The 72,089-nt window shown below is 38.8% G+C and overlaps 2 protein-coding genes across 2 annotated transcripts; one reads left to right on the top strand and one right to left on the bottom strand.

Annotated features, from left to right (window-relative positions):
* Positions 1-54,778: 54,778 nt before the first annotated feature.
* Positions 54,779-55,579, bottom strand: LOC114170166. The gene has a single exon (XM_028055647.1). It carries the CDS (start codon positions 55,577-55,579, stop codon positions 54,779-54,781), a length of 801 nt encoding a protein of 266 aa, XP_027911448.1.
* Positions 55,580-64,450: 8,871 nt separating this feature from the next.
* LOC114169914 (early nodulin-like protein 2) lies at positions 64,451-65,665 on the top strand. The gene is made up of 2 exons (XM_028055306.1): positions 64,451-64,730; positions 64,856-65,665. The coding sequence occupies exons 1-2, from the start codon at positions 64,559-64,561 to the stop codon at positions 65,557-65,559; spliced, it is 876 nt and encodes a 291-aa protein (XP_027911107.1). The 5' UTR covers positions 64,451-64,558; the 3' UTR covers positions 65,560-65,665.
* The last annotated feature ends 6,424 nt before the right edge of the window (positions 65,666-72,089 follow it).

Raw genomic sequence — 72,089 nt, 5'->3', positions numbered from 1 at the left:
TTATATTGTAATACATATTAAAAAAATGCATTTAGATTATTATAATAGTATGCATGATTATGAATTTAAAAAATTATTCTGGGCAATGTTTGGATAAATGAATAATTGAAAAAAATATTTATTGTAATTAAAAATTAAATGTTTTTGAAATATAATAGTCACCATATGTTGAGTATAATAATCGTATAATTATCATAAGACTATTTTTATAGCTTTAATTGATCTTTGACGGTTGGAAGAATTTTTGAATATTTCCCGTGTTTAGGAATAATAACAATTTGATGTTGAATTTATTTTTCTTAATTATTTATTTTATATAAGTAATTTTCAGTAGGGATGTTACATTTGGTATCAAAGCAAAAGTTTTAAAGAATTTTGGGAATTTTGGGGAGTGTATTGATGCAGGAAAAGAGGCCAGTAGCTTACGCTTCTCGACAGTTAAAAGTGCATGAGAAGAACTATCCCACCCATGACTTAGAATTGGTTGTTGTAGTGTTTGCTCTCAAGACATGGAGACACTACTTGTATGGCTCCTAGTTCCAGGTTTTGAGTGGTCACAAAAGTCTGAAATACCTATTTGATCAAAAGGAGTTGAATATGAGACATTGGTAATGGATGGAGTATCTCAAGGACTACGATTTTGAGTTTCTTTATCATCCTGGTAAAGCAAATGTAGTGGCGGATGCCTTGAGTCGGAAGAGGATGCATATATCAGCAATGATGGTGAAAGAGCTGGAATTGATTGAGAAGCTCAGGGATATGAACCTAGGTATACAGTTGGGGGAAAATTCTATCAGGTGTAGTGTTCTGACATTGACCAGTAATATCTTAGAAACTATCCGAGATCAACAGAAGAATGATGCTAAGTTGTAACAATATGTGAGTTGGTTGGGTACTGGAAAAGGGAAGGATTACAATATGGGATCAGATGGCATCCTACGATTCAAAGATAGAATTTGCGTGTCGGGAAATTGGAGATTGAGGAAGCAGATTCTAAAGAAGGGACATAAAAGTCGTCTTAGCATACACCCAGGTATGAATAAGATGTATCAGGATCTGAAACAGTCCTTTTGATGGAATGGTATGAAAATTGATTTTGCCTACTTCGTGGCATCATGCTTGGTGTGTTAGAAGGCCAAGATTGAACACCAGCGACCTAGGGGGTACTCTAGAGCCGTTAGACATCCTGCAGTCAAAATGGGATAGTATTGCCATGGATTTCTTGACTCACTTACGGAGGTTTGTTAAAGGGCATGATTCAATCTCGATAATAATGGACAAGTTGACTAAGTGTGCCCATTTCCTCGCCATTAATCAGAAGTCGTCTTTGGATAACTTGGCTGAGTTGTACGTTCGAGAAGTGGTCCGGTTGCATGGTGTGCCAACCAGTATAATATCCGACAGAGACCCGAGATTCACATCTCGCTTTTGGCAGTCTCTACAGGCAACATTGGGGACCTAAGATGAGTTATGCATATCATCCCCAGACTGATGGGCAGTTGGAGCGAATGATTCAGTCATTGGAGGATCTTTTACGAGCTTGCGTGTTGGATCATATGGGAAGTTGGAGTGATATGCTTCCATTGGTGGAGTTCACTTACAATAACAGTTATCACTCTAGTATCAGTATGGCACCGTATGAGGCTTTGTATGGGCGACGATGCAGGACACCTCTATGTTGGAACCAGAATGGTGAATCCTTGGTATTGGGTCCAAAGTTCTTGCAGCAGACTTCTGAGAAGGTCAAGGCGATTCAGGAACGAATGAGAGCTACTCAGAGCACACAAAAGTCATATGCAGATAAGAGGAGGCGACCTTTAGAGTTTGAGGCCGGGGATCATGTGTTTCTCAGAGTCACACCGACGGCAGGTATTGGAAGGGCTATCAAATCAAGGAAGTTAACTCCGAGGTTTGTTGGGCCCTATCAGATTTTGAGGAGGATCGGTGCTGCAGCTTATAAGATTGCTCTCCCACTGCACTTGGCGAATCTGCACAATGTGTCCATGGCTAACTTTGTTAGGTGAATTTGGGGTTGAAAAGCCTTTGGGAATGATGAAGGATTATCTTGCTCCTTTTTATGATTATTGAATATGGTGTGAGTTGATTAAGAAAGCTAAGCGAAATCCCCACTGGATATTAAGATAGCAAGCTATCTAGATGTGAAGGTTCCTTTCACAAAGCTCAAGAGAAGAAGATGATGGATTGATTCAAAACAAAAAGGAAATGGAAAGCACATAAATCATAGAAAACCAAGAACAATTAAAGGAAGAAGAAAACATAAAATGGAAAGGAAAGGAATGGTAAAAATGTGAGAAGCACGCCACTACAAGGCTAGGCTAGAAGCCATGGCAACCTTGAAGATGAGTGGATGTGTGCCGCCACTTGCTATGCAAGATAAGGCTTAAAAGTTTCACTCCCAAGGGAGGAAACTCTCACAAATGGTTGAGACACAAGAGTGTTTTTACTTCAAAATGTTCAACCCTTTTACATGTCTAGGAGCACCCCTTATATAGAAGAGTTTATGGGCCTCTAAGCAAATAAAAGATACCTAAGGATGTCTCTACAAAAACCTAACCCTAGCTTCTAGAAACTAGGTCAAATAAGGTTACAAAAAATGAGAGACAAAAGAGCTAACTATGGTGTGTGCAAGGCTAATTTCGTTCTAGCACAAAAGGAGACAAAGAATGTGTCTCATATGTCTCTAAAAAGTGGCCAAAGTGTGCTAAAAACAAAGGAGACCAAAGGTACATAGGTACACTTGCTTCATGCCTTTTACTTTATGCTTTATGCCTTTGCTTTACTCTCTCCTCTACATCATTTATGCTCCCCAATCACCATGCGCCACCTAGCATTGCTTTCTTACTCCTAATTAACCTACAAAGCAAATAAACATAGATTAACATGTTGGCTTAAGTCAAGTCAACTATAGTCAACAAGTCAAACCTAGTCAAAGGTCAACAAGTCAACTAAAGTTGATTCAACTAAGTCAACTTAGGGAATCAAAAATAACAAACACAAATGAAAGGGATGAAGGATTAGTGAACTTCCTTTCTAAACATGCTTAGTCTTCTTAAGCATGTGCCTTCATCCTTGGTTGGGGTCAATCCTTCATCAGGGTATTAAGGACTTGACCAGGGTCTAGCTATGATAATATAATTGGGTGTATTTATTTTACTTACACTATATGTTTCTTATATTCTTTTGAGCTCACCCTTTCTGTTTGTGCTTGGCGATGATCGTGTAATTCTTTACACGGAAGCAGTTGATGATACAGGTGATGCTGCTAACACTTGAGACGGAAAGAAGGGCTAGCTTGGGATTCGAGATAGGAACTATTTATAAATTCTTTTATTTTATTGGATTTTGAAAATAGTAATAAGACTATTTTTATAGCTTTAATTGATCTTTGACGGTTGGAAGAATTTTTAATATTTCCCGTGTTTGGGAATAATAACAGTTTGATGTTGAATTTATTTTTCTTAATTATTTATTTTATATAAGTAATTTCCAGTAGGGATGTTACATTTGGTATCAAAGCAAAATTTTTAAAGATTTTTGGGAATTTTGGGGAGTGTATTGATGCAGGAAAAGAGGCCAGTAGCTTACGTTTCTCGACAGTTAAAAGTGCATGAGAAGAACTACCCGACCCATGACTTAGAATTGGTTGCTGTAGTGTTTGCTCTCAAGACATGGAGACACTACTTGTATGGTTCCTAGTTCCAGGTTTTGAGTGGTCATAGTGGTGTCCTGCATCTCCTACCATATAGAGCCTCGTAGGGCGCCATTCCAATACTAGAATGATAATTGTTATTATACGTAAATTCTACCAGCAGCAGCACATCACTCCAGGTACCCAAATGGTCCAAAACACATGTTCTTAGCAGATCCTCCAACGACTGTATAATCCGCTCAGACTGTCCATCTGTCTGAGGATGGTAGGCGGAGCTCATTCTCAGCTGAGTGCCCAAGGCGTTCTGTAGTGACTGCTAGAACCTCGATGTGAACCTCGGGTCTCTATCTGACACAATGCGCGCTGGTACTCCATGTAATCTGACAATCGCTCTGACATACAGTTCTACCAATTTATCCATAGACATTTTCTGATTAATCGGTAGAAAATGAGCACACTTCGTCAATCTGTCTGCTATCCCCCAGATTGAGTCATGCCCTCTCACCGACCTCGGCAGGTGGGTGACGAAGTCCATGGAAATGTTGTCCCATTTCCACTACGGAATATCAAGAGGCTCCAATATACCACCCGACCTCTGATGCTCAATCTTCGCTTTCTGACATACCAAGCAGGAAGCGATGTAATCAGCCACATCTGTCTTCATGCCCGTCCACCAGAAAGTAGCTTTCAAGTCTTTATACATCTTAGTCATACCTGGGTGTATGCTAAGACGACTCTTATGCCCCTCATCTAGGAGCATCTTCCTTAAGACTCTACTACTAGGAACATACACTCTCTCCCAAAATCGTAGGATACCGTCCCTGCCCATCCGGAAATCCTTCCTCTTCTCAGTGCCCAACTCACTAATGATCTGTTGTAGCTCCTGATCCTTACCTTGTTCCACTCGAACCTCATCTAGGAACTCATTCGTGATCCTCAACATGCTACACCGTATCTGTCCTGCCCCCACATCCAGCCCCAAATTCATGTCCCGCAACTGTTCTATCAGCTCCAACTCTCTAATCATCATAGCTGACACATGAATTCTCTTCCTACTCAGGGCATTTGCTACGACGTTAGCTTTACCAAGGTGGTACAATAGCTCAAAGTCGTAGTCCTTTAGATACTCCATCTAACGCCTCTGTCTCATATTCAGCTCCTTCTGATCAAATAAATATTTTAAGCTTTTATGATCGCTAAATACCTGAAACTGCGCCCCATACAAATAATGCCTCCATGTCTTGAGGGAAAACACAATTGCCGCTAACTCCAAGTCGTTTCGGGTAATTTTTCTCATGCACCTTCAATTGTCTCGATGCATAGGCTACAGGTCGTTTATCCTGCATCAGCACATAACCTAACCTCTAATACGAGGCATTACAGTATACCTCAAACATTTTCGTCGTGTCAGGGATTGCTAGTACTGGTGCGGTAGTCAATCTTCTCTTCATATCTTCAAAATAGGCCTCACACTCATCTGTCCATGAGAAGGGCTGGTCCTTTCTGGTGAGCTGTGTCAGGGGACTCACCATCTTGGAGAAACCCTCCACGAATCGCCGATAATACCCTGCCAAACCCAGGAAACTCCGAACCTCTGTAACTGTCTATGGCCTCTCCCACTTCACTATTGTCTCGATTTTTGCCGGATCGACTGTTATTCCTTGGGCTGAGATCACATGGCCCAGGAATTGTACTTCCTCTAACCAAAATTCACATTTCGATAACTTCCCATATAATTGATGTTCTCAGAGAATCCCCAACACCACCCTCAAATGCTCTGCATGTTCTTCTCTACTCTCCGAATAGATCAGTATATCGTTGATGAACACTACCACAAACTGCTCCAGATATAGCCGGAAAATCCTATTCATGTAGTCCATGAATATGGCCGGCGCATTGGTCACCCCAAATGGCATCACCACATACTCGTGGTGACCATAACATGACCTAAAAGTAGTTTTCTGTACGTCCTCTGGCCTGACTAGGATCTGATGGTATCCAAACCTCAAGTCTATTTTTAAGAACACCGTAGCTCCCCTCAACTGATCCAATAGGTCATCAATCCTCGGCAATGATAACTTATTTTTTATCGTTAACTTGTTCAGCTGCCGGTAATCAACACATAACCTGGAGCTACCATCCTTCTTTTTCACTAACAAAATCGGTGCTCCCCACGGTGATGCACTCGGTCGGATGAACTTCTTCTTGAGTAGGTCCTCAATCTGTTTCTTTAACTCAGCTGGCGCCATCTTGTACGGTGGCATAGAAACTGGCCCAACGCCAGGGATGAGGTCAATGGAGAAATCTACATCCCTGCTAGGAGGCAACTCTGGAATCTCATCCGAAAAGACATTTGCATATTCATCCACCACTGGAACCCTGTTGATTTTCTCGGCCGTACTCATCTTCTCCGCATGAGCCACTATCATATAACATGTAGCTCCAGCCTCAATCTCCTTCGCAACCTGATTAGACGAGATAAGCTCCAACCCGACTGTATCTGGGAACACTACCTTGCGTCGTCCACAATCGATGAGAACATGGTTGCTCGACAACCAGTCCATGCCCAGAATCACGTCTAAACCCTCAATCGGCAGGCAAATAAGATTCAGCTTGAACTTGCAGCCTGCCACCTCCATAGGGCACCCCACACATACAGAAGTGGTGGATACCTAACCAGATGCTGGCGTCGCAACTATCAGTTCACACTCCAGCTCTCGCATCGCAAGCCCAAGCCTCTTCACACATTCATTCGACACGAATGAATGGGTGGCTCCTGAGTCAAACAACACCACAACATCGTGGTTACACAACAAACACAAAAACTACAATAAGTTACCTGACTTTGTTGCCTCTATAGTCGTCAAGGCGAACACACGCCCCGGTGCTCGGGGCCGATCTCTAACAGGTTTCTTGGCTGGTGCACCCCTAGCTTGTTTTCTGTTAGGACACTGACGTGCAAAGTGTTTAGTCTACTCACACATGTAGCACTTACCAGTGCTACTACCTCCACCTGTACTGCTAGCAGGTCTAGTACAGTCTCTCCTCAAGTGCTCCCTGCCATAGTTATAGCACTGTAGCCTCTTGGAGGTAGTCGGTGGCCTGCTATATGGTTTCTTCTGTGATGTGACATCTGGAGCAGTCTTCTACTGTCTCCCTCCCTTGCTAGACCCCGTCTCCAACTGCTCCACAGTTTTGGCCTGCTCGACCAAAATTGGAAACTCTCTAATCTGGAGCGGCACAATGAAGCAGCGCAGCTCATGTTTCAGTCCGCCCTCGAACTTCATGCACCTCCACTCCTCGGTAACTACAGGCGAGTAGAAACGTGCCAAGTACTCGAACCGCTCTATGTATGCCTGCACGGTCATAGTTCCCTGTTGGAGGGTAAGGAACTCTGCCTCCCGCTCGTGCCTCGCGCTGTCTGGGAAGTACTTCTCCAGGAACCTCGTCCTGAAGGTAGTCTAGGTTACCTGCTCCTCACGGGTCTGCATCAACTACTGCATCCCCTGCCACCAGTACTCCGCATCTGCCACCAGAAGGAATGTAACAAATGACAACTTTTAAGCATTCGTGCATGCCAACACTCTACAAATCTTCTCACACTCCCGCATCCAAGCGTCTGCCTCGTTAGGAGTGCCTTGCCAGAGAACTTAGTTGGCCTGTGTTTCATGAAGTCCTCCATAGATACTGGTCTGGTAGGTGCCACTATGGCTTTGGGTGGCGCCGTTATAGGCTGCATTGCGTCCACCATACGATGAATTGCCTGAGCTATATCATCAGCTCCAGTAGTGTTTCTTCTCCTCCTGTTAGCCATAGCTCACGCGCCACATCTTATAGTTGTTCACACACAGAGCTCAAATTAGGATTTCACATCAAAAATTGATGTAAAAATACAAGCAATTAGTCACGCACGCGTAACACGATAAGCTCACTCCCCATAGACCCTAAAATCATTTTTGAAAACCATTGCTCTGATACCAAATGTAACATCCCATCAGGATATAACGAATTTATAATTAAATAAAAGCAATAATTTAAAATACGCGGCAGTTAATAATACCTCGTTATCCCAAACCGTAGGAAAATTCAAAATTTATTAATTAATCATCAAGAGTTCAAGTCCAACATGACTAAACAAATAATTCATAAAAATCTCGTAAGGGTTTACATCATATTTCAAAAATTAATTGAAAATAAACACTAGTCTTTCCCAGTCTATCCCCCCTCTGCTGCTAAGTATCACCTGAGCCACCTGCATCAACAATATCTGCTCCCGTGTACTGTAAAACCCGTGAAAATTAAATAATTAAATAATTAATAAATGCGGGTAGGAAGAACATTTATGGTATTTAATTCTGATTTGTATGATGTGAAATAGTACTAGTTCAAGTGGTTGAGAGTACTTTAATTGTGTGAGAGGACTTGGGTTCAAGTCCTATGTATGCTATTTATGTATTAATTAATTATTAATGTTTTAATAATATGTGTAATTATGTTGTGGAATAATATAATATGTGAATTATATTAGTTAGCAAGAAACATGAATTGGCTTGATGGCTTAGCATTGATTTGGTATTGGCATGGTTGTGGGTTCAAGTCTTGGAGAACCAAATTAAACTTTATTTTTGTCAAACTTAGTTTTGGATTGATTATGAAAGGGTAGAGGAAAACCCTAGCAGCAGGGTTGGAAAACCATCATAAGACAACCAATTAAAGGACATTAACCATAATTTAATTGGATTTTCGTTTTAGACCATTAAACCGCATTAAGAGCACTTTTAAAAGGCTAATTAGAGGTAAGAAAGAGAGTTTTGGTGGGCTGTTATTGTGGTTGCAAAAGGGAGAACGAAAATTTAGTGTTTGTGAGGATTTAGAGTGTTGAGGAGAACCAAAGAGGGCCATTAGTGATCAAAAGGAGAATTTTTCAAAGTTCTAAACAAAGGAGACCAGGTTAGGGGAGCTTTACGCGTTAACTTTAATTTTAATTTGATTGGCATGCTAAATAGGGTAATTTCATGCGTCGATTAATTTAATTCTGATTGATGTCCTGAATTTGGTATGATTTTGTATGAATTATTGTATTCCAATTAAAGTGGTGATTCTGGATTATTTCCAGAAATTGTCTAGTCGGTGATGAACTGCCGCCAGACGATTCTTTCCTCTTTTAGGTAATTTAGGGTTCCTATAGAGGAACCACCTGAAATAGGGTAAAATAGCCCATTGAGAGACTGCCACGTGTCCAGATAGTCTCTCTTCCCATTAGGGTTTGACTACCGTGAGTGACTGCGCGAAGGTTACGATGGTTGACGCGGTGGCGGCGAAAACGCCGGAAGGGCTGAGACCGCGGCAGTTTCAAAAAGATGGTGATAGGTTCGCATTTTGGGAGCAGCAATGGTGATGTCGTGTAATCTGTTGTCAAGAGAGCTGCCACGATGAAGAAGACACAATTGCAGGTTCACGGTGGCGAGGTTGTTACAGATTCGAACTACTCGATGGCACGTCGACGACGGCGCTTGAGCGGACGCGGCGACACCGTGGTTGGTGTCGAGAATTGTTCAAACAGGTGTAGGCCGTGTGCGTCACGAACAGTTTCACAAGATAAGAGGGTGCTACCGTGATGGTTTCCGGCAGCGTGATGATGAAGGAAGACGAAGGTGCAGTGGCCATGGATTCCGGCAGTTCTGAGCAGTTCGTGGCGGCCATGGTTTCGTGTTCATGAACGCAGGGCTGTTTCTGCAGTTCGTGTGGGAAGGAGGTGCATCCATGGCATCTGGCGTGGTAGTGGCAGCGGGATCGGCAATCACGACGTGGTGGTGGCTTCGAGTGGCGGCAGCATCGAGCACGGTGATACCTGCGAGAAGATGGTGGCTAGCGCGGAGGTGCTGCCGGAGGTTTGCGTGCCAAAGACGTCATGCGTGAAGACGGTGGCTTGCGCGGGGGAGGCCGTTTGACGGAGGTTCGATGATGGCCGGCGTCGAGGGCGGCGGCTACGGCTGCGGCTACGGCTGCGGCTACGGCTGCGGCTACGAAAGAGTGATGGAGAGGGAGAAGGAGATGGATTAGGGTTTTGGTTGTGTGAAGGAGAGAGAGAGTGATGAGGTGACATGTTTTGATTGGTGATTTGAGTTAGTGGAGGATTGATGATGTGGCAATCTGCGAGTGGCTATTTTATTAAGTGAAGGATTGCCATGTGGCGAAATCTGATGGATTAGATCTTAAGTGACATTAGTGGTGCAACTTAGTAAAAAGGAGGGGTGCAGAGCAAAAATTTAAAGTTAAATTACATAAGGGTGTAAACCTGAAAATAGGGGGTGCAACTAGCTCTAGAAATGTTTTATTTTAGAAATAGATATTCCAATTGGAAAAAGGGGGTGTAAACATGAGAGTTAGGGGTGTATTTAGTACCTGAACTATTTCTCTTCAAAATTACTATTTTGGGACTTAATTTATGAATTAAAATATTCATTATTTACACTCTTAAACCTAAATTAAATTACAGTTGCATTATTAAACTCAATAATATCCAATAATATAGTATGCAACTAAATACAATTTTTTTAAGCACAAAATAATATTAAATTCCCAAAATTTAAGTATTGAATGTGAGCCAAGGTTTGACTCATCATAACGTCCAAGCGGTTTGGAAGCGGGCAGTGCTTGGCGGTACGTGTCCCCCATCAGGCGATTTTACTGCAGCAGTATTGGTGTGATTGTGTGACATATATAACTATGAAATATTTATATATGTGTGTAATATGTTAGCTCACCCTATCTGCTTGTGTTTGGCGATGATCGTGTACGCGATACACGGGAGCAAATGTTATTGCAGGTGGATCTGGTGAGGCCTAGAGACGGAGCGGGGCTAGTTTTGGGAGAAGATTTTATCAGAACTTTTATGAAGTTTTTTTTTTTTTGCTTTCAAATAAATTGTAATTATAAATATTCTAGACTTTTGGATAATTACAATCTTATTTATACTTATGAATTTTGGTGTATTATGAAAGTAATGAAAGTTTTTTTTTCCCGCGTTTTGGGAATATCAATTATAATAAATGAAGTTTTATTATTTACTTCTTTATTTTATTATTTAAATTCGTAATATCCGGTCGAGATGTTACATGTACCGTGTACACGATCATCGCCAAACACACGCAGATAGGGTGAGCTTAACAGATAAAATATATATAATTATACAGATACATTTACATATACACATATCACTAAGAATACTTAAACATCCCACATTGTTACATCTTTTAATTCATACCACCTGATCCTACTCAGATTATTCGTGTTCTACATCCTCTAGTGAATACCTCAAGATGACTTGCTGCCATACCTATCGGCCACAACCGATAGAGCACGTGCGAGAAACAATGCTACGGATCATACACTGTAACGCTAGGTAGAGTTCCTATATACGAACATAGTCTGTATCGTCCCAAGACTACCAAACTCGTCAGCCAACCATTGAGGAGGTTAATCTATCTGGACCCATCCGTACTGGCCACAACCAGCACACTCACACTGGCACCACTCGCCAACTCGAGCCACAACTCAAGGGTTCCTCGTGTTCATCCGCCATCCCGAACCACAACTCAAGAGATGCTATTCCGAGCCATAACTCAAGGAATACCACGTGCTTAACCCCTATCCCGAGCCACAACTCAAGGGATACGTTTCGAGCCACAACTCAAGGAACACTAGCAAACCCACCTTTAAAGCACCGCTAGACATCTTGTAGATCACAAATACGAAACCAAAATCCCAAGCTGCAGCAGTACAAATCGCTTGGCGGGGGACACGTGCCGCCAGGTGCTCCGAGCTCTCAGACCGCCTAGCGGTTGCCGCATATCGCCAGGCGCATTGCGCCTCCAAACACGCAACATAGCAGTCACCGCCAGGCGGGTGGAGCCCCCACCGCCAAGCGCCAACGCTCCTGACCTCACTGACGTCGTCGCTACTGCCTTGCGGAATACCCCTCATCGCTAGGCACCTCTTGCCCTGCAGAGTCCCTGTTCTGTGGTTATCGCCTGGCGGGTTGAACCCCGCCACTAGGCGCCATACCAGAACCTAGTCAGGTACTGATTTCTCTACCCTTCACTCAGCTGTTAAGTTTCAATTCATGCATTTGTACACCACAAAGTACTGATCTTTCAATGGAATCTTATTACCAAGTTTGCTTGGCTTATTATTAGTTGACTCTTAATAATTCACCTCCAGCGACTAATACAACCTATATTCATTACATAGCATTCCCTAACAGTATTATGGATATTCCATTACTTAGCCTATCACAGTCATGAAATCTTATTTGGTTGCTTACCCTGAATAAACTATACCAACCCCTACTGCATTTATTTTTCAGCTACTAAACTCTTATATGAAGATTTGCCCCCAACCTATTTACAATCTAATCCTCTAGGTGCCCAAGTTCTATCTTTTTTCACTAATTCCTTCGAACCACATCGTGTAAAAAAAACATCATAGCATTCAACTCGAACCAACCCAACTACAACCTCTAGAACCCGCTGGTGCAACGCTGTCGCCCGGCAGCAACCTATAGTCCGCATGGCGGTATATCAAACCTGGGAAAAATCAGGCTCTGTCATGCCTGTCAACCATCCTATTCTCCTCTTTTCACCTTTCTCGATCTAGTCCCTTTCATCTTTGCACGAGAAAACAACAATATCGCCTTACTATCCAATACTAACTAAACTCAGCAAGATTCACCAATCAATTACACATCATTTGTACTCTAAGAATCGAAAAACCCCCATATTGTTGGCCCTAAATCATATCTCCATTGTACCATCAATGTTAAGCGTCATTTATGTTAGAAATTCACGAATTACAACATCATTTCATCTCTTACCACTCACCCTTGATTCTTCCCCGATCAGAATCCTCTCAAACTGCACAAAATCGCAAAATCGAGCCAAACAGACTCGTGCCGCCTGGCGAAAATTCATCACCGCCAGGCAATTCATCAGAGAACCCAGAAACATAGTAGCAACATTGCATCGCCTGGCGCTACAGGGCTTCACCGCCAGACGGTTCATCAAGGAACCCAGAACACACACAACTTGGTATAAGCCGCCTGGCGGCTATGTATAACCTGCCAGGTGGTTTCTGGAAAATTTCCAGAAATCAAAATCACACAGATAAATGGGGAAATATGCATTCAAGTGATCATATTATTCATGTAATTATTAAAAGAACAGGGAAAACGGAGTCCAGCTCCCCTAACCTGGTTTCCTTGTTAAAAGTTGAGAATTCCACTAAAATTCCTCTTCGCTCACCCAAAGTCCTCTTAGTTCTTCCTCCAATCAGCCACAATTCTGCACTCAAGCCTCACCACACTCCAATTTTCGTGCTCTGTTTTCTAAGTGCATATACAACTTGCCAAAACCCTTCTCTTTACCTCACTGTGGCCTTTTAAAGGTGTCTTAAGAACTAGGTAATAACCCAAAACGAATCTAAGGATTAATGATGATGTTTATTGTCATTCATGGACCCTTTATGATCCGTTTTTCAGCCCCCCCCCTTGGCTGCAATCATCTCTAGGGTTACGTTAACCCTTCACCATCATGCCAAAGCCAAAAAAATATCAAAAAGAATGTTTAATTTGGGTTTCTCCCAGAGTTGAACCCATAACTATGCAATGCCAAACCATCATGCCAATTCATGTTTCATGCTAGCAATCATAATTCAATTATCATATTATTTCACAGCATGATTAAGCTATACTAAAATACAACGAAAATAACTCAAAATTAACATACATAGGACTTGAACCCAAGTCCTCTCACACAATTAAGGTACTCTCAACCATTTGAGCTAATACTTTTCCACGTCATACCCATCTTAATTTAATGTCATAATTATTTTCCCACCCGCATTTATTAATTAATTATTTCTTTAATTAATTAAATCCTACGGGTCTTACACTCCATCACCGAGACGACCACCTGGAAGGGTCGGGTAGTGTCGATGACCTAGACAGACTCGATGACCCGGACGAACCAGATAACTCGGACGAGGCTGATGAGACAGATGGGTCGGGCGGGTCTAGACGACTCAAACGGGATGAACAAGCCCTAAGACACAAAGAGGCTAAGCAGGCCCGACGACCCAAACAGGTTGTAAGACCTAGAAAAATTAAATAAATAAATAAATAAATATTTATTTATTTAATATAAATGCAATTAAAGGAATCTGTATGGTAATTAATGTAGGAAATTATAGATAGGGGTAATGTTAGCTCAAGTGGTTGAATGTATGGAGCAACATTGAGGGTTAATTTTATTATTATTTTTTTTTTGCATGCACGCATGGTTGTGGGATACGAAATTATAAATCATGGTGTGCATGAAATGTCAATAAGCATGAATTGGCTTGATGGTTGAGTATACACTAGGTAATTGGGAGGTTGTGAGTTCGATCCTTGCTTAGCGCGAAATGTAAGAACCAAGAAAAATGGAATAATTATGACATTTAATGCGAGCACTTATTTTAATTATATTCTTATTTTAATGATGTGTTTGACATTGGGGCGTGAGAATATAATCCTAGGTGAGTAGAAATTATCATGAAACATGAGTTGGTTGTGCACTTATATTGAAATTGTGTGGTGGTGTGTTCGAACCTTGGCATACGCGAAATATGTTTCTTTTTTCTAAATTCCTTTTTGGCTTGGATGGGAAGGGTCAGAAACCCTAGCTGTTAGAGAGGGCAGCTAGGAAGGCTGAGAAACCACTTGTAATGACTATTGAATAATCATTAAACTTACTTTTAATCAAATTTTGTTTTGATAATTAAAGAGAGATTAATGGCTTAGTAATGGGGAGAGAGAGAATAATTCTGAGGGTGCAAATTGAAAAATAATTGGGTGGACTATGAGGGAAGGAATCGAAAATGGTAATCTGTAGCAAATGATACCAGGTTAGGGGAGCTCCTTTACGTGTATTATTATCTTATGATGTTTTTGTAGCATAATGCATGATTGTGGTGCTTGAGCATGAGTAAAAATCTTCTCTATTTTCACATTTCTAGAGACTTTCCAAAAATTGCCTGGCGGCTTTGAAGGCTCACCAGGCGATGCATGACCCATTTCTTGGTCTTTGGGGATGAACCGCCTGGTGGCCAAGGTGGCTCCGCCAGGCGACGAGAATAGTGGGTCATTTTCTGTGATTTTCTATAGATTCTGTGGTATTCTGATTTTCCTATGAAAGTGCTCTATGCATGTTGAATGAGTGTTATTGTATAATTATTCTTCATTGTTGTGTTTATGATATTTGAATGACTAAATGGGGGTGCAAATCATGAAGGGTTCATGATATGGTTTGGGAATGAATTATGCATATGATGTAGAAAGTCTAATCACAATGAATTTGCAATTCCATGAAATGATTGAATGTGTATGCATGCAGGGAGTCTAAAATTGATGTGATTTAATGACTGTGATTGACTAGTATGAGATTTAGGAATTTAGGGTTCCTCACGAGTGCGGGAAAAAATTGGGTTTTGCCCAGAATATGATGTGCCGCCTGGCGGCAAGTATGCACCACCAAGCGATAGAAGTTGCAGCAATGGCATTGTAGGATTTGGCTGTTGGGCGCAATTTTGGGATCTTGTGAGAGTGAAGTTAAATTCTGCACTTGATAATTGTATAAGATGGATCAACTATGGTGAGTTAAGGTACTAATTATGATTGTGTAAATAGAATTGAGAGGGGTTTTGGGGTGAAGGTTTGGTGCTTGTGTAGTTTGGTAAAAGTATATTGTTTGGCATGAAGATATGGTAATTTTTAGATACTGATTGTATGTCATTCTACAAGCATGAATAATATTTTTTAAAATTGAATACTTATTGGTGAATCATATGTGTTAAATGGATGAAGTGTGATTGTGTGTGATTGTGTATATATATATATATATATATATATATATATATATATATATATATATATAATTGAACCATGGGTGGTGTGGTAGTGTACATGGAATCAGGCACTACTTTATGGATATGTGATGAAAACTTTGGATGTATATGGATTGGGTTATAACCTGTTTAGTAGTGCTAAATCAGAAGTTGTCACGCTACTGATATAGTGCCTAACATTACTTACTAGACTGTCATGCGATAAGAGGACCGAGGAATCCCCTAGAGCGCACAGTGCCTGGCGGTAAGGAGTGACCCGCTAGGCGATAAACCTTAAAAAAATATCCCTAGAATAGGTCTAGCACCTGGTGGCGAGAGGTTTCCTCTAGGCAGTCGACACCGGAATGTTGTGTGGCAGTGCTCAGGCAGCACTAGGCGATAGCGTAGATTGCAACATGTTCTTTTGAATTATGTTTTGTATGTTGATGATGTGGGACTTAGAGCAGAAGATGCTTGACTGTGTCATGAGCGGGTAGGTTCATGGTTGGTGGTGAACATGTGATAATATAAGAAGGGAGGTTGATATTATAATGCTCTTGAGGATACGAGCAGGGAGGTTCGTATGTTCTGTGCTCACACTCGAGGACTGTTGTGAGCGTGGAGCTTCGTAGTTGGATAGATCACGTGTTTTGGACTACGGGCGGAGAGGTCCGCAGAATTGGACTACGAGCGAGGAGGTTCGTAGAAGCAAGACCACGAGCGGGTAGGTTTGTGGAAGGATGTTATATCCTGGGTCCATAGCCAAGTAATTGTATGTTTTACTTGGGTCAATAGTCTCAATTGCAACAATGAGACGATAATTGGAAAACCTTAGGGTAGTAAGGTTTTAAGTATAAGTATTAAATGAAATAAAGTGGGTTGGTTGAATCTTTATATTAATTACTTGTGCATGCTTTATGATGTTATGATTTCACCCTTTCTGTTTGTGTTTGGCGATGATCGTGTGACTTCTCACACGTGAGCAGATGATGTTCTAGGTGATGTTGGAGACGCGTAGATACGAAAAGATCCTGTGTTTGGGAATAATAAATTATGACAATTGGAATTTCAATTATAAATTATTTCTTTTATTTAAGTAATCTCCAGTAGGGATGTTACATTTGGTATTAGAGCAAAAGTTTTAAAGATTTTTTTGCTTAGGGGAGTGAGGTTAGAGTGTTTCGATAGTGAATATTGTTGTGTGTTACAGTTGTATGCTGATAAATGTGTGTTTAGTTTGTGACGTGAATTTTATGTAATTGTTAGCTAAAAATATGTCGTATGAAGGTAGTGACTTGTATAAGGAAGAGGAACGCTAATTGGGTTGGTGAAATCGCGAACACAATCCACCATCTTGTGGATGTGATGTAGCCGATGGCAGCATAACCACAGGCTATGATTCCACCCCAGCCTGTGTTGAGAGCGGCTGGACCTGACCAAGTTGAACAGAAAGGCCACCCCTAATGAGGCGGATGTCTGGCTACGGGAGTGCGAGAAGATTTATAGAGTGATCGTTTACACGGTGGATCAACAGCTCACATTCACCATTTTTCTCTTTGTGGGTGATGCAAAATATTGGTGGGCGGAGATGCAGCAGCAGATGCAGACCCGAGAGGAGGCAATGACTTGGACGAGCTTCAGAGCAAGATTTCTGGAGAAGTACTTTCCAAACACTACTAAACATGAGAGGGAAGCTGAATTTCTCACTCTACAACAGGGCCACCTGTCAGTGCAGGTGTATGTGAAAAGGTTTGAGTACTTTGCGAGGTTCTACTCCTAGGCCATCACGAAGGAATGGAGGTGCAAAAAATTTGAAGGAGGTCTAAAGCATGAGTTACGCTGATTCCTCGTACCTTTGAGGATCAAGGAATTTCTCATCTTGGTGGAATAGGCCAAGAGTATAGAACAATTGGAGATGGGACCCTGCTGAGTCAGTCGACCTCAGAAGAGTGGGATAAAGGATAAACAACAGAAGAAGCTCTATAGTCGACCTAGTCATCCTCCTAGAAGTTGTAGTGTTACAACTGTAGAGGCGAGCATATTAGGAGATACTGCCCTAAACCTGCAGGCAGTGCAGGAGGTAGCACTAGTACTCGCAAGTTCTATGCTTGTGATCAGTTGGGATATTTTCCTAACAAGTGTCCTAATAAGAAGACAACTTCTGGGTCACGACCTTAGATACCTTCTACAGAGAGGCATAGAGTAGCAGGCCAAGTATTTGCTATGACTAGCACTGAAGCCACCCCGTCAAGTAATCTCATACAAGACCATTGCTTCTTGTTTGATAATTATGTGTTGGTATTGTTTGACTCAGGAGCTACACACTCCTTCGTTTCTAATCTCTATATGGAGAGATTGCGACTGGTGGTCCGTGATTTGGGGTGCAAGTTAATAGTCTCGACACCAGCCTCGGGGCTAGTCTCCACAAACTTTGTGTGTGTTGGATGCTCGTAGTGGCAGGTCGTAAGTTTAAGGTGAATCTTATCTATTTGTCGTTAGAGGGATTGGATGTTATCTTGGGAATGGACTGACTATCTATCAACCATGTCGTAATTGATTGTGGACGGCGTAGAGTAGGTGTTCCCAAAAATAGAAGGGATGTGGTTAATCTCGACACACGAGGGATTGAAGGAGATGAAAGGAGGAGCCACTTGTTTTGTGACAATGGCCCAAACTGAGAACAAGAGTACAAAAGAATGAATTAGATGTATACCAGTGGTGAACAAGTATGCAAATGTGTTTCCAGATGAAGTTCCTGGACTACCACCCAGTAGGGATATCAAATTTTCTATTGATCTAGTCCTTGTAGCTGGTCTACTGCCTGCGAATCCTTATAGAATGACACTGACCGAACTAGCAGAGCTTAAGAAACAAATTGAGGAGCTTCTAGAGAAGAAGTTTATCATACCTAGTAGGTCACCGTGGGGAGCTCCTATGTTATGGGTGAAGAAGAAGCATGGGAGCTCGAGGCTCTGTGTAGACTACTAACAATTGAATAAGCTCACTATAAAGAACAAGTATCCACTTCCAAAGATTGATGATTTGCTAAACCAGTTGAGAGGGGCATGTGTATTTTTTAAAATTGATTTAAGGTTTGGATACCATTAGATCTTAGTCAAACCAGAGGTCATCCAGAAGACAACGTTCAGATTGAGATATGGACATTACGAGTATGTAGTAATGCCATTTAGGGTGACTAATGCTCCAACAATCTTCATGGATTACATAAATTGGATCTTCCGACCCTATTTGGACAAGTTTATCATTGTATTCATAGACGATATTCTCATATACTCCAAGGATGAGAAGGAGCACGCTGACCATTTGAGGGTTGTCTTGGAGGTACTCAGAGAGCATCAATTATATGGAAAATTGTCTAAGTGCAAGTTCTGACTGAAGGAGGTATAGTTTTTGGGACATGTCATCTCATCCCACAGCGATGCGGTCGACCCGATAAAGGTAGATGCAGTGTTGAAATGGGAACGATCGCATACTGTGACAGAAGTAAGAAGCTTCTTGGGGTTGGTCGGGTATTATAGGAGGTTTGTGGAAGGGTTCTCTAATATTGTAAGTCCTTTGACACAACTCACTAGAAAGGACCAACGCTTCTTCTGGACAGAGGAATGTGAAGAATGTTTCGAGGAGATTAAGAAGAGGTTGACTACGGGTCCAATATTAGCCATTCTGGATACAACTAAAAAGTTTAAGGTGTATTGTGATGCCTCCTATCACGATCTGGGGTGTGTACTGATGCAAGAGAAGAGAGCAGTGACATATGTTTCTTAGCAACTGAAGGTTCACGAAAAGAATTACCCTACTCATGATCTAGAGTTGGCTATCGTGGTATTCGCTCTTAAAACCTGGTGATATTATCTGTATGGTTCTCCATTTTAAGTCTTCAACGATCAAAAAAGCCTGACGTACTTGTTTAACGAAAAAGAGTTAAATATGAGATGGATGGAGTACCTCAAGGACTATGCTTTTGAGCTACTTTACCATCCAGGGAAAGCTAACATAGTGGCAAACATCTTGAATCGAAAGCGGGTGCACATGTCAGCATTGATGGTGAAAGTGTTGGAGTTGATTGAGAAGCTTCGAGATATGAACTTGGAGATACAATTACGATAGAATTCTATCAGGTGTAGTGTATTGACGTTGACCAATGACTTATTGGTAGTGATCCGAGATGAGCAGAAGAAGGATGCGAAATTACATCAAATTTTGAGTTGGCTGGGTACAGAGAAGAGGAATGATTTCAGGATGGGGTTAGATGGCATCCTCCGATTTCAGGATAGAGTGTGTGTCCCTGGGAATTGGAGATTGCGGAAGCAGATCTAGAGAAAGACCATAAAAGTCATCTTAGTATACACCCGGGTACGACTAAGATGTATAAGGACTTGAAACAATCCTTCTGGTGGACAGGAATGAAAACAGATGTCGCGGACTTTGTAGCATCATGCTTGGTGTGTCAAAAGGCTAAAATTGAACACCAAAGACTACGGGGTACACTACAGCAACTCGAAATTCCGTAATGGAAATGAGATAGCCTTTTCATGGACTTTGTGAGCCATTTACCAAGATCCACTAAAGAGTATGCTTCAACCTGGGTGATTCTGGACAGGTTAACTAAGTTCACTCATTTTCATCAATCAATCAGAAGAAGTCGATGGATAAGCTGGCAGAGTTATACATTTGAGAGGTAGTTAGATTGCATGGGATGCCAGCAAGTATAGTATCAGACTGGGATTTGAGATTCACTTCTCGTTACAGGCAGCGTTGGGTACCCAGTTGCAAATAAGTTCAGCTTATCATCCTCAAACGGATGGTCAAATGAAGAGGACTATCCAGCCATTTGAGGTTTTGCTAAGAGCTTGTGTATTGGATCACATGGGGAGTTGGAGTTAAATGCTTCGTTAGGTGGAATTCACTAAGAACAACAGTTATCATTCCAGTATTCATATGGCACCATATGAGACCTTGTATGGGTGACGATGTAGGAGACCGCTGTGTTGGAATCAAGATGGGGAGTCACTTGTACTTGGTCCAGAGTTTTTATAACAGACCTCTGATAAGGTGAAGGTAATTCAGGACCAAATGAGAGCGACTCAGAGCATACCGAAGTCTTACGTAGATAAAAGGAGATGACCTCTAGAATTTGAAGCAATGGATCGTGTGTTTCTCAAAGTCACATCGATGGCTGACATTGGAAGGGATATCAAGTCGAGGAAGCTAACTCTGAGATTTGTAGGACCTTATCAGATCTTGAGGAGGATTAGTACAATAGCGTATTTCATGTATGTATTTCATGTTTCCCAGTTGAGGAAATATATAACAAGTCCCTCGCATGTACTAGAGTCAGATGACATCCAGATTCGGAAGGATCTGACAATGAACATAAGGCCAGTGAGAATACTAGACTCCTAAGTGAAGAAGTTGAGAGGAAAGGAGATTCAGACATTGAAAGTTCTCTAGGATGAGGTTACTCAGGAGATGACTTGGGAGATGGAGAATCTCATGAGGCAATCATATCCGTACTTGTTTTCTGGTAAGTCCAATTTTTGAAGATTAAAATTTTATAAGTTAGGGGGAATGTAAGATTCGAGAAAAATTAAATAATTAAATAAATAATTATTTAATATAAATTCGGGTAATGGAATAATTATGACATTTAATGCGAGTAATTATGATAAGGAATAGTACTAGCTCAAGTGGTTAAGAGTACTTGGTTATATAGAGAGGACTTAGGTTAGAGTCTTGTGTATGCCATTTGGGTGTTATTTTAATTATATTCTTATTTTAATGATATGCTTCATCATGGTGCATGAGAATATGATCTGAGGTGAGTAGGAATTATCATAAAACATGAGTTGGTTGAATTGGTTGTGCACTTGTACTTTAATTGTGTGGTGGTGTGTTTGGACCTTGACCTATGCAAAATATGTTTCTTTTTGCTAAATTCCTTTTTGGCTTAGATGGGAAGGGTCATAAACCCTAGTCGTTAGAGGGGCAGCTAGGAAGGCTGAGAAACCACTTGTACTCAATAGTCATTAAACTTGCTTTTAACCAAATTTCATTTTGATAATTAAAGGGAGATTAATGGCTTAGTAATGGGGGGAGAGAGAAGAATTATGAGGGTGTAAACTAAAAAAAAAAAGTCGTGTGGACTGTGAGGGAAGGAATCCATAGTGGTAATTTGTGGCGTAAAGAGAGAGGCTGAGAGTTGAATTGCTGAAGGAGCAATGTGGCTTTAGCGGATCGAAAAGCAACTCCAAAATTTTCCATTTGTAGCAAAGGATACTAGGTTAGAGGAACACCTTTACATGTATTATTATTTTATGATGTTTTTCTAGCATAATGTGTGTTGAACGAGTGGGTAATTTTCTGTGATTTTCTATTGATTTTGTGGTATTCTAATTTTCTTGTTAAAGTGCTCTATGCATGTTGAATGAGTGTTATCGTATAATTATTCTTCATTACTGTGTTTATGATATTTGAATGACTGAATAGGGGTGCAAATCATGAAGGGTTCATGATAAGGTTTGGGACTGAATTATGCATATGATGTAGAAAGTCTAATCACTATGAATTTGTAATTGCATTAAATAATTGAATGAGTATGCATGCGGGGAGTCTGAAATTGATGTGATTTTATAAGTGTGATTGAATGGAATTAGATTTAGGAATTTAGGGTTCCTCATGGGTGTGGGAAAATTTTGGGTTTTGCCTAGAGTATGATGTGCCGCCTAGTGGCAAGTATACACCGTCAGGCGACAGACGTTGTAACAATGGTGTTGCAAGATTTTGTTGTTAGGTGCGATTTTGGGATCTTGTGAGAGTGAAGTTAAATTCTACACTTGATAATTGTATAAAACGGACCAACTATGATGAGTTAAGGTACTAATTATAATTGTGTAAATTGAATTGAGAGGGGATTTTTGTTGAAGGTTTGGTGTCAGGCGATAAGAGGACCAAGGAAGCCTCTGGAGCGCGTAGCACCTGGCGGTAAGGAGTGACTCGCCAAGTGATAAGCCTTAAAACAATGTCATTGGAATAAGTCTGGCACTTGGCGGCGAGAGGTTTTCGCCAGGCAGTCTACGTTGGAATGTCGCCTAGCGACGCTTAGGCAGCGTTAGGCGATAGCGCAAAGGGCAACGTGTTCTTTTGAATTGTGTTTTGTATGTTTGTGATGTGGGACTTGGACCAAGAGATGCTTGACTGTGTCATGAACGGATAGGTTCATGGCTGGTGGTGAACACGTGATAATATGAGTAGGGAGGTTCATATTATGAAGCTCTCGTGTGAGGATACGAACGAGGAGGTTCGTATGTTCTATGCTCACGCTTGAGGGTTGTTGCGAGCGGGGATGTTCGTGGCTAGATGGATCACGTGTGTTGGACTACGGAAAGGGAGGTCTGTAGAGTTGGACTACGAGCGGGGTGGTTCGTAGAGGCAAGACCACGAGTAGGCAGGTTCGTGGAAGCTTGTTATATCTTGGGTCCACTGCCAAGTAATTGTATGTTGTACTTGGGTCAATAGTCTCAATTGCAACAATGAGACAAACGATAATCGAAAAACCTTAGGGTAGTAAGGTTTCAAGTATAAGTATTAAATGAAATAAAGTGGGTTGGTTGAATATTTATATTTATTACTTGTGCATGCTTTATGATGTTATGAGCTCATCCTTTCTGTTTGTGTTTGGCGATGATCATGTGACTTCTCACATGTGAGCAAATGATGTTCCAGGTGATGTTGGAGACGCGTAGAGATAGAGAAAGGGCATCTATGGGATTTTGGTTATGTTTATTTATGATTTTAGTTTTTATTGAGTTACTTTTAGGAACTTGTATACTTATTATGGTTTTAAGGATTTGATACTTTAAATTTACGCACTTTAAATAAATTTTAAATTTTCTCGTGTTTAGGAATAATAAATTATGAAAATTGGAATTTCAATTATAAATTATTTCTTTTATTTATGTAATTTCTAGTAGGGACGTTACACGAAATAGTCTCTTTTCACATTTATTATTTTTGCTAAGGGAAAACCTAAGGAAAACCCTAGCCGTCTGCAGAGAAGGTAGAAAGGTTGAGAAACCACCAAGTAATGGAGAATTGGTGAACAATAACCTTCTCCTTAATTGATTTTAGTTTTGGGCAATTAAGGAAGAAATAACGAGGCTAATAATGGATGAGGGGGAGAAGAATGGTGCTCTTAGGAATGCATTTTCATGTGGCTCCAAAAGGGAGTTTTAGAACCTTAAAAACAGAGCTTAGGAGAGTATTAGAAGGCGGGAAGGAGTGTTCAAGAGTGGAGATCAAAGGGTAGATCAATTGTGGTGCAAGGAAGGATTCTAAGAACACTTTTGGAGCGAGAATTCCAGGTTAGTAGAGCAGAACTAATGCTTGATTGTATTTTTCATAATTTCATGAATTGTATGATGTATGATTGCTCTTTTATTTTTTTCATTCTAGATTTCTTAACATTTCTGGAATTTTCTAGAAATTGCTTGGCGACATTGAAGACCCGCTAGGCGACGCATGAGATTTGAACCCAATTTTTAGGTTAGGGGTATGAACTGCCTGACACGAACGGAAGTCAAGTTGGTTACCTTTTCTGAGTCTTGTGATGTGTGGAATACTCTGGGTGCTTGATAATCTCTTTATTTGGTATGTGGGTTAATATAAATTGAATTATCATGCTCTTTCTGTAATGATATATTAATTTTGTGATGATTGGGATAGAGGCATGCGGGTTGAAAAAGGACTTGGGGGATATGAGTATGATGTTTGGTGCCAATGTTGGAATTAAAATTGTATGAATGTACTCTAATAGACTAAGTAGGAATGTTAGGCGCATGATTAATTGAATTTTTCGTGCAATTGCATGATTGGATCGCGTATTTGGATGCTTGGGACGTGTGGAAAGGCATCTTTTCATAAAAGATGTTGTTTTTTGTGTTTTCATGCAGCGAAGACTGGCGGGCGCTAGTTTTATATCGCCAGGTGTCAGGTCCTACCTTTTGGGCGCTAGGTGCCACTAATTTTTCAAGTCTGCGCAGTTTTCATAAAACTATGTTTTCTGATTCCTTAACTGTCTGATTTAGCTAAAATTTTGACAGGTGATCAATAACATATTGTTCTTTAATTTGAACGGTGGAAATTTGAATTGGAGGTCTGTAGCTAGAGCTATATGTTACTCATGAGTGTTGGTATGACCTTGATTGGTGAATGCATATATATATATATATATATATATATATATATATATGTGTGTGTGTGTGTGTGTGTGTGTGTGTGTATGTGTGTGATTGATGAGTATGTTTTTTGTAGTACTTATTGAGCCATGTTGAATATGTAAATCTATATATGTTAGCTTGAATGTATGATGTTATTGAATTATGGTATTAATTGTGCAATTGAACAATTGAACTCTTTTCAGTAGAAGAGTATATGTATTGATATTCCAGAATGAGTGGTTATTGAAATTGGGTTCATTGGAGCCTGAGTTAGAGGAGAAAAATCAGTAGTTGTCACATTACTGGTGTGGCGCCTAGCGGTGCAGGTTGAACCGCCAAGTAATAGGCCACAAAGGGAGCTCTGGAGCAAAACCCGAGAGTTGGCGTTTGGCGATGTAAGTGGTTCTGTCGGGTGGTGTGTTGCAGAACTGGGGCTGCACCAAAATATAGTGGGCTGGCGCTTGGCGACGCCAAGTGTTCTGCCAGGCGGTCTTGATCTAGGATTCGCCTTGCGACGCACACGGGTGATACGCAAGGCAGTTTCAGGTGTAAGGTTGGACTACGACGGAGGATTCTACGCAACTTTGGATGAGTTTCTTGAGGTGATGTCTTGCTATGAGCCCTTTACGAGTTGTAGCTTGTACTGGGGGTTAAACAAGTGACCATTTTAGGTTGGAGCCTTATGGTATTGGAATTCCGGTGTGAGCGTGCTAGTGGTGGCTAGTACGAACGGTTCACTTGATTGCTCTTCATGGTTGTAGCTGGGGAAATTGGTAGTCTCATGATGAATATAGATTGTGGTCCGTATTGGGGAGCTCAACTTGGTGTTACAGATTATACTCTATAACTGGATAATTCTCGCGTGTGGACTACAGATGGTGGCTTGTGGTCGAAGGGGCGAGTTGTCACTCGTGGCAGCAAGTATCAAGTTAAGGATATCATCAAAAAGGGTGTAGAATCAGGAGGCAGACGATGGAAGAAGTGAATGTTTGGGTCTGAGGGTTGTAGTCTTCAGACGAGGTTAAGTTATCTTCAAAGGCTTGGGATGAATACCTTAAGGATGGACTTTGCTAGAGAATTCCTTGAGTTGTAGCTCGAAATAGCATCCCCTGAGCTATGGCTCAGGATGGAGAGTAAACACATGGTATTCCTTAAGTTGTGGCCCGGAATGCCGGATTGTACCAATGTGAGTGTGCCAGTTGTGGCTCGTACGGATGGTCTCCACTTGATTGAGTAGCCACAGGTTGTGGCTAGTGATGTTACCAATCTTATGTCGAGAGTATGAATTGTGGTTCGTATTGAGAACTCCACTTGGTGTTACAAAGTGTGGTCTGTAGCTTGTTTTCCCGCACATGTTTCTAATAGTTTCGGCTTGTAGATGGTGGAACCACGAGTTTTGGCTTGTGGTAGCAAAGGATATCTTAAGGTCATCATTTGAAGATGTAGAACGTGGATGAACATGGTGGTGGCCATGTTATATGGATTGCGAATTGTGGTCCTCTGATGAGTGTGTGTGTGTGTGTCTACACTGACTCGTGATTATATATGTATATGTTTATATATTAGCTCACCCTATCTGCTTGTGTTTGGTTATGATCGTGTAACTCGTTACACGGGAGTAGATAATGTTGCAGGTGATGCAGGTGAGGCATAAAGCCAGAGTGGGGCTACATTGAGGAAGCCTTTACAGAGTTTTCACTGTTTTTACATATTTTGGATGTTTTGTAAACATTTACTTTTACCAAACCATGAGCTTGTAATCGTCAGTTATAAATTGTGGTTTTTGAATTATAGTGATGAAATAAATGTTTTAAATTTTCCCGTGTTTCGGAAAGAGGTTATAATAAAGGCGGAATTTTATTTCAATAGTATTTCTTTTATCATATTCTTTTTAAAATTAGAATTATCTGGTTAGGATGTTACATGAGCCAAATTGGCCCGATGATCCAAACAAACAAGGTGTGCCTGACGACCCATATGGATTGGGCACGCCCGATGACTCGAACGGGGCAGGCGAGACCGACAACTCGAAAAGGTCAAATGGCTCCGACGACCCAAACAAGTTGGGCATGCCTGATGACTCGGACAAGTTGAGCGGGCCCGATAACTTATATGGCCCTTTCAGACCTTAAGTCTCGAAAGGGTGGGGTCGGCTCGGCCCTACTACCAAGAAGGGTTGGGCAGGTGTGAGGAATCTAGCGTGTCGGACAGGCCCGAAGATCTAGACAAGTTTGGTAGGCTTAACGACCAGGACGGTTAGGGTGGGACTGACTACACGGACGGGCCAGACAGGTGTGCCCGACATCACATACGTACTGGCAGGCCTGATGACTCAGTCGTGTCGAGCTAGCCCAATGACCCGGGCATGCCGTTGCCAATGACCCAAACCGATCGGGTAGGCTTGACGACCCAAACAGCCTGCACGAGTCCGTTGACCTAGACAAGTTGGTGAACACGATGATTCAAACGGGCCTGACAATCTGGACTATTGAACGTGTCGATGCCCAATAAGGTCGGTTGAGCACGACGACCCAAACGGTTTGGCCTAGCCCGACGATGACCTTAGTCGGGATGTCAGCCAAGGCAGGCCAGGCTGACATCCTAGATGTGTCAGCCCTTAGTTGACTACAGAAAGTGTAATAATATATTTTTTATGTTTAAGAAGAAGACCCATGGGTTGGCCTTGGCCTACAAAACTTCTGTGGGTTTTTTGGCCTTGTGCACTTATTTAATGGGATCTTTTTTTGCCCTAACCCACGTGGGTCAAGGCCTAATTCTATGGACTAGGACAAATTGACAACTCTAACCGGAATCTCTCTTAAAGATTTACAATATCTAATGAAATTATTTTAATGTTAATTAAAATTATAAAATATAAAATTAAAAAAGGAAATTTGTAAAATATAATAAAATTATAAAATATAAAACATAAATTTAAGAAATTATAATTTTATAATTTTATATTTCATATTTTTATATTTTATATTTTTATATTTTATATATTTATTTTTTTAATTTTATATCTTATAATTTTATAATTTTAATTAACTTTAAAAGAATTTCATTAAATACAATCAAATTTTGAGAGAAATCTCATTATCGATCTCTTGTAAAAATGTATCATGTAAGGCCCTATTCTTTTATAAACCTTAATAAAAAGGGTTGCCCCAAAAATCTGATGGGCCAAAAAGCTAGCCCAAAGAATAAAGCTGGTCTGTAGTTGCCCTAACGCTCCTACTCTCACATTCTCACAGTCTCACAGATTCAGCCGTCACCTCTTTTCCCCCTCACAGAAAGCTTTGCTAGGGTTAGGTTCCTACCATCTTCAAGCTAGCTCGAAATTGATTCCTACTCCATGTAAGTACTGTTTCTAGCCCATACTCGTCTCCATTGTTCCTTTTTGGCCTTGTGCGCCTATTTAATGGGATCTTTTTTTGCCCTAACCCACGTGGTTCAAGGCCTAATTTTATGGATTAGGACAAATTGACAACTCTAACCGGAATCTCTCTTAAAGATTTACAATATCTAAGGAAATTATTTTAATGTTAATTAAAATTATAAAATATAAAATTAAAAAAGGAAATTTGTAAAATATAATAAAATTATAAAATATAAAACATAAATTTAAGAAATTATAATTTTATAATTTTATATTTCATATTTTTATATTTTATATTTTTATATTTTATATATTTATTTTTTTAATTTTATATCTTATAATTTTATAATTTTAATTAACTTTAAAAGAATTTCATTAAATACAATCAAATTTTAAGAGAAATCTCATTATCGATCTCTTGTAAAAATGTATCATGTAAGGCCCTATTCTTTTATAACCCTTAATAAAAAGGGCTGCCCCAAAAATCTGATGGGCCAAAGAGCTGGCCGAAAGAATAAAGCTAGTCCGCAGTTGCCCTAACGCTCTTACTCTCACATTCTCACAAATTCAGCCGTCACCTCTTTTCCCTCTCACAGAAAGCTCTGCTAGGGTTAGGTTCCTGTCATCTTCAAGCTAGCTCGAAGTTGATTCCTACTCCATGTAAGTACTGTTTCTAGCCCATACTCGTCTCCATTGTTCCTTTTCGCTTTTTCCAGTTAGGGTTTCCAAGTAACCCATCTCATGCTTCTGCTTCTTTATCCTTTCAGCTCCTTCGTTCGTTCCTTGAGCTGTTGTGTTCTCCCCGCTTGGCTGCCAAAGCCCCTTTTTAATCCCTTTGCAGGTAAGGGAAGCTAGAACCCACTCGTGTAATGCATTTTATGACTGTTTTCGATCTTGTGTTGTGAACTTATGGTTGATATGATGTTCTAGATGTTTGGTTGGTTCTAGTGTGTGGTTTTGGTTTGGTTTGAGTGGCTGTCACAGCTAAACAGCGACGAGGTCTAATAATCTCGCCCAAGCGAGTCCATCTCGCCTAGGCGAGATGAGCTTAGGTTCGCCCAAACTTTTTACGCGAAGGGTCGCCCAGGCAACCCGCTCAGGTTTTAAGCAAGCGAACGTCTCGCTCAAGCGAGGGAAGTCTCGCCTAAGCAAGAATGCGCGAAGGGAGCTCGCTTGAGCGAGAGTCGTTCTCGCCTGGGCGAGGCCCTTCAGCCTGAGTGACGAGCTGGGCGAGACTGCATGTTGGTTTGGCAATTTCTCTATTCTTGAACGCATGGCTTACATTAAATCTGTTTATTGTATGATGGTATGAGGGAAAGGGTTATGCATGTGGGGGAGGATGTATGAGTTATGAGTGGTGAGCTTGAATGACTCTTGGCATGTGATGAATATGGAATGATTGGTTATGAAAATGGCACGATGATGAGGGGAATTGATATAACTGTATACCAGTATGGATTATGAGGAATTGGAATGGTTTTGGTCTGGAACACGAAAGGAACTGGCTATAAAGGTTGATACTTTATATATATGTTGTATGAGAAATGTTAGTTGGTTGTTTGGATATTCTTGGTCCGTGTCAGTGCATAATTCCTTGGGATCTCTAGGTGAGATCTCCAGGGTCACGCTTCAGTGGTCAGGACATAATTCCATGGCCCCTGATAGTGGGTGTCCATGGTGGTGCCCCATCTATATGGTCTGGTAAGGATTCAAGATAAGGTTGCATCCTGACACTCTAAGGAGTTAGTTAGTCTCACTTAGAGCGGACTGACTCCTGTGGTGAGAGTAGCAAGAGGCCCGAAATTAATTAAGGGTTAACCTTGTGGTGAGGGAAAATTGATTCATTAAAACACTTGTAACACATAGCTTGGGGGTGAGTAGAGGTATCCACCACAAGTGCAAGCATCCGCTGAATTCGACCAGGTTATATGTATCCGGATGAGTCGAGTCGAGTCTTAGTATATTGATTGAAGAGTCATAACATGCTTGGATGATGTATGTATATTGGATGGTGAAAGTATATTCGATGTGTGATAAAAACATTGTTGGCTCTAGCTTACCCTTTTCTTGTTGGTTGCTTTGTATGTTGTGTTTCTATCCTTGCGATGATCATCAAATTATTGATGGGAGCAGATGCGAGGGATAATCGTGGTCATCAGGGAAGAGGCGACTCTGCAACTTAGTTTTCTTGGGATATCTTTAGGGCTACGACCTATGTATTTGTCAGTCTTTACATATCTTAGTGGTTCCAGCAGACTGTTTATCATATTCTTTTAATTTTTGGTGGCACCGTAGAATGTTGTAAGGTTTTATGTTTAAACTCCAGGATTGTGCTGTTATATTATAATCCTGTGACATTTTCTTTTAATCACGCTTATTAATTAATTGAGACGTTACATATCATGTCATATAATTAACACAGAAAAATTATATGCATAAAAAAAATGAAAAATTTTAAAATTTTTAGAATATTTTGTCCTTATAAAAGTTGTGAGCATTCGACTTCTTTATTTTTATATCTTATAATTGTTTTCTCTTTAAAAGTTTGTAGTTAAATTTTATATAAACTTTCATTTTCTTGTTTCAAACTTTTTTTAAGTGTTTTTTTTTATTTTTTCTTAAATTTGAATGCAATCAATATTTTTTAATATTTTGATGAATGAAAATAATATTTTTTTATTTCTTTAATAGTTTAATTAATGAATGAAAATAATATTTTTTATTTCTTTTAGTCTTTAAATTTTTTTATGTTTTTTATAATTTTGTATAAAAATATTTTTTATTTTAAAATTCTTGGAAAATTTTATTTTTAAAATTATATTTGGAAGTTTATTTTCTTAATATATATATATATATATATATATATATATATATATATATATATATATATATGTACTTTTAATTTTAATGCTTAATTGAAATCATTAAAAAATATTATTTTTATAATTTTAATAATGTAAATTCTAATTTCAGATTTTTTAATAATTTGATGAATAATTTTATATATTATATAAATTATATAATAATGTTTTCTTAATAAATTGGTTAGTAAATTAAAAATATGCATATTTTTTATTTAAATAAATAAGTTTCATAAATATAATTTTTAATAATAAATTTATCTAAAAATTTCAAACTAAAATATATTTTCACATAAAATAAAAAAAAATTACCTGTATCACACCTAGCCGGTTCCACTAGCATACCAACACATATCACCCTTGACCGACAACTCATATCGGACAAGGCTGGGGGACTGGTGTACCACACCTAGCCAAACTCGACCAAATAAGTAAACAATGCATATACCAAGACAACCAAGTACTCAGCCTAGGACGAGTCAGCCTAACTTGTACCAGTTCTAACCTAAACATCTAGAGGAACAACCTGCACCTCATATAACCAGCATAAGCCGTCAAGGTAAGTAGCCGGCCTAGGCCGGCTACTCCAGCAGACCCGGTAAGATTAAAGTCTAGGCTGACCACTCCAATAAACTCAGTATAATGAAAACCCCCCAGCGTTCAATAAGTCCTAAGGGCCTGGGCTAGGGCCCAAGCCCACTTACAGTCAAAGGCCAAGCCAAGGCCCGACCCATAGAATAACCAGACATAATTAATGCTCTATAAATAGACGTGGACCCCAATAATTAAAGGTACGCATTCATTAATCACAGATTTGACCTTCTGAGAGCTTTGACTTACTTGAGCTTCGGAGTCTCTTCTGCAGGTAACCCCTCCTGGGTTCAAGCTGACATGTACCAATCAGGAAGAGGCCAATTGAGGAGATAACGGACTACATGGTAAGGTGAAGCTTGTGCCTAACTCATCTTATTTGTTCTTTGCAGGAATAATTGGCGCCCACCGTGGGGCACGAGACGAACACCTTTAGTACCCGCTTTTCTCTTAAGATGGTTTCAACCCGTAGCAAAGCTGGAGTGAACAAGCAGACGGATGTTAGTCCCTCAGGACCTGCTAGCATCACCCCTGACTTGGCCGCCATCCTAGACGACCAAGCGAAGATGCAACAAGAGCTAGCAGATCTGAAGAAATGCAACGCTAACGAGATGGAGGCGCTACGACAAGAGAACTCACGCCTTAGGCGAAAGATCGAACTCGATCCCAACCTGAAGGGAAAAGCCAAAGAAGCCTCTGAAGCTGCAAGGTCCCCGACCTTCCAGCGCACAGAGGAAGAAAGCGAATACAACCCCACTCCTCATACCTTCACCACCACTCAACAAACACCCATGCCCTCCACTCATCCCAATCACTTCCCATCTGCTCAACCAGGGCTTACCACACTCCCAACCCCTGCCGCTACCCTCCCTACCACCCAGATCCCCTACAACATACCCACCACCCTACACACCACACATGTTCCACCATACAACCCACAATACCTTCCAACAACCCACATCCCCCCTCACAACATTACCTCCACCTTTCCCGCTATGATCAACCATCCCGTCCCACCGCATCTGCTCCCTCCCCACCAGCCCATACGTCGCCACCCCTTCACCGACTTCATCGCCAACACCCCTCTTCCTACCCAGTGGGAACCCTTCACCCTAGACCGCTATACTGGCGAAACCGACCTTGATGAGCACCTCAAAGTCTACATCACCTATGTCGCCTTGTACACGTCCCAAGACGCAGTATTCTGCAAAGCCTTCCCCACCACCCTCAAGGGCCCAGCCCTGGAATGGTTCACAACCCTTCCACCTTACTCCATTGACAGTTTCGACATCCTTTCTCACATGTTCTCCACCCATTTTGCTGGCAGCCGCCCACACCAAACTACCACAATCTCCCTCCTGGGCATTAGACAAGAACCAGGCGAACCCCTTAGAGCGTTCATAGATCACTTCAGTAAGGCAGCTCTTCGCACACCACACCTCTAGCAGGAGATGATCCTCCAATGCATGGCCCTCACCCTACAACCCGGCCCCTTCGCCAACAACGTCTACCTCCACCCACCCGCCTCTATTCACGAACTCAAATTGCGTGCAGCCGAGTATGTCCGCATGGAGGAAATGCAAGCCCTCCACACCAAATTCTGCAATGACTATGTAGCCACCACCGCCAACCCTACCCCGCAACCTAACCCATGCCCTAATACCCGTCCACGCGAGCCCCGCCAACCTCGCTTCACCAGATATGCCCCTCTTACCGTAGCCCTCTCCCGCATCCTCGATGAGGCCCTACAAGCTGACTTAATCCCCCCACCATGCAAGACAACCACACCTCCCAACGCTGATATGACCAAATATTGCCGCTACCACCACAACCATGACCATACTACAGAAGAATGCAAAGCACTCTAGGATAAAATAGAAGAACTGGTCCGTGCTGGCCACTTTCGCCGCTTCATCCACAGAGATGACCATTCCTCTACCTCTCGATCCCGCAACCCCCATCGATCCTACCACAGACGTCCTCCACATGACTCCCATCATGACAGACGCCCCCACCAACCCACCAACCAAGAACCTGAACCGGCCCGCACCGACATCACCCCCACCGACCCTCCCCTACATGGCACCATCAACACCATCTCTAGTGGCTTCGCTAGTGAAGGATCGACATCTTCTGCCAGAAAGAAACACCTCTGTCATATCCAATCCATTAACCATATCACCCATTCCCACCATAGGTGTTGCATGCCTCCTATCGTCTTCACAGATGACGACTTTCATGGCCTCAACCACCAACAAGATGACCTCATGGTCATCACGGTTGAAATCGAAAACTACTTCGTTAAGAAAGTCCTTGTGGACCAAGGCAGCTCTGTTGACATCCTCTACTGGGCCACCTACCTAAAACTCCAACTTCCGGACACCGCTATGGTCCCCTATGATGAACCAATATATGGCTTCTCAGGTGAACAAGTTTCCACCCGCGGCTACATCGACCTCCACACCATCTTTCGTGAGGGAACCCAAACCAAAACCATCCCAATCCGCTTCCTCATCGTCGACGCGCCAACATCCTACAACGTCCTCCTAGGTCGTCCTTCCCTCAACACCCTTGGCGCTGTCGTCTCCACCCCCCACTTGGCCATGAAGTTCCTTTCTCCCTCCGCTGACATCCTTACCATCCACTGCGACCAACGCTTGGCACACGAATGCTACATGGCCAGCTTGCGCCCACAACTCCCTATTCAACAAACCAACCACATCGAGCAACCACTTGGCTCCGGCATCGCACTATCAGGCGAAGACCTGGACCCTAGAGTAGGCCGGGATGTCCGTCTCGAACCGGTTGAGGAAACCTCCCCTTTGGAGCTTCCCAACGGACGCTCTATCAACCTAGGCACCGGTTTGAACTCTGACGAGCGTGCTATCATCACACCCATTCTCCTCAACAACACAGATCTTTTCGCCTGGTCAGCCGCTGACCTCCCTAGGGTGGACCCTCTAATGGCATTCCACAAATTATCCATCTATAAAGAAGCCTGCTACATATCCCAGAAAAAACGCAAACTTGGCGAAGAATGTCGGTTAGTAGCTAAGGTCGAAGCCGACAAGTTACTAAACGCAGGCTTCATAAAAGAAGCTCAATACACCACTTGGCTTTCTAATGTTGTCTTGGTGAAGAAAGCCAATGGCAAATGGCTGATGTGTGTAGACTACACAGATCTAAACAAAGCTTGCCCTCCTGATGCCTACCCCTTACCCAACATCGATCGCCTCGTTGACAGCGCGGCAGGAAACAAGGTGCTCAGTTTTTTGGATGCCTATTCCAGGTACAACCAAATTCCCATGGCCTCATTTGACATGCACAAAATCGCCTTCATCATGGACGATGCCAACTACTTCTATAAGGTTATGCCTTTTAGTCTCAAAAACGTTGGAGCAACTTACCAACGGCTGATAGACAAGGTTTTCAGTCATCTAATGGGACAATGTGTCGAAGTATACGTTGACGACATGGTTGTCAAGTCTCCAAGTCATCGCCAACATGTCGAGGACCTATCTGCAGTCTTCTCTGCACTACATCAATACAACCTATGCCTCAACCTAGACAAGTGTGTATTCGGCGTTAACCGGGGTAAATTCCTTGGTTTTATGTTGACCCAGCGCGGCATAGAAGTCAATCCCGAAAAATGTAAGGCCATCATCATGATGGGTAGCCCCACTACTATCAAGGAGGTCCAACGTCTTATAGGCCGTCTCACAGCCATTTCCCACTTCCTACCCAAACTAGCCGAACAAACCTAACCCATAGTCCAACTCTTAAAAAAATCCACTCGGTTCACGTGGACTGATGATTGTGAACAAATTTTCCAAAAACTGAAAACAACCCTAACCTCCCCACCTATCCTCCACAAGCCGGACACCCATCAACCCCTACTTGTATACATCACAGCCACCGACTACACCGTCAACGCTGCGCTTGTCCAAGAAATAAAAGGCACGCAGCACCCTATCTATTTTGTGAGCAGAACGCTGCAAGACCCTGAGACTAGATATCAAATGGTAGAGAAGTTGGCCCTATCTTTGGTCCACGCAGCACGCCGTCTACGCCCATACTTCCAAAACCACAGCATAACCGTTAAAACCGACTACCCAATCCAAAAGATATTGCAAAAACCAGATCTAGCCGGACGCATGTCTTCATGGGCCGTCGAACTATCAGAATTCAACATCCGCTATGAACCCCATGGCCCCATTAAAGCCCAATGTCTTTTAGACTTCGTCAACGACCTCCAGCACACACCCACAGAGGACCAGTGGACACTTCATGTAGATGGTTCCTCAAATCCAAAAGGTGTCGGCGCTGGCATCGTCTTAGAAGGCCCCAACGACATCCTCATTGAAAAATCCCTTCACTTTGCCTTCAAAACGTCAAATAACCAAGCCGAGTACGAAGCAATCCTCGCTGGCCTTTCCCTGGCCCGCGAGGTAGGTGTCAAGAAATTAAAGTGCAAAACCGACTCCAAGCTTACTGTAGGCCATCTAAATGACGAGTTCCAAATCAAAGATCCCATCCTTCTATATTATTACCATCTGGTCCGTGCAATCATTCAATCTGCCTTCGAACAAGTCTGCATCGAACACATCCCAAGGACCGACAACATCAGAGCCGATATCCTCTCCAAATTGGCCAGCACCAAGTTAAAAAACCGTGACCGATCCTTATTACAGCAAACACTATCTACGCCCTCCATCACACACACTTGTCAAAATTTAACCCACGCCCCAACTGACAACGTCACCCCCTGATGAGTGCGTATTTTTGCCCTCATTCAGTGTTTAATTCTGGGTATTTAATTGAATTTGTGTGTTTAAAGATTGATTTAATTGGGATTTCCTATAATTGGGTTTATTGAGCATGAGATACAAAAACATGTTAAAAATAGCTTTTTAGTTGCATAAATGTTCTTTGGATATTTTGAGGTGTGTTAGTGCAGCTGCAGCTAAGTTGAGCACATGGAGGTATGGAAATAAATTGATTAAAGCTTCATGACACCTTAAAGATAAATCCAAGAATAAGAAATTATCAAAAGCACAAAAATCCAAGCCAAGCATTGAATGAAGACGACAAGAAAAGCTTGAAAAAGTTAAGAAGTTTGGCTAAACCAAGAAGAGAGGAAAGAAAAATTGGACCTTGCAGTTTTCTTTATCTTTATGATAGAAGATAATTTGGGAAAATATATCTTTAGATATTTTATTTGATATTTTTAAATAATTATCTTATTTAATTATATCATAAAATATTAAAAGATAATAACTACCAAATCTTTTTAAATATGACAAGATCTTCTTGAATCTTTTTAGTTCCACAACAAACAAATATATCTTGAAGATATTGGATTATTTAGAAGATAATTTAAGGAGATTGCAAAGGGTTGATTTGGAAAATTAATACAAATATTAATTGGTGATAATTTATCATATATCTTTAAGTAATTAATTTATTTAATTATATTAGATATTGATATTATCAACCAACTATATTTGTCAAATACTCTAAATCTCTCAAATATCTTTTAAAATAAAGATAAATATAAATATTTATCTTTATTTTAAAAGATATTTGAGAGATTTTAGCAACAGAAAAGCCCATCCCAATTTCTATATAAAGAGAGACCAAGGGAGACGTAGAAAACAAGCTCGGGACTTCGGAGTTTTGGAACCCTTAGGGGTGCCTAATTTCGTTTCCTTTCTTTCTCTTTTCCTCTCTCTATTCTTCTTTTGTATTCCATGGATTGCTAAACTTCTTGGGTTGATTCCATTGTAATTTCATTATGGATTCTGAGGTTAGAATGAAATAATTTCTTTGTTCTTTTTATTATTTTTGAGGTTTTTTTATCTATGTCTTTTATCTTTGAATCATATAAAAAGTAATGATTTTAAATCTATATGCATATTGATCATATGAGTTCAAGGGTTTTTAAATCTAATTGAGACTTTACTTTGATTTTATTTAGAAACTTTCATGTGATTAAATGAGTTTTTACCAATAATTGAGACTTTACTTTGGTTAAAGGTATTTACTCTAACGAAAATTAATTGAGACTTTACTTTGATTAATTAAGCTTTTTATTTAGGTGAGGAGATAAAAGAATAGACATGATTAGGCATAGTAAATTTGATTGAGACTGTACTTTGATTGAATTTACTATGGATAATCTAAAAGTTCTCACTTTTAATTGAGACTGTACTTTGGTTAAAAGTGAGAACACCAACAAATTAATTGAGACTTTACATTGATTAATTTGCAAATCTACAACAATAATTAATTGAGCAATAATCTTTAGATAACCGATGATGAATCTATTTTGAAAAAGCAATGGAATCAATCATTTTCTTTACTATTGTTTTTATTTCTTTTTATCTTTTAAATTTTATTTCTATCTTTGTTTATCTTAATCCCCTGTATTTTTTTATTTTATTTGACTAACCGCTTTTGTATAGTTTTATAAGAACTAATTTGTTAAAAATCAATTCCGTGTTCGTTGGGAGACGACTTTGGGTTACTTTACCCTTTCTATTTTGTTGACTACTTTCTTAACAATACTAAAGTTGTTATAGATAAGTAGTATTAATTTGAACGCGTCAACGACAGCGTTATCACCCCCTCCCAAAGCCATAACTGGACCACCCCCTATATCCAGTACCTCAAAACCGGCAACCCCCCCAAGATGCGGACAAAACTTGGCTGGCTAAGGCCGCCAGGTACACCATGATAGGCGATGACCTCTACAAACGCGGATACGGCCAACCCCTTCTCAAGTGTGTCACGTCAGAACAAGCACAATATATTATTAAAGAGCTACACGAAGGCATTTGTGGCTATCATTCCGGCGCACGCACCATGGCTACCAGAATTCATAGAGCCGGATATTTCTGGCCGACTATAGAAGCAGACTGCTAGGATTATGTCAGAAAGTGCAAACCATGCCAGAAACATGGCAACCTTATTCACCAAAAACAAGAACAACTACACCACATACTATCCCCGTGGCCATTCGCTAAGTGGGGAATGAACATTCTCGGCCCCTTTTCACCCGGCAAGGGGCAGGTGAAATTCCTAATTGTAGCCGTCGATTACTTCACCAAATGGATAGAAGCCAAGCCGCTAACTACCATCACGACCCAGTAAGTTCAGCAATTTGTTTGGAAAGATATTATATGCAGATATGGTGTTCCACATACCATCATCACAGACAATGGCCGACAATTTATTGACAAAGAGCTAGCCAAGTTCTACACTGGCCTAGGCATCAAGTACATCACAAGTTCTGTAGAACATCCACAAACCAATGGACAAGCAGAGGTGGCAAAGAAAGTTATCCTCGTGAAGCTGCGCAAAAGATTAGATACCGCCAAAGGCCGATGGCCCGAAGAGTTAGTAGAAGTGCTATGGGCTTACAGGTGCACCCCTCAATCATCAGCAAACGAATCCCCATTCAGCCTAGTTTACGATGCAGACGCCAACCCACAACCACCAAAACATGGCCATACATCTCGACCTTCTACCTGAACTCAGAGAAAAAGCCCAGATACGCAATTTAGCTACCAAACAATGAGTTGTCAGAAAATATAATGCAAACCTATGCCCACGATCATTCGCCATCAGGGACTTAGTATGGAGAATGGCTAGTAGTGCTAGAAAGAAGGATGGCAAGTTCTCCGCCAATTGGGACGGCCCATACCGCATACATGAAGACGCAAGAGGAGGAGCTTATCGCCTGGAACACTTATCTGGGGAAGAGATTCCCAACACTTGGAATGTATCACACCTCAAATTCTATTTCAATTAAATATATGTTGCACTAAGCAGAACACTTGTAACCCTGGGTGTACTCTTTTTCCTCACCTGGTCTTTTTTCCCTAAGGAGGGTTTTTGGCCAGGGAGGTTTTAACGAGGCACCCATATTCAATAAATAAAATGAAGGGTTCTCAACTATACAACTTTTCTACGTGTTTACTCTCACATTCGTTTAAGTTCCCCACCCTTACCACAAGTAAGCGACCTGGGTCGAACACCCTTAACTTGTGCTTAATTCGTTTTAAGTTCCCCACCCTTACCACAAGTAAGCGGCCTAGGTCGAACACCTTTAACTTATGCTTAATTCATTTTAAGTTCCCCACCCTTACCACAAGTAAGCGGCCTGGGTCGAACACTCTCAACTTGTGCTTAATTCGTTTTAAGTTCCCCACCCTTACCACAAGTAAGCGGCCTGGGTCAAACACCCTTAACTTACAATCGATTGTATCACACATACACCACATATCATCAACACGACATACATAATAACATACAGAATCTTTATCACATTTAAACACAAGTGCAAGAATGTACCAATGTAGGGAAATGTACCAAATATTATAGACATAGGCTCAAATAATATTCTCGAATCAATTAAGACTAAAATCTTATTCTACTGCGACAGGTGCCACCTCCTCGGAATCGCCCGCCTTCTTCTCCTCCTCTGCCGCTTTCTCCTCCACCTCCTCATTTGTACTGCCCTCGTCCTCCTGGACCAGCTTCCCGTCAACAACATCCTTATTCACATCGAACTTTGGATCCGTTACGTCTACATCCTGATGGAAAAAAGCCGTCTGACGCAATCCCTTCTCAAAACCATTGATATGTTCTTGTATAATACTATTCTTCAAGTCGTCAAGCTCTCCCACAACACCATTATACTTCTCTTTCAACTCTTCATAATCTTCCTCCCACTCCCCTATTTTCTTGTTCAATCTTTCCTCTGAGTCCAAACAACGAACCCTCCACGTTACCAACCTTTTTCTCTCTACCTCCCAACTCTCCTTCGCCTTCTCCAACGCAGCCTGCTCCTCCTCAAGCTTGTCAACCTTCCCCTACAACTCCTCCACCCTTTCCCTACCCCCATCCTTCACCTCCCTCTTATATAAACACCCCACACGACGGCTCAATATTAAGGCCTTGCTTCCAAACTCCACCATCGTCCTCACAATATGGTCCGCATCCATGCCGTCAATGGAATTTACAATGGTATCTGGGAGGGTGATTGCAATATCCTTCCTCACAGATATTTCCGGCAATTTGATTAAACCAGATTCTGGTCCCTTCTCCCCACTAGCCGACCCCGCTCCATTGGCCGACCCCGTCCCAAGCAAGGTCGCCCTCACTCTCTTCACGTCTTTCCCCTTGCCATGTCGAAGCGGCAACTCAGCCTTCCTCTTCATCCACCCATGTACGTGCACTTCCACCACAAACTCCTGCAGGTTGGGAACATTAGTCTTCCCAACTGCCTAAGCATTAGCGGCCATCTCCTTCCTCAGCGATTGGAAAAGCGCCAAGTTTTTCTTTCCTGATTGCGCCATGAGCCCTACAATAATACATTACAACTCGGATTAAAACAACTTAGAATCATTAGCACGGTTTAAGTAATAAATAGATACCTTCAATATCAATTATTGGATGCACCGAATTATAAACTCTAATTAAGCCCTTAGTGGACAACTTATCAACAAACTTCAACAAGATCTCCACCACCTCCTTATCACCCGCCGATAACTCATCCATCCCCATGTCCTTATACCGAGAAGGGCTGCCTGTCCAACTAAATGGGAATTTTGTACTCCCATCTACGTTCAAAAAACGAGCTTTGCCTTCTTCTTTAACAACAACCTTGAAGTACCCGTCCTTGAAATGCTTGGAAGACTGGGAAAATGCATCCAATCTGCTGATACTGGGACGACTTATCAAAGACAGCCAAGTAGTCGGCCGGCGGGGTCTGGTGTCGTAGAAGTACAAAAAAGCGTAAGGAGAGGGCTCCAAGTATAAAGATTGGCACAAGATGCGAAAAGCTTGCAAGTAGGCCCAGCTATTCGAATGCAGCTGCGTAGGTGCCACATTCAGTGCGCGCAATACGCCCATAGTAAAACCGTCTAACGGTAGCCGCACATGAAGTTGAGAAAAATGACACATATACATGTAGAAAAACTTCTCTGTAACCCTCTCCTGCCCATGACATACTCGGTCGATAGCGCTAACTCGCTCCAGGGAAACGATGTCCCCACTTACACCCTTGGAGATGACAGGCGTGCAGTTTAACCAAGAGTTTAATAGGCGAGACCACCGGAACAAAGATGATTGGTTGCGGACGTCGGCACCCGTCCACCCATAACCGCCTTTAGTCGGCCAATTACTTTCTGCCAACTCCTCAGGGGGATCTTCTCGAACCTCCTTCACCGTCTCCATTGGAATCCCACTAACCATGCCTCGAGACTCCGTACTCTCACTACTAGATGTAGACAACGATATACTATCGCTACTAGACATACCTATTTTTGTGTTTACGGGAAGATGTCGGCTGAAATCAGGAACTAGTCGGACAGTATAATGAACACAAGACCTCTGAATTCAAAACGCGCACAAATGAACCAAGTAACCCCTCACTCGTTTTGAAACCTATATTTATAGGCCAGAATCTGAAACGACGAAAACCCTTTCCCGCCAAAACAACAAATCGACACCATCATTGCAAGAGACATGACTCTTAAAAATGACGGCGCCAGAACTTCCTGATTTGACCCCTGACATCCCTTCACCTACCTTCAGACGATTACCACTTTTTAGCCTTAACATTGTTCATCACACTTAAAGGCTAGGGGACTGGTGTATCACACCTAGCCGGTTTCGCTAGCATACCAACACATATCACCCTTGACCGACAACTCATATCGGACAAGGCTGGGGGTCTGGTGTACCACACCTAGCCAAACTTGACCAAATAAGTAAACAATGCATATACCAAGGCAGCCAAGTACTCAGCCTAGGTCGAGTCAGCCTAACTTGTACCAGTTCTAACCTAAACATCTAGAGGAACAACCTGCACCTCATATAACCAACCTAAGCCGTCAAGGTAAGTAGCCGGCCTAGGCCGGCTACTCCAGCTGACCCGGTAAGATTAAAGCCTAGGCTGACCACTCCAATAAACTCAGTATAATGAAAACCCCCCAGCGTTCAATAAGTCCTAAGGGCCTGGGCTAGGGCCCAGGCCCACTTACAGTCAAAGGCCAAGCCAAGGCCTGACCCATTGAATAACCAGACATAATTAATGCTCTATAAATAGACGTGGACCCCAGTAATTAAAGGTACGCATTCATTAATCACAGATTTGACCTTCTGAGAGCTTTGACTTACTTGAGCTTCGAAGTCTCTTCTGCAGGTAACCCCTCCTGGGTTCAAGCTGACATGTACCAACCGGGAAGAGGCCAACTGAGGAGATAACGGACTACATGGTAAGGTGACGCTTGTGCCTAACTCATCTTATTTGTTCTCTACAGGAACATAAGCATATCAAATTTTAAAGATTAAAACAAATAAAAAACATCAATTAAATTATTAACAAACATTTCAAAATAAAGAATGTATAAGAAATATGTGATTGTATAAGAATTTAAGAAAAGATATAACCATTAGCTATATCTATAACAATATATAAAGAGATACCATTTGTTGTGTCCATATTTCGTTATTTCAGTTTTACCCTTAATTATTTTATAAATAATTTACCTTTAACCGTTATTCTAAAAACATTTTTTATCTTTAACAATCATTTTAAAAATTTCTTTTGTGTTGTGTACATATTTTATTTTTCTAATTTTACATTTAACAACTATTTTAAAATTAATTATATACTTCTTATTGATCTTAACTCAAATTTCTAACGAAATTAAAAAAAATGTGAACACAAAGGAGCCACAACGCCTGTGTTTTCGATAGTGTAAAGAAAGCAAATATGGAAGAAAGAAATATTATTGAATGGAATGAATTGATTACATAGGAGGAGAAACATATGGTTTATAAACATGAAGGAAGCAGATGTAGACGTATAAACTAACATAACTAACATAACTACTATATAATTACTTTATTTAACACTCCCCTTAAACTTATGGCTTTGAGAAGATGAAAACACCATAAGTTTATCACTAAAAAAAGACTTTGAACATGGTATGAGAAAAAAATAATAAGTGTAGCTAAAAGCTTTGAACATGCAATAATAAGAAGACTAACCAAATAGAACATGATGTGGGGTGCGATTGTTAAGCACATGTGTAGGTAAATGAGCAATGATTATAGTGGCATAAACAAAAGCATGGCCTCAATATTTTAAAGGGAGAGTTATTCTGTTGATGAGTATGAGGGCATGTGTAACGATGAGTTATACTAGCATTAACAAGTGTAACATCTCGACTGGATATTACGAGTTTAAATAAAATCAAATAGAATAAAATTAATTCCTCATTTAATATAACTGTAATTCCCAAAAACGCAGGAAATTTAAAACTTTGTTCCAATTATCATATAATAAACTTTATAACCATCAATCCATGCTCATAAAATTCACATAAAATATCCATTTATGATAAAGTTTACAATTTAATCAAAACATAGTAAAATCATCAAAACTTTGATAATCCTGGTCTATACCCGCTCTGTCTATAGGCCTCACTGGATTCACCTGCAACATCATCTGCTCCCGTGTACCGCATACACGATCATTGTGAAACACAACCTGATATGGTGAACTAATAGAATAAAACATATGCATACAAATTAATAATTGCAATCACACCAAAGGAACTCATATCCTTTGATTTTTCACACATGGCCACCACCATGTCACCTGTGTTCTACATCTTCTCATGAGTACTTCAAGATGTCTTATTGCCTCACCTACCAGCCACAATTGGTAGAGCACGTGCGGAAAACCATGCTACGGATCACACACCGTAAAGGCAAGCGAAGTTCTCAATACGAATAACATTCGTAACATTCCAAGACTACCGAACTCGTTAGCTTATTACTGAGGAGGCCAATCTAACTGGACCCATCCGTACACGCCACAACGTGCACACTCACACGGGCAACACTCGCCAACCCGAGCCACAACTCAATAGTTCCTCATGTTCATCCTCTATCCCGAACCACAACTCTAGAGATGTCATTCCGAGCCACAACTCAAGGACTTCCACGTGCTTAACCCCTATCCCGAGCCATAACTCAAGAGATACGTTCCGAGCCATAACTCAAGGAACACCAGCAAGCCGACCCTTAAAGTATCACCAAAGCCTTGTAGACCACGCACATTCAAAGCAAGCAACCCACTTTTTCTTCACCAAAATCGCCTGACGCTGCTCATGAGTCGCCAGGCGCAATGCGCTTTCAGACCACCTGGTGGGGGACACGTGCTGCCAAGCGCCAAGCACCTCATGCCCACTGATCTGCAGCTATCGCCTAGCGGGACCTCCCTCACCGCCAGGCGCCACTCGCACTAGTACCCACTGTTATTATGGTTATCGCCTGGCGAAACCTCCTTCACCGCCAAGTGCCACATCAGTACTCGCATAGTACTGGTTTTTAACTTGTCCATATGTGATTGTTCCTATACAAATCACCCTTACCCTTAATCCAAAGCGTCACAACACGTTGAATTATGTGCAAACTTGAGGTTACTCCATACTCACCTCACCTCATTTTCTTATTACTAGATTTACACCCAATCATTCCTTATCAATTCTAAAATCTGAATTGATAAGGCCTACATACAATACCTATGCGATCACTTTCATTATTGTTTTTGTGGGTCGTTAATATACTCCATGTTCCCAATCCATGTGCCATCACAATGCCTTATTCCTTAGTATACCACTTACTCATGTGTATCTACAATTCCATATCCTTACAAATCCATACTAAGAAGACACTATCATAATGAATCTAGACCTTCACCGCACCATTTCTAGGCCTCCAAGTACTACAACAATTATCAGTTGCTTACACTCAATTTCTCAATCTCACAAATCACAACTGATACCCAAATTAAATCATACTACAACTCAATATTTCCTTTCTACACCTTGGTCCAATGTCCATAATTGGTTTCCTAACTAATTCAATCTCCAACCAAGATCTAGTCTCACAAGTGTATCCCACAAGTCGCGTAAAACCCAAAATGCTGCCATGCACTTGCGAGAACTCCAATTTCTGCATTACAAACCAACCACTTAAATTTTCCCACCAATACGATGTTTTCATACGCTTATGAGTACTATTAAGGGATCATACTCTCCCTACACCAATTCATTTTACATTTTGCTCACATCATTTAATCTATAACTCAAGATTCCCCATTATTCAACCCTAGAACGAGAATGGTGCTATAATAATCCAACTCTCATGCATTACCTTATCATATCACAATAATTCCCTTCCACTTAATCATTAATTAGTTAAACCCCTTTTTCCACCAATCAAAGCTTGCCCAGAACCCAAAAAACATTAAAATCGAGCCAACGTGGCTCGCATCGCCTGGCAAGTCAATCACCACCGCCAGGCACTTCATTAAAACCCAAAAAACTAAGGGAAACAGGCACGTATCGCCTGGCGGCTAAGGTTGTGCCGCCAGGCGGTTCCTCTTCAAGAACCCAAAATTAACACAAAATTGATGAGTCGTTTGGCGATAGGTCATCACTCGCCAGGCGGTTTCTAGAAAAATTCCAGAAATATGAATTTCATACAGTTTTAGACAGATTATATGCACCCAAACACCATATAGTTCATGCAATTATACAATAAGTAATAAAATCATGGTTCCAGCTCCCCTAACCTGATTTCCTTTGCTTAAACTTAAGAATTTAAAGCTGCTTCTTAGTCAACAATGTCTTCCCTGGACGCTTCCAGCAACAGCCCTTAATCCTCACGAAAATGCAGCTTCTCTTTTCTAGAAATGCAATTTCAGATGATTCCCTAAGTTGCCCTATGTTTTCTCACTATTTTTCCTTCTCTCCTTCACCCTAAATTCATTTGATTAATTACCATAAATTCAAAATGAAAATTGTCATTAAGTAGAGTTTAATTACCATTCAAGGTCCATTAGTGGCTGTTTTTCAGCCTCCCTTAGCTACCCATTGTCAGCTAAGGTTTCTATGCCCTTTCACCTTCATGCCAAAACTAATTTTTAGCAAAAAGAAAGCCTAATTTGGATCTACCAAGGTTTGAACCCATAACCATGCCAATGTCAAATCAATGCACATTATCACTCATCATACTCAAGCATATTATTAAAATAATAATAAATTAAATAGCACATAAATGCCATACATGGGACTTGAACCCAAGTCCTCTCACACAATGAAGTGCACTCAACCATTTGAGCTAGTACTTTTCCACATCATACATGTCAGTATTTAATGCCATAAAGGCTCCCACTACCCGTATTTATTAATTATTTATTTATTTAATTAATTAAATTTCACGGGTCTTACAACAAGGAATCATCAAAAGCTCAAAATTCTTTACAAAATAATTTCTCTAAAATTTTTCATATACTTCTCATAACACAACCCCTTTTTATCACATGAGCTATATTGTCTTTTCTCTTCTTTCTCTTTTCTTTTTCATTGGGGTGGGATTTTTACAAAAGCCTACCCCAAACTTATTCAATCTAAAACCCTGGTTCAATCTTTATATTCTACCCCAAAATGATATGATTTCATACCTTTATTTTACTCAACATATACATGTTCTCTTTTGCTAAGGTGTGAGACAAGATATATTTTCTTTAAAGGCAAAAGGGTAAAAGATTGAAACAATTAACATGTACCAGGATTGGCTATTATGTGACCACTACAAAGACCCTTATTTATAGATTTTTCGAATTGGACTAGGCCTGAAGCTTTGCCCTTGATTTTGTAATTGAATATCCTTAATATATATCTTTTAATCTTCGGAGATTCCATATCTTTGATACATTATTTAAATATTTTGATTTATAATTGAAGTAACCAACTCGGTGGATAGTTGATTTTGTGGATATATTCTTTTAATATTCAGTAATCTCCATTGATTCTGTTGATAATCTTCTTAAATATTTGAGATTTCCACTTATCTACAAAATATAAACCAAATATTTATATTTTCCAAATTTATTAAATAAAACCTAAAATATCTAAAATGATAATGATAAAATAATAATAAAAGATAAAAATAAATAAAAAATAAAACATGATAATACCTATTATCAATAAAGAGAAAGGGGAAGGGGAAGGGGAAAAGATAGGAAAAGAAGGGAGAGTAAGAAGAGAAAGAGAAAAGAGAGAAAAAGAAAAGCTAAAAAAATTAAGAGAAGAGGAAGACTCTCTTCTAACACCCTCTATAAACTTGATTGAGAAAGAATCCTTAAAGGGAAATAACAAAAATTTGAACTTTTCTTTCCATGTAACTCATGATTCTAACTTTTCATTGAAAAAAATTACTAACATGTATCTTTTTGTTTTACTGCCTTGGGAGGACTGGCATATCAAGGAGCAATGACAAAAGAAATTTGGAGAAGAAAAGAGATAACAAAAGAAGAAGGCTCAGAAACAAAGAAATGTGTTTTTAAGAATTTGTCTTTTTGTGTTTTCTTTTCCTGTATGGACATTCAAAGACATTCTTTTTTTTTTGGCTAATGAGGATATTCTATCCATTATGTGTTTGTGTAAATAGAACACTTATTTTGAAATTGTTTGATGTATTTTTTAAGTTTGTATTTGGCTTTGGAGGGAGAATTCCAAGCATATTGATAATAAGATACTTGTCTCTCATAGGATTCAAATCTCAATTTTGATACATTTTTGTTTTTGAAATATTTTAGATTTGAGTTCTTTTAGGGTTTATGTGTGTATTTCTTTTCATCGGTAATAAAGAGCTAAAATTAAAGGTTAAATTCTTTTCAAGAATGATGATAGGATGTCATCATGGATATGACATTCTTAAGGACAATGGAGTAAGCTAGAGCTAGAAAGAATTTCTGTATTTTTATGTAATTTTGTGTTTTGGACTTTTATTGGGCCTTGTAATGGTTTTTCTCTATTTGTTTGTATTAGGCCATTATTGGGTCTTGTATGTGTTTCTATTTTCTTGTAATTAGGGACTTTCTAAAATCTAATTTTTAAGAGACTTGTTGGATGAACCTTAGTGGTGTATGGGTCCATGAGTACAGGGTCATTATAATATAATCCATTTTGTAGACTTTTCTACTCAAAATTTACTCATTTTGGAATTTGAATCATTTTCTTTAAGTTAGAATTCTCTTTACATTCTTCATTAGAACTTTTTTTTTGTCTTTGAGTTTTCCATTCAAAGTGTCAGATCCTTCTCTACTCACTTGAGTTTCTTGATCTTTGATCCCTTTCACGTTTTCTATTTTATCAATTATTTGGTTGGAAATTGTTGGAACGATTCTACACGATCAAATTCATTATAGTGGCAAATGGTGAAAATTGACCCATACATTTATCTAAGAATATAACTTTATAATCATCTATTATATTAAATGATGTTTTATGGTTACACAACTAACCAATCTCTTATCTTTAAACAAAAATTTTACAAAAGTTTTGAATTGTTTTGTATCTTTTTTTCTTTTTATTATATATTTCATAAAAGGATTTTAATTGTTAAGGAGGTGAGTGAGTTATATTAGAGCCAATAAAGGATCAAACCAAAATAAATGTTATAAGCCAATAAAAAACATAAGAAAATGTTGCTTATAAAGTCCATATTCCCTCATTTGTTCACTGGAAAGTGTGTTGAATTTTTCAAATGTGATATTTGTGTTAAAAGAATTACCATTTCTTAAATTTTTTTTCAAAAGTTGGTCTTATTGGAAGTCTAAATGCAATTAATTGTGGAATCCAAATTGATAAAGATTGCACAAAAAAAATCAATACAATAATAAAAATATATAAAAGATAAAGAAATGATGAGAAAGATGACAATAGATTTATATTAGTTTAGATCATATATGGTACGAACAATCTTAGTTATTCAATCCTAGAATAGTTGAAATCCACTACATATATGACTTGACACTTCCAACCTCCACCACAAGACAACTACCATTTGTAATAAGATACCCCTAAACATTTTCCCACTAGGAATCAAACTCTTTGATTGTTCCTTAGCTCACTTGGCCTACACCACGAGATAATTGTGCAACTTGCAACAATCTCCCCTAATTGCCACATTGGGAATCAAATTTGTGACTTTGCTCTAATACCAATCGTGGAAAACAAGTAAAACACAAGAAGGAAGGATTGAATTTGTTTTAATAACTTTTTAAAACTTATCGTAAATATCGTCTAATGATACACTTTCGAGAAATAGTTTTATATTAAAATATTATGTCAAGACTCAAGACAGAGAAAATGTCTTTGTGATCAATAGATTAGAGGTTTAACAAGTTTCACTGACTAAAGATGGTAATATTTTTCGATGTTCACATGGTTAAGCACTTTTTACCAGTTTGCAAAAGGTTGAACATAATGATGAAGCTCCTTGGACATGGTTGATAGAATGAGGATTCTCCACGGATGAGTGTGAGCAAAAGCAACTATTTAAGGAAGCTTGGATGGTGTAGAATTGAGTGGTGGTGGTGAGAACTCTAAGAGGTTCGGCCAATTTAGAGGAGGAAAGCTAGAGGAATTCTAGAGAAAACTATAGCTAAAAGTGACTCTCAAAGGGAAGGTTTGTGGAGTGATCTAAACAGCATAACTTTCCATTCATTCAAGAGTGATTTACAAAGAGATGGAGGCCTTCATTTATAGTAGAAGGCAAGCTCAAGCTAAATGCTATTGAATGAAATTCAAATGCTAGATATATATCTATATATAACTTCCTAGATCCACATTTTATGGATCACTTGCCATGTGGCATATCACACTTTCCTCATTTAACATATGTGCTAAATGTGCAACTCATGGATAAACTTAGACATATTCTCAACCTAGACTTTTGAATTTGGGCTTGATTGGATCCAATTTCAAAAGTTAGGTGAAAAATTTTCCAAACTACTTCTAGGAATTTATTTTCCAAGCATGGCCAAAACAAATGGCCCAATGTAAATCTATTCTAATGGAAAGCATGGCCTAAAATATTGGCCCAATTTAAATATATTCTAATGGACTAAGACAAGCCCATCATATCTTGATATCTTCTTTGGCCCATGCAAATAACATTTGAAGCCCATTGTGCTATTCAAAGTCCATCTCTTCTTGTATCCTTCTCAGCATGCTACTGGTGACTAGACATTTGATTGGGCTTATGGTTAGGCCCAAGTCATCACACAAACTTTGTTCTTAATGGAATTAATGAAGGATAAACAAATATGCATGAGAAACAACCGTTAGGTGCTATGAAGAAGGAAGGGTGTTAGAAGACTTGGAGAAAAATTTGATGGTGACTTGTCTTCCAAGAAAGAAGGTTGAAGTCAAACTCAAATAGAATTGAGTTTCTAGAATAGGACGTTGCATAGGAACATCCCAACAATAGACATCCTCTTCAAAGTTCTACTATGTATGAATGAGATCATAGCCATATCTTAGTCAAAGTAGCTTACCCTCTCCATGGACTAGATAGACGAAGCTTGAGTCTATGCCTTGGATCACTCCCCTCCACCCTTAAAATCTCTCGTCTAGTGAAGATTTTAATGAGTGGGAAAAATATGTGGATGTGGGTGTCCTATACGAGCAATAACACACAAGTTATATAAAGAAGAACTTTAATGAAGACTAGTCTTATAAAATAACCAATATCATTTGAAAAGCAATTGCTTTGTTTTTTGCTTAATGAGTCATTGTATAACTCCATCAACCTCTTTCATTGATGGAGGGCCATCCAACCACCACACTTGTAGCTAGAAAGGTTGAGAATGAAGAAGTCAAATGTGAAAGACTCTTATTATTTGGAGATTAGAGCAGTAATATCTCTTTTGCCCTCTCTAGTCTTGTAAAAAAAGGCAGATAATGTATAAGTTTATGTTTCCTTTGTAAAATAGTAGAAACATAGGTAGGTCTCACCTAGGGATTGAAGTAGCTAAGACATCATTTTAATAATTCAACACATGGCCAAGCCCCACCTCATTTGCGACCACAATTGCCCTCCAAATGCTTGTCTTTATTAACACCTACAAGGAGCAATATTTGCTTGATATGGGACTTCTTCCCAAGAGAGGTGTTGAATTTGAGATTAGTTGAAGTATTTTGTGATATTAGTCTCATCACATCCCTTAATTCATGAAGTGCAAAAGGGCTCCAACATCTATATATAGATCTCCTTGCATCTTGTAAACCTTACATTGAAATTTAATATGAATTGAGATGCTTATTTTCAATCTTCTTATTATTTCAAAGATAAACAATTGGAGTATTCTTCTAATAGGATGTATGCCAAGAAACCTTCTCTGGAACACGAACCCAAAGTTCTATGTTCTCTCAAGAGAACTAAAAAAACTTAAAATTTTTAAGTCTTTTGTTCATTCAAGATGCTTCCATCATTCGCTTGATGTATATTATTCAATGATGTTATTACCCTTAATTTATACAAGGATAGAAAGGTGTTGACAAAAAAGATGAAAATATCTCATTGATGGTGGTAATTGTCATTCAAGCACAATTATGAGATGGTTTTTCAACCCTTACTTGGCTGCCCATTCAAGTAGGATTTCCTCTGTCCTTTCACATTCAAGCCAAAACTAATTTTTGCAAAAAGAAAGTTTACTTTGGTTCGACCAAGGTTTGAACTCATAACCAAACCAATGTCATCCTAATGCACAACCACTCAATCAATTCATGTTTCATGATAATTATTATAATTATAAGGTTTTATTATCACTCAACATGGTCATGCACATAATTAAAATAATAACAATTAAATAACACATAAATAGCATACATAGGACTTGAACCTAAGTCTTCACACACATTTAAAGTACTCTCAACCACTTGAGCTAGTACTTTTCCACATCATAATAATCTCCATTAAATGTCATAAAGGCTCCCCTACCCGTATTTATTAAATAATTATTTATTTAATTATTTAAATTTCACGGGTCTTACATTCCCCCCACCTTATAAAATTTTTGTCCTCGAAAATTGAGCTCACCCAGCAAAAATGCAGATAGGACTGCCTCAACTTCCTTATCTTAAAATTCTCCCTTCCTGGTCCCTACCTTTTTATTTCAGCCTTCCCTTCATATGTTTCCCCACTTTTCCTTCCGAATTTAGTCCTATGTTAAATTGTGGTATCAATTTAACTTTTCCCCCTACGGCAAAAACATGCACTGACAACTCTCCTTATTCTAACTTTTAAATTCAATTCCTCTTACCAAACTTATAGTGTTAGTCCTAAGAACTTATCCTTGAAAATCCATCCGCCAAACGTGTTGATTCTGAGTTTCGACTTCACTTCTTAGACTCAAACAAACCAACTTATTTTTTTTCCTTGCCCGCCGAGATATCCTTATGCGTACTCGCATCTTCGATCAAGAGATTTCTCAAAGGTCCTACCCAACCCTTGCAAAACAACAGATCAAGTTTGATCTTGATTCTGTAGTCAGCTACTACAGATAACACACACATATCACAAAACAAACACAAACCTAACAAGAAGGCTATATGAGACAAACTCAACCTATCACTTTTCTCTCTTTTACCCAAAACCTTTAGAATTAAGAAAGGAAACTATCTCAGATATAGTCATGAGTGTGCACCCTCATCACTCTACCAAGACATTTTCTGTTCTTAATACTTCCAGTTCACAAGTTCCTTTCCTTGCGCACCAACGCTTCTTGGAAAGAACCTCCCCTTGCGCACCAACGCATCGGGAAATACAAGTAATACCCCTTACCTGCTCGCCAAAACCCAATAAGAGCATTACTTTTCTTAGGTCTTATAAGCAACTACCCTTGCCTGCTCACCAAAACCCAGCAAGAGTACCACTGTAACATCCCGACCGGATATTATGAATTATTAATTAATTATTTATTTAATTATTTAATTTTCACGGGTCTTACAACCACTCTTACCTACTCACCAAAACCCGGTAAGAACGCTACTTCTACTAAGACCCATAAGCAACAACTCTTGCCTGCTTATCAAAACCCAGCAAGAGTATCAGCCTTACCTGCTCACCAAAACCCGGTAAGAGTGTTGCCTACCCTGAGACTCACGAACAACAACCCTTGCCTGCTCATCAAAACCCGGCAAGAGCCCCACCCCTTACCTGTTCACCAAAACCTGGTAAGAGTGTTGCTTCCCCTAAGTCTCACAAACACAACTATTTTCTGTTCAACAAAACCCGACAAGAGTCCCACCCTTACCTGTTCACCAAAACCCGGTAAGAGCATTGTTTTCCTGAGATTTACAAATAACAACTCTTGTCTGCTCAACAAAACCCGACAAAAGCCCCAACCCTTACCTGTTCACCAAAACCCGATAAGAGTATTACTTTTCCTTAGGTCTTACGTGCAACCACTCTTGCATGTTCACAAAAATCTAGCAAGAGTACCACCCTTACCTGCTCACCAAAACACAGTAAGAGTGTTGCTTTCACTAAGACCCATAAGCAACAACTCTTTCTTGCTCACCAAAACCTAGCAAGAGTATCACCCTTACCTGCTCACCAAAACCTAGTAAGGACGTTGCTTACCGTGAGACTCACAACAACCACCCTTGCCTGCTTATCAAAACCCGGCAAGAGCCCACCACATACATGTTCACCAAAACTCGGTAAGAGTGTTGCTTTCCCTGAGTCTCACAAACACAACTCTTGTCTGTTCAACAAAACCCGACAAGAGTTCCACCCTTACCTGTTCACCAAAACTCAGTAAAAGCATAACTTTTCCTAAGCCTCCCAAGCAACATTCCTTGCCTGCTCAACAAAACCCAGCAAGGACATTGTTACTAAGCTTAGATCAAAGTCTTACAGTAACCCAAAACTTCATTTTACCCGACTCTCCAAAGTCCTAAGGGTAAAATAGCAACTCCTTTTACTCGACTCTCCATAGTCTTCTGAGTAAAAGTACAACCTGGTTTTAAAAGTATGAACAAATTTCGAGCATACATCACACAAACTAACATAACATGCTTTACTACTCCAAAAACAATCAATTCGGACTTTACCTTATTGTTGTCGTGGCACTTCAGACTCCCCCCCGTTCAGGGCAAGATTTCGCGTAATGACCTGGCTTGCGACAATTGTAACACTTCTTCTCTTCTGGCTTTGCTCCTGAAAGTTCCGGACAAACTCACCGAAAATGGTCTCCCCCGCACTCGAAACACTTCATTGTCCCCCGTCCTTCACATTGAGGTCTGGTGTAGGGTTTCTCTTGTCGTTCTTCGCCGATGCCACTATTGTTAGGAAGTTCCTTCATGACTCGACTTGGGTCCCTCTCCAGTTGTTCCACCATCTTTGCTTGTTCCACCAATACAGGGAACTCTCGGATCCTCAAGGGTACGAGGAATCGACGCAACTCATGGCTCAGACCGCCTTGGAATTTTCTACAGTGCCATTCTTCATTGACAATCTGCGAGTAGAACCTCACCAAGTACTCAAACTTATCAGTATAAGCCTGCACCGTGATAGTCCCTTGCTGCAAAGTAAGGAACTCCGCTTCCCTTTCATATTTGGCACTGTTTGGAAAGTATTTCTCCAAGAATCGTGTCTTGAAGTTAGCCCAAGTTACTCGCTCTTCGCGGGTCTGCATCAGCTGCTGCATCCCCACCCACCAGTACTCAGCATCCACCACAAGAAGGAATGTGCCGAAGGTCAACTTCTGTGCATCAGTGCACCCAAGCGCTCGACATATCTTTTCACACTCCCTCAGCCATGCATCTACCTCATCCGGAGTGGTCCTGCCAGTGAATTTAGTTGGCCTGTGCCTCATGAAATCTTCCATAGTCACAGGACGAGTAGGTGCAACTCTGGCTCTAGGTTGCGCTGCACTGGGCTGCATCGCGTCCACCATCCGATGAATCGCATGTGCAGTCTCATCATCCCCAGTATTATCCCTCCTTCTCCTGTTTGCCAAAGCTTGTGCACACCACATTTCAGCTGGATTAAACCACACAACTTAATTCATGACTATGCAAACAAAAGGTTTAACATAAAAGAATTAACACACTAACTCGTAAGCGGAATATGATAAGCTCACTCCCCATAGACCCCAAAAACCTTTTGAAAACCATTGCTCTGATACCAAATGTAACATCCTGTCTAGATATTACGAATTTAAATAATAAACAAAAACATAATAATAATACTTCATTTATTTTAAATCGTTTCCCAAAAACCGCGGGAATTTAAAACTTGATTACACTGATAAAACCAAATCCAATCCAAATATTTATTAAACATAATACATTATCAACTCAGTCTCATTATAAAGCCAAGTTCTGTAATTCAAATAATTACAAGAAAATCCTTAAAATTCATAAAAAATGATAAAATGCTGCCATAAAGTTTCCCAACTAGCCCATGCTCCGGCTCTACGCTCCACCAGTACCACCTGCAACATCATCTGCTCCCGTGTACCACGTACACGATCATCGCCAAACACACGCAGATAGAATGAGCTAAAGGAATATAAACATATGCAATAATTTATATAACCAAAACACACATATTAAAGGAACTTCATCCTTTGGTCTCATCACACATGGCCACCACCATGTAATCCATGTTTTACGTCTTTGGTTTGATAATCTCAAGCTATCGTTGTTGTGCAACCTACAAGCCACCACTTGTAGAACACATGCGGGAACACTCGTTATTCCAAGCCACAACTCAAAGAATGCTCGTATTACCCTTCATCCTAAGCCACAACTCCAGGAATACTCCAGCATTTGACCCTTGAGATATCGTCCAAAGTCTCATAGACCACGCACATCCAACAAAAGCAAAACACAATGTTTTCTTCATAAACAATCGCTTGGCGCTCCACACGAGTCGCCAAGCTCAAAGGCTTCCAGACCGCCTGGCAGGGGACACGTGCCGCCAAGCGCCTCTGATGCTCTTGTTTCTACAAGTATCGCATGGTGGGAAAACCCTTAATGCCAAGCGCTACACGCTTCAATTATCTACTGGTTTTATAGTTATCGCCTGGCGGTCAAACACCACCGCTAAGCGCTACACCAGCACTTGCGTAGTACTTATTTTTAAGCACCCAGAACAAGTAAAATCAATCTATTCACATTTCATATATATATATATATATATATATATATATATATATATATATATATATATATATATATATATATATACTCCCCTTTTAAATCCATGTTAGCATTCAATTCTAACTTATGAATAACGCATGCTCAAACAAATATAAGCAGCAACACTCTAGCGATTTAAGCACATGATCCTATGCACCAATGCAATTAATATTGACACACAAGCCTTCATTAATAACCAATTCTCCACATGTGACTAATCCAAAGGAACATTCAAATTGATATAGACTTACCACATAACCCAATAATGCTTCATTAGAAGTTACTTGAAATTATCAAGAGCTTAATCATGTATTTCAAAGACTCAAAAATCAGCAATATTGAGTAACGTATATCTCTAGTTACTGTAATCCAAATCAAATCTCCACCGTTCAAAGTGAATAACTACATGTTATGGACCACCTGTCAAAATTTCACCTAAATCGGACGATTAACGAATCAGGAAATGTAGTTTTACCAAAACTGCGCAAACCAACAAAAATGGTGGCGCCTAGCGCCCAAAAATCACGAAGGTTGCGCCTGGCGGTGCAAAACAGGCGTCTGGCGGTTCCTGTACCGCAAAAAGTACAAAATTTAGCGTTTTTCATGAATAGAACACCATGCACGTCTTTGGTATGGCGCCTGGCGGCCAATTGGGTGCCACCAAGCGATTCTTACAGTTTCAGGAATCCAACAACCCTTCCCTTGCGCCTACGAACCTCAACCAGCCCAACCATCCCGATTTCCTTCAGTTTCGACTCAATACTCACCACTCAAAGGTTTAGGATCACAATTCATCCAATAAGTTTATAGTTCATTACGCAATTTGTTATACAATTTTCGAAAGCCCCAATTCTTCCACTCTAACATTCATTCATAGTCAATCTCATTTGATTCCTTCGCACTACCATGACTTTTCACAATTAATCCCTTCCTTTTGGTCCAAATGTTGTTAAAATGCCTTTTCCACCAAACCAAAGCAACCCAGAACATGCAGAACACAACCCCAATCCTTCACCGCCAGGCAGTTCATGATCAACCCAGAAAACTGGGTGGTGGGGCTTGCGTCGCCTGGCGGCACTAATTCCTATTAGGAACCCAGAAAAATAAGCAAAATGCATGTGTCGCCTGGCGGCAGTTCATCACCCGCCAGGTGGTTTCTGGAAAAATTCCCAAAAACGCGAAATTCAACAAAAATAGACATTGATCATGCAATAACATATGATACAACATACATTTAATTATTAACCAATTAAAACGACGTTAATCAGCTCCCCTAACCTGGAATTTCCTTTGCTTAGAGTTTGAATTATGAGTCTTCCCTTGAGCACCAATGCCCTCCCTTTGATTCCTTAAAAAAAAAACTCTTCTTTTCACATCAGAATCACAATTTTCTCTCTGGAATTTCACTCCTCACAAGGTCCTCTCTAATGGAAGCCTCAGAAAACCTTTTTCTCTCCCTTAATTCACTTTTTAATTAGGTATTAAGGGTGATTAATGGCCAAAACGAAAATTATCTCATTGATGGTGGTAATTGTCATTCAAGCACAATTATGAGATGGTTTTTCAGCCCTTACTTGGCTGCCCATTCAGCTAGGATTTCCTCTGCCCTTTCACATTCAAGCCAAAACTAATTTTTGCAAAAAGAAAGTTTACTTTGGTTCTACCAAGGTTTGAACTCATAACCAAACCAATGTCATCCTAATGCACAACCACTCAACCAATTCATGTTTCGTGATAATTCTTATAATTATAAGGTTTTATTATCACTCAACATGGTCATGCACATAATTAAAATAATAACAATTGAATAACACATAAATAGCATACATAGGACTTGAACCTAAGTCATCACACACATTTAAAGTACTCTCAACCACTTGAGCTAGTACTTTTCCACATCGTAACAATCTCCATTAAATTCCATAAAGGCTCCCCTACCCGTATTTATTAAATAATTATTTATTTAATTATTTAAATTTCACGGGTCTTACACAGACAATTACGCAGTCGAACCATCACCTCCCTATTGGCCACGGGTGTTCCTCGCATCTGCTCACATCAACAAGTTGACGATCATCGTAAAAGAAATAGCCACACAGCATAACACACAACAAACAACAGAAGGGTAAGTTAGAGCCAAAACAGATTTATCATGCAATCAGATATGTCTTCACAGTCAAATATACATACATCACCCAAGCATGTTATGACCTTTCAATCAAAAACACTAAGACTCAACTCGATTCATCTGGATACATATAACCTAGTCAGATTCAGCGGACGCTTGCGCTTGTGGTGGATACCTCTGCTCAACCCCGAGTTGCTCACCCCCGAGCTATGTATCACAAGTGTTACAATGAATCAATTTCCCTCACACACAAGGTTAGCCCTTAATGGGTTTCGGGCCTCCTACTACTCTAACCACATGAGTTAGTCCGCTCTAAGTGAGACTAACTGGCTCCTTAGAGTGTTAGGATGCAATCCTTACCTTGAATCCTTACCAAGTTATACAAATGGGGCACCACCATGGACACCCATTAACAGGGGCCATGGAATTACGTCCCGACCACTGAAGCGCGACCCTGAACTCCCACCTAGGGACTTTAAAGGAATTACGCACTGACACGGACAAGCATACCAGACCAACCAATAAAGATTTATTACACGTATACATATACATCACATGCCAATCCTTGATAATTCACCTCTGTCATTTCTTTTCCAGTAGTTCCATACCCATCCATTTCTATCAAAACATAGTTACAAGATTACAGTTCATGCCAATATCGTGCCACTTTAACACCAACCATCTCATTTGGTTTACATGCCAAGTTCATACTATACTCATCATTCACCATCCGTAAATCATTCACTCATACATAGTAGTTCATTACATGTTTTTCATCATAACAATCATATCCAAACAAGTGCCAATCATCCAAGAACAATAAACAACCAAGCACCACTCTGTCTCGCCTAGCTCCTCGCTTAGGCTGAAGGGTCTCGCTCAGGCGAGCCCCCTTCGCCTAGGCGAGGGCTCGAAAAGGGGAACATTAGCTCACGCGGGATCTCGCTTAGGCGAGACCCCTCTCGCTTGGGCGAGATGCTCGCTTGCTCTGGACGGACGTGGGTCGCCTGAGCGACCGCTCACGTGAAACCGCTTAGGCGAGCCTCTGTTAATCTCGCCTAGGCGAGACATGCTCGCTTGGGCGAGAAAACCAGAGTTCGCCATTGTTCTCGCGTGCACAAACACACAACAGCCCACACATGGTTCAATAATGTTTTTCACACAGTCAAACTAGCACACCAAGCATATTATAACGGCAAAATAGTAGCATAATCGAATACACGTAACAAAGGGGTGAACCCTAGCTTCCCTTACTTGGAAAAGGGCTAACAGCTGGGTTCTTGGGTGCGAACAAAGAAACGAAGTAGCTCCTAGAGCGATTTAGCGAGCTGGAAACACAAAAACAGAAGGACATGAAGCTATTTAGTACGACCCTAGTTGGAACTCGAAGCAACTGTACTAAACTAGAGAGGTATGGGATGGAATGTAACTTATGTGGAATGAAACTGGCTCGGACCGGTGCGACAGAGTTCTAAGACTGAACCCTAGCAGAGTAACGACTGTGGCTCTAAGCACTAAGGAAGCAGATTCTGAAAGTGTGGAATGAGTCAATTAGGTCAGACTTGAGGTGGTTTTATCCTTTAGGTCAGCCCTTAGGCCCAATAGCTTAAAGGCAACCCTTAAAACTTTAGGGCAGAAAACTGAACCTTACAGAAAATATTATAAAATTATTTAATTTAATTTATTCAATGATGTCTGAAACAAATTTAGATTATTTTCTCAGGTTTAAAAATAAACCTTTAAAACTTAAGGTTAAAAAAAAATCCATTAATTAGATCTATTCTTGAAATTATATTAACTTCTATAAATAACTTCTGTTGAATATGAATTCTTTTAATCATACTCTTTCTAACAAATAACATGTAAAAGTTATATTAAAATGGATTGTTAAACTCTGATAGAAAATTCTGCACATAACATTTTTAAGAAATAATATTTTAAAAAAGTCTAAAGATATATATAATTTCTCTAAAGACAAAAACAAAGAACAATATTTAACTCAAAATAAAATATCTGGCGTAAAGACTACGTGGAAAATTTGAACGAAAAGCACGAGTCTTGTACTAAGCTGACTTACACACGTCAACTGCAAATGCAACTTACTTATTGGTTGGAAGACTCTGATTACGATACCAAAGTCAGTCAAATTCTAAGTCTTTAACCTTTCATTGTCACTAAGTAGTGTTTTCTCCGTTCTTTATTCTAGTTTCATTCTAAGAATATTTTAAGAAAGTTATACTTAATTATAATTTTATTTTCTGAAATATGTAATAACTCTCATTTTTAGTATTTTACAATTAAACAAAATCTTATTGGATAAAAAAAATTGAAAATGTTTTTTAGTTTCTCAAATTTAATATTAAGAAATTATAATCATATTTAATTAGATTTGAGGGATTAAAATAAACTCTTTAACTTGAGGTACTAATCTAAAATTCTTATGATGAAATCAACATAAAACATGTATAGGAGGGGTGATTGGAAAATTTATCTTTTTTTCAAGTTCTTTGAAAACTATTTGATCTTGAAATTTTGAATGTAATTAATTTGGAAATCAATATTGGTAAATGATTGATAAACAATAATATAAAGAGAATAAAGCAAGAGAAAAATAAACAAGAAATTTATACCAATTTGGTTACAAATGATTATACATTTAATCTCAATTATTTAATCTTAAAATAACAAAATATTCACTATCTTTTAATATTTGTACAACCACTCACAAGAAGTAAATCAACACAAGACAATAAACAATCACAAAATTAACTCTTGAACACACTCAAGAGGATATTTTCTATACTTGGAACACTTCAACATGATATCTACCTAATCAACTCTTGATCCCATAAAAGGAGATATACTACACAAACTCTAACAACTTAGAAAAGAAAAGAATGTACCATAATTTATAGCACAAGCAAAACACAAATTTCATTAAACATTGTAACGCAACCTTTTTTATTTGTAAACTTGAAAACACTCTCTAAAAATTAAAAATAACTTAAATGATCTTAAATGAATATGTATTTCATACTAGTATCGGTTGTTTGAACGAGTTAGACCAATGTTCTCTTTATAGAGTTCAGATAACATCGTTTGAAACTTGTTTTAGATGTTTTTAATAATTTATTTCAAGTTGGTAATTGATTATTCTTGATGAAATTTAAAAAATGGTTACAATGTTTTTTGTTTTAATCATTTATGATAGGTATTAATCGATTATTTTGGATTTAAATTTAATTCAAAAACAAAATAGAATTAATCAATTATGTAAGACTTTAGTCAATTACTTTCTAAGAACACTAGAAAACACATAATTTTGATTTTTGTTTTAATCGGTTACCAAAATTGGTGATCAATTATACTATTATGAAATGTCTTAAGAACAATGTAACTGATTGTTTGAAGACATCTTTAAGTATCATCGGTCAAAATAATTTCACTTGAGGTTCGATATTACTTTTCAAGTCCTACAATTCATTATATACGATCCCCAACTTTACTCAAAATTAGATAAAAACACATCTCACCTAGATATGATAAGTCATGATGAGTACAAAGAAGAATCTTAAAGAAGAAGTTTACATTCAAGCTACATGAATAACATTTATTGCATTTCTATTCATTTATGAATACAAACTTAGCTTGAACAACCAAAAACATCTCAAGATTACACAAAAACTACATAGGATTTGCCATGACTATATTTCTCCATATCTTTATAAATTGAAGATATCTCGAAGAAGAAAGATTAACACCAAATAAGACATTTCAAGGTAAAACACTAGAGAAAATATTGAGCTCTAACATGTGTAATTTCTTTTGATAGAATAATTTAATGTTCTTTAACTATCTAATAAGTGAACTTATCTTTGCATTCACAATACACAATTCAAACAATACACAATTTTCACCTAGGAGTCCCTATAGTCCAAAGAATACCAATGTGTATCTCCCACTTTGAGTCCATATAATGAAACATGATTAAATTGCAATTGATAAATAATTTGATGTAGTTTCGTTTATAAACGAACCGATATAAAAATCTAAAGCGTGAAGCTTTCTTGTCATTAAACTCTTTCAAATTACATCTCATTAAATTCTTGTCTAAAAGGGTTTGTAGGTGTATAATTTTAAAGATTCCATTGTTTACTATTTTTTTATTTTTTTATTTTTTTAGTATTTTGACCTATTTTTCAATACTTTAAAGATTTTATTTGAGATACTCATACTACTTAAAAAATTCTTAAATTTGTTTGTGGTATTTTCTTGTGTTATATAGATATTTTTCATGTTTTCTCATCTTAGATCTTTCAAACATTTATGTGTACAAGTTTTCTTTTGAGTGTATTCATTTGTTTGTGTTCTATAATTTTGCTTGTTTGTGTTCATTTGTTTTGGCTTGCATGTTTGTTGGTGTTTCTGACATTTTGACTTGCATTTAACATCCATAGGACGTAAATTTTGGATTAAAATAAAGAAAAACAAGTAAAAAATTATGTCAATTGCTTTGCAATAGGCGTTATGTCTATTATATATGTGCAAGACGCAAATTTACTTCTGGTATTTTACTCAAGGCAGTCTCTTGTAATTACATTTGACCTACATCAGATGTAAAAAGTCTAAAATAATAGACATAAAATACTTTCTATGTGTTAGTGAGTCATATTGAAGATTAACCTTTATTACTCCTTAATAGTTAACATAACATCGACAATTTGAGCTTTTAAAGTTGAAGTCACACCAATAACCAAACATCCCATAAGTCTTTTGTTCATGTCTTTAAAAATATTACAATAAACAATAAATTTTGGGTAAAATATGATTTTAGTCTCTAAATTGTGACGAAAAATTGAAATATGTCTATGTCCAAAGTTTTGATACAATTTAGTTCCTATATCCATTCATTTTTAAAGTATTAAAACTAAAATGTATTAAAGTTGAGCACAAAAACAAATTTCATATCTAAATGTAGGAAATAAAAACATATTTAAACCATACATTTTTTTTATATAGCAAGCAACCATCAATATTACATTTATCAATTATTGAATCTCTTAGTTCCAATTAACAAAGGTTTGTAAAAATGAAATGCATAAAATAATCAAATAATTAGAAGCAGAGTAACATTTTTTCTTTCTTTCTTGTAACCTCATAATTCCACTATAGACCATGTCCACCATTGGAAAGATAAATGTTTCAATAAATGCAAAATTTGAAACGCTTCCATTGGCCATGTGTACTAGATTCAAAGTTTGAACACAGTCCACAAAGAATGTTTCACACGATACACTCTCGCAATTTGTACACCTTGTTCGTATACAAAGTTCCTTCCAAATAACACCTAATAGTAAAATATTTTATATTCTTTCCTATTTCATTCGAAAAATATCCATTTACACTAAAAAAAATTAAAGAACACTTAATATATACTTAAAAATATATATGATATAACAAAAAGAGAAGTGCATAATAAATATATATAAAGTTAAGGTATAATAATATTATTGTTTCCATTTCAATCTACACCACCATTTTCATTTTGCTTCAGTTTCTACAAATTTCCTGCCAAATTTCCCTTCTCACACTACCTCGAACTCTCCCTCACTCTCTCTCTCTCTCTCTATATATAAGCACAGCAACAGACACCACTCTCCCACACCTCACTTTTCATTTCCTCATGGATCTTCAAAATCCTCTGTACTTCTTCTTCTGCCTTCTCCTCACTCTCCTCTCAAGTTCCCAAGCCAAGAAATTCAACGTTGGTGAAAGCCAAGGGTGGGTTCCAAATCCTTCTGAGAGTTACAACAACTGGGCTGAAAGAAACCGATTCCAAATCAATGACACAATAGGTAACTAATACTAATACTTGCCCATAAAAGTTTGGAGTTTCGATCATGCATAAAGATCAAATTTTTACAGTGTTGTGGCAGTTTTAATTCATGGGTGTTTGTTTTATTGTTGTTTTGTTTGCCAGTGTTCAACTACAAGAAGGGTTCGGATTCGGTGTTGGAAGTGAAGAAGGAAGATTATGATAAGTGCAACACGACCAACCCAATTAAGAAGTTTGAAAACGGTGACACTGAGTTCAAGTTTGATCGATCAGGACCATTTTACTTCATTAGTGGAAAAGATGGAAACTGTGAAAAGGGTCAGAAATTAATTGTTGTTGTTTTGTCCCCGAGAAAATCACCATCACCTTCATCATCGCCATTGTTGCCACCAAAATATTTGCCTTCACCCTCACCGAAGCCTAACCCACCAACCGTTTCGCCGTCCTCTCCGCCGTCCCCTCCGCCGCCCCCAGCGGTTCAACCTCCGTCAAGCTCAATATCTCCGAAACCGGCCAGAGGGCCTTCGGCGGCAGCTCCGGGACCTGAAAACTGGCATCCTGCGAGTGCTCCGGCGCCTCAAACCATGTATCCGGTGACTTCTCCTCCGGCACCGCCACCGGAGACGGGGACTCCACCGCCGTATCTGGGGCCAGCTTCTTCACCGCAGTCTCCGGAGGGGCCAACTTCTCCGCCGCAGTCGCCGGCGGGGCCAACTTCACCACCGCAGTCGCAGCCGTCTAATTCAACGGCGCCGTCACCGACGAGTGGTGGTTTTGCTGTGGCTCCTTCAAACGCTTTGGTGTATTTCGTAACAATTGTAGTTGGTGCGGCTTTGTTGCGTTACTGAACGTTCATTTAGGGTTGAAATTGAAACATACTTTAGCAGGGACATGTTGTGTTAACAATGTTTTTAAGAAACACATGTGGGAGTTATTTTGTTGTTTTTCTTTTAATTTGATTGGGATATTAATTATTGGGATAATTTATATATGTAGAAGATTTGTATAATTTTTTTTTCGAAGTTTACGTTTTAATAAGATACCGACCGTTTATAAATTTTACTTTTTTTAGTGGTTTTTTTAATTTAAATTTTTATTTTTAAATTAAATTTCTTTTGATTTAATCAATTTTCAAAATTAAATTAATTATTTACAATAACATATTACTTATAAAATAAATAAAAACTTATTTATAAAAAAGAAATAAAAAAAATCATATATATTTTCATAGTTTTAACTTTATTATCATTAAAAAAAAAAAGCACGAGGATTTAATTGAAATTCGCTCCTGTTTGATTTATTAGCATGATTTTTGTGGTTTTAAATTTTTGAATATTTTGGTTCTACGTGTTTAAGTAACGGATAAAAAGATTAACTAGTCACAGTTATGATAATTAAAAAGCATTAAATTTTAATGTTTTTTTCAGGAAAGGAAACACCCTGTAATTAATAAAGTACTAATAAATAGTTCATTTTATTGCTGTTTTAAAATATTACAATGCACCAATTAAAATTTTCCATATTGTTGATGATTTTCAAATTAATGAAAACATATATACTCATAATATTTAAATTTTGTATCCTATATTAATAACTAAAAAAATAACAGTTTTGTTATGAATTAATGGTCGTCCATTGATTTATACAATTACTCATATGATTGATAATCATATTATTCATTACTCTTTATGATGTAATATTTTGTATTTACTATTTGATTTTATATCCTTTCTGGGTTACCATATTGTACCTATAAATAGGACTCGTCCTATCAGTAATGAGACACACATAAAAACAGAAGTTGCTCCCTACTCTCTCATTCTCTATTCTTCCTCTCCTTTGTCTCTCTTATTACCTTTATTTTATAACACGTTATCAGCACGAGGGTTATCCAACTGAGCGTGAAGGCATATTTTTTTTTTCTCCCTAAGAACAACGCTCTATATTCCTTAACCGAGGTTCTTTCTAATCTTTTTCTCATTCACAAACTTTATCTCATTTTCTTTTTTTTTGTGTAATGATAATTGTTTGATTTATTTTTCTCTGTCATATTATTATTATTATTATTATTTGATTTTAATAATTTCATACATGAAATTTGATTATATTAATATTTTATGTGCTAGTTTTAAACACGCGAAACGTTGCAAAATTCTCTGTCATAATATTTTTATTATGACGATGATTATTATTAATATTATTATTTTGATGATGATGATTATTATTAATATTATTATTTTATGTGTTAGTTTTAAACACGCGAAACGTTGCAAAATTTGGATTTGTGACCCTTGATATTGTAAGGAAGAATTCCTTATATTGGATTTTAAATGTTGAAATATATTTAGATGCAATGGATATTGGGATACCATTAAATAAAGAAATAAAGCAACTAATTTGCTCATAACAAAAATATTGTGAAAAGAGACTTCACAAATATTGTGAATTTATTTCATGCCTATGCATGGCTGGCTGGACAAAGCAATAAAGCTTTTGATGAAAAATCATGAGATCCGCCTAATCTGCTCCATTCCCAGAAGTGAATGGAGCAATCAATATTATGAATTGATTTCATGCCTTCTTGTGGCTGAACAAAATAATGAGCTCTTGATGAAAAATCATGAGGCCCGACCAACTGGTTCTGCTCCATTCCCAGAAGTGAATGCAGCAACATCTGATCCATATAATCATGGACGAGGTCAAGACCATAATAATAATCGTGGTCGTAATTTTGGCCGTGGTCGTAGCCATGGTCGTGGTCGTGGTCGTGCTATTAATCATGGTCGTGGACATGGTTATAAAGGAAATTTTCAAAGAGAAACTTCATCAACAGAAGTGGAACAAGAATGCGAAAAAGGAAAAAGAAAGGGGTGAAAATAATGGCAAAAAGGCTGAAAATATATGTTACCGTTGTGGTAGTAAAGGTCATTGGACCCGTGCCTGTTATACACCAAAGCATCTTGTTGAACTCTACCAAGAATCACTTAAAAAGAAGAATGTAGAAACACACTTTGCTTATGAAGATGGTGATTCTGATTATGGTCATATGGATACTACTCATCTTGATATTGGTGATTTCTTTTCTAAACCCGATGGAAGCATTGATCACCTTATTGGTGATGGGAGTGTTAGAAAATAGTTTTATTTTATGATTAATTTTTAAGACAATGTTTTATATTTAATTCATGTTGCTTTTATATGTACAAGTTTTTATGTTTTTATGAATAAAATCCTCTATTTTATTTTTTTTTTTCTTTCTCTCCTCTTACAAAGTAATCTCTAATATTGATATTTATGTTTATATGAAGAATGAATATTGGCATTAACACCAATGATGAGGATCTGTGCCTTGCTGATAGTGCAACAACTCATACAATTCTCAAGAGTAATAAATTTTTCTCTACTTTGGTAATGCGAGAAGTCAATGTTAGTACTATTTCTGGTACTACAAATATAATTGAAGGCTCTGGAAGAGCTACAGTACTTCTGCCAAGAGGTACAAGATTGCATATTAAAAATGCATTTTATTCTCCTAAGTCCAATAGAAACTTATTAAGTTTCAAGGATATTCGTCTAAATGGATATCATATTGAGACAAATAATGAAGGAGATGTTGAATATCTTTATATCACTCAAATTGAGTCAAATAAAAAATGTGTATTGGAGAAATTATCAGCCTTCTCTTATGGCTTGTACTACACATATATTAATGCGATTGAGACGCATGTTATTGTAAGCCAGAAGCTTACAAATAAGAATGAATTTCTTGTTTGGCATGATCGGTTGGGTCATCCTAGATATATCATGATGCGAAAAATAGCTGAAAAACTCATGTGGACATCCACTTAAAAGTCAAAAGCTTCTTCAGTCCAATGATTTCTCATGTACTGCATGTTCGCAGGGAAAATTGATAATAAGACCATCACCAGAAAAAATTAGAAATGAGTCAATCTCATTTTTAGAACGAATACAAGGTGATATTTGTGGTCCAATACACCCACCATGTGGATCATTTAGATATTTCATGGTATTAATTGATGCGTCCACTAGATGGTCACATATTTGTTTACTATCAACTCGAAATCAAGCATTTGCTAAGTTATTAGCACAATTGATCAAGTTAAGAGCCCACTTCCCAGATTATCCAATTAAGAAAATTCGTCTTGATAATGCTGGTGAATTTACATCTCATGCTTTTAATGAGTATTGTATGTCAATTGGAATTGAAGTTGAACATCCAGTAGCACATGTTCATACTCAAAATGGACTTGCAGAATCATTGATAAAACGTCTAAAATTGATTGCACGACCTTTACTTATGAAAGCTAATCTTCCAATGACTACTTGGGGATATGCAATTCTGCATGCTGCAGTATTGATTCGCATCAGACCAACAAGTTATCACAAATACTCTCCTTTACAGTTGGTTTTTGGTCAACAACCAAATATTTCTCATTTAAGAATTTTTGGGTGTGCTGTATATGTCCCAATTTCCCCACCAAAAAGGACTATGATGGGTCCTCAAAGACGTTTGGGAATATATGTTGGATATGATTCTCCATCGATAATAAAATATCTTGAACCATCAACAGGTGACTTATTTACAGCTCGATTTGCTGATAGTCATTTTGATGAATCAATTTTTCCAACGTTAGGGGGAGAAAGAAAGAAACTGGAAAAAGATATTGGTTGGAATGAATTATCATTATCTCATCTTGATCCTCGTACAAAAGAGTGTGAACTAGAAGTTCAACGGATAATTCATTTACAAAAATTGGCCAACCAATTACCAGATGCTTTTACTGACACAAAAAGGGTAACTAAGTCGCATATACCCGCTGCTAATACTCCAATCAGAATTGATATTCCTGTTGGACAATCTAATATAGCAAATGAATCTCAAACACGCCTAAAGCGTGGTAGGCCTTTGGGTTCCAAAGATAAAAATCCTCGTGTGAGAAAAAGGAAAAAAAAGGCAAGATGGCCTAATCGAGGGGGTAAAAGTCCCAAAAGATTCTTTTGACATAATCAATGATTCGGTTCCAGAAGAACCTCAGGTACCTGAAATTGTTGAAAATGATGAGATCTCAATAAATTATGTCATGAATCATAAAATATGGAATCGAAATAAAGTCAATATTGACGAGGTTTTTGCATATAATGTAGCAAAGGATGTCATAAGTGACAATGATGATCAAGAACCAATGACAATTGAAGATTGTCGGCAAAGAAATGATTGGCCAAAATGGAAAGATGCAATCCAAGCAGAATTAGATTCGCTTGCTAAACGAAAGGTTTTTGGACCTGTAGTTCGCACACCTGAGGGTGTAAAACCTATTGGGTACAGATGGGTTTTTGTACAAAAACGAAATGAGAATGGTGAAATTGTTAGATACAAAGCACGGTTAGTTGCTCAAGGTTTTTCACAAAGACCTGGTATTGATTTTGAGGAGACATATTCTCCAGTATTGGATGCAACAACATTTAGATATTTAATTAGCCTTGTTGCACAAGAAGGTTTGAATTTGCACCTCATGGATGTTGTTACAGCCTATTTGTATGGCTCTTTGGAAAATGATATTTATATGAAACTCCCTGAAGGATTTAATGTGCCCAACAAAGCAAATTCTAAAAAGGATTATTCAATAAAATTGAATAAGTCCCTTTATGGATTGAAACAATCAGGACGTATGTGGTATAACCGTCTAAGTGAGTACTTATTAAAGGAAGGGTATAAAAATGACCCTATTTGTCCTTGTATTTATATGAAAAGATCCGAGAATGAATTTGCCATAATTGCTGTTTATGTAGATGACATAAACATAGTTGGAACTCCTAATGAGCTCACAAAGGCAATTGATTGTTTAAAGAAAGAATTTGAGATGAAGGATCTTGGAAGGACAAAGTTTTGTTTGGGATTACAAATTGAGTATTTAAACAAAGGTGTTCTTGTACATCAAGAAGCTTATATAACGAAAGTGCTTAAAAAGTCCTATATGGACAAATCACATTCACTATGCACTCCAATGGTGGTGAGGTCATTAGATGTTGATAAAGACCCTTTTAGACCTCAAGAAAAAGATGAAGAACTACTTGGTCCTGAAGTACCATATCTTAGTGCTATAGGAGCACTAATGTATCTTGCTAATTATACTCGACCCGATATAGCATTTGCTGTAAATTTGTTAGCAAGATATAGTTCTTCACCTACAAGAAGACATTGGAATGGAGTAAAACAAATACTCCGTTACCTTAAAGGCACTATGAATATGGGCTTGTTTTACCCAAATGATTCAAAATTAGATCTAATGGGTTATGCAGATGCAGGTTATTTATCAGATCCTCATAATGGTCGATCACAAACAGGATATTTGTTCACATGTGGTGGCACAGCGATTTCATGGCGATCTGTGAAACAAACAATAACAGCAACATCGTCAAATCATGCAGAAATTTTAGCATTACATGAGGCAAGTCGTGAATGTGTTTGGTTAAGGTCTATAATTCAACATGTGCGACAAACTTGTGGTTTATCCTTGGGAAAAATGAAACCAACAACGATATATGAAGACAATAGTGCATGCATTGCTCAATTGAAAGAAGGATATATTAAAGGAGACAGAACAAAACATATTCTTCCAAAATTCTTTTTCACTCATGATCTTCAAAGAAATGGTGATGTAGAGATCCAAAAGATTCGCTCATGTGAAAATCTAGCAGATTTATTTACAAAGTCTTTGCCAAGGAGAACTTTTGAGCAATTGGTTCATAGGATTGGACTCCGCCATCTTAATGATGTAAGTTTACATGAGGGGGAGAAATTAGAAGATGCAAAGAACAATATTATATAGAATGATGTACTCTTTTTCCTTCACTAGGTTTTTATCCCAAAGGGTTTTTCCTAGTAAGGTTTTAACGAGGCACATTCTTTTATCAATGGACACCCAAGGGGGAGTGTTATGAATTAATGGTCGTCCATTGATTTATACAATTACTCATATGATTGATAATCATATTATTCATTACTCTTTATGATGTAATATTTTGTATTTACTATTTGATTTTATATCCTTTCTGGGTTACCATATTGTACCTATAAATAGGACTCGTCCTATCAGTAATGAGACACACATAAAAACAGAAGTTGCTCCCTACTCTCTCATTCTCTATTCTTCCTCTCCTTTGTCTCTCTTATTACCTTTATTTTATAACAAGTTTTTATTTTATATATTGTTTTAGCTTTTACAAACCGTTTATTGTTTTATTTAGTCAAAATATATTAAGAAAAGGAATAAAATAAAAGGTCAAATGCTTATAATTTAAATAAACACCAATGTTTTTATAGTTTTTGGCGAATTTTAAATTTTCATTTATTCTT

Source organism: Vigna unguiculata, chromosome 11 (assembly GCF_004118075.2).
Source record: "Vigna unguiculata cultivar IT97K-499-35 chromosome 11, ASM411807v1, whole genome shotgun sequence".
Classification (NCBI taxonomy): Eukaryota; Viridiplantae; Streptophyta; class Magnoliopsida; order Fabales; family Fabaceae; genus Vigna; species Vigna unguiculata.
This window is presented reverse-complemented; position numbering and strand designations above follow the sequence as displayed.

Excerpts from the sequence above, each read along its gene's own strand:
- LOC114170166 (XM_028055647.1), bottom strand. The coding sequence starts at position 55,579 with ATGTGGTGTGCACAAGCTTTGGCAAACAGGAGAAGGAGGGATAATACT.
- LOC114169914 (XM_028055306.1), top strand. The coding sequence starts at position 64,559 with ATGGATCTTCAAAATCCTCTGTACTTCTTCTTCTGCCTTCTCCTCACT. Across the intron at positions 64,731-64,855 it reads CCAAATCAATGACACAATAG|TGTTCAACTACAAGAAGGGT; the intron begins GTAACTAATACT and ends TTTGTTTGCCAG.